We start from the raw sequence: 66,812 nt of genomic DNA on the forward strand, positions 1-66,812 counted from the left end.
GTGGCAAATACGGCAACCTGTCCTGTCCCAATGGGGGTTGAAGAAACATGCAACACTCCCAAATTGGCAATTGGGCCATTAATGCAAGAGGTCTGCAGATGATGTTTCAGAGTAGGTCTATGGCATTGGGGATAGGGATCCCCAGGGCCAAGCAGGCAGCTCCCCTTTGTTTTCCTGGCAAATTGATCTTTTTAGTTGATGGTAAATTTGTACGATCGTACGATCATTCTGAGAAGATCGTGGTCTCACGATCAGGATCTGATCTTTTAAAAATCTCAACATCTATGGCCAACTTTAGAGAGATCCCAGTCGGGATAATGGGCCCCATAAACAATGCAAAGGCAAGGCCCAGATGGTGGGTCTAGGTGTAACCATTTTAAAGGCAGTCGTCACTGGCCCAGCAGAATTTAGGTTTTGGCCACCAATGTTTTATTTTAATCCTCTATGGGCCGCTAGCCACCAATGTTTTTTCTAACTTGTAGGGGAGACCCTGGTCACCAATGGGTTTTTAGTGTTTATGTTTTAGCGCCCATGTTAGTGTGCTTTTTTACTGTGGTGTGGGTGGGGGTGTGTTGAATCTTTTGTGGTGGGCAGGGCCCAAAAAAGTTTCTGTAAAGGGCTCTGTGATTTCTGATGGCAGCCCTGTCTACAGGTCAGCAGCTGCTAAAGCTGCTTCTACCTGTTAAAGAACATAGGTCTTAAATAACACCAGTGCATGGTCGGACTGGGCCAGCGGAACACCGGGAAAAAACCTGGTGTGCCACCGGCTCTTGTAGGCCCCCCCCAGCCCAGATCCGCGATTCCGAGTCTCTTCCTGCCGCGACCTCCCTTTGTTGGTCTGTCACGGCAAAAACATTGCATGTGTCCATGCATGCGCACACACGCGGCACAGCAGGGGGGGTGAAGGGGGGCCCTGGGACAGCAACCCCGGTGGGCCCCAGGCCCCCCAGTCCGACCCTGCACCAGTGCAATTATCCACAGATCATTGCGTTCATAACTTTTAGTAAACGTTTCAGACTAATGACTACTGACAACTGCACTTTTAGCAAGTTAGCATCTATGTAGTAATTAAGTCCAGAACTGCAACAGCTGACAGGGAGAGCTGGGAATTGGAGAACTGCATTTGTTGTGAGTGACAAAGGTGGCAAACAATGATAGAGATCATATTTTACTTCAATACATTTTTATTGTTTATATCAAAATTTGTACAGACTGTTGTTTTCATCAAACATCTCAAAGCATACATATGTCGACATTAAAATATCTTTGGTGGCAAATGTAATTACATGCAGGGATAAGTACTTGATCAAAACAGTTAGTCTATAGTAACTAGTACTTAAACTACCCAAGCGGTCAATGTTGAAATATTACCATGTTAACAACAACATTTCAATAGACAGTTAAATGTACAATAATATTCTTATAGTAATAAAGGAACAGAGAAAGTAAATAAAATAGAGATCATATTTTACATACATAATCAATCATATGCTTGTGAGTACAATTAAAGGGATACTGTCATGGGAAAAAAAAATTCAAAATGAATCAGTTAATAGTACTGTTCCAGCAGAATTCTGCACTGAAATCCATTTCTCAAAAGAGCAAACAGATTTTTTCATATTCAATTTTGAAATCTGACATGGGGCTAGACATATTGTCAATTTCCCAGCTGCCCGCATCATGTGACTTGTGCTCTGATAAACTTCAATCACTCTTTACTGCTGTACTGCAAGTTGGAGTGATATCACCCCCTTCTTTCCCCCCCCCAGCAGCCTAACAACAGGACAATGGAAGGGTAACCCGATAGCAGCTCCCTAACACAAGATAACAGCTGCCTGGTAGATCTAAAAACAGCACTCAATAGTAAAAACCCATGTCCCACTGAGACACATTCAGTTACATTGAGAAGGAAAAACTGCAGCCTGTCAGAAAGCATTTCTCTCCTAAAGTGCAGGCACAAGTCACATGACCAGGGGCAGCTGGGAAATTGACAATATGTCTAGCCCCATGTCAGATTTCAAAATTGAATATAAAAAAATCTGTTTGCCCTTTTTGAGAAATGGATTTCAGTGCAGAATTCTGCTGGATTAGCATTATTAACTGATGCGTTTTGAAAAAAAAAACATGTTTACTGATGACAGGATCCCTTTAAGGAGCTGGACCCTTTGTTATGGCTTTGTTAAACAGACTGCTACCAGTTAGAGAAAAACAGGCAGTTGACTGGCCACGTGCTTGTATCCTGATATTAATGCATTGCTACCCTCCTCACTCATCTATTTGCTAGTCACAACCTACTCAGTGTCAATGGATTGCAAATTTTCTGGTTTGCTGATATGGCACTCTAAAGAAATGATAATAATACTAATTGATACACAGTGTTCTAATAATTATCAATAAGCAGTTCTTTATTAGGTGTACTAAAGTATAGTGGCTTGATGAGTAATCTGTTATACACAGGGGTGGATTAATGCACAGGTTACCCTAGACTATAGCCATCTAGCCTTTTTTTTCAATTATTATTTCTATTTTATTTTCTTTTAATATTTATTTGTATTTGCGCTGTTGGGTCTGGTGCACATCTATAGGGAGAAGAAGGCAGACAAGGCCCTAATGCATTCATTCCTTGATCTGCACACATCTGGACCCATCAGTAGCCCAGGGGGCCCTGCATGTCATTATTCTGCCACTGGTTATACATACTATCTGTATACATTTCACACATGAGGGTATAGGTGCCTTTAAATGTACATTTGATTGCAGATTCAGAATGTGTTTAGTAAGTCCCATAATGGTTGCCTCACAGACCTTGGCTAAACACACAGACCCTCCAGGGATAGAAGGGTATATTTAAACTTATGGTCAGACCTACGGAAGCTGAAAATGAGACTACAGATGTTAAATACGTACCACAGAATTAGGCATGAGACATCTCAGCAGCTGACTAGCCAAAGGAAGTGACTTTTTATTAGAACAACTAACATCATCTCAGGGACCAACTGGAAGGAGCACAGGGAAGGAGGGGTTTGGTTTAGCGGAAAGGAAAACAACCCACGGGGAGTTTTAGGTCTAACAGAGGAAAGACTGTGGCAGAATGAACTTGTACACAAGCCAAGCCATTTGGAGCTGGGATTGGCCAAGGACCAGAGCACATAAACTGAGAGCAGCGAGAATCATGAAACCTCTGTCATCAACATTTATTTTTATAGCTCTAACAAGTTATGCAGCCCTCTACAATAATACTATACTAATAAGACTATTACACCCAGGAGACACTCAGCAAATCAACAAACAGGTGGCACAGAATGAAATAGGAGTGGATTAGAACATTGCACGTAGGAGCTTACAGTCTTGTTTTTAAAACTAAGCATAGTGTGTTTATATTTATGTAATACAGTTCTGTTCTGTACTGAAAAATCTCATCTTTTATAAGTGAATGATTCAGTAGATGTTTGTCCTATGACAATGGACCTAATATTACAGTAAGAGTCCTAAAAACATTGTATTACTTGTACTTTCACTGTATCTTTTTTTAAAAAGAACTACTGGAATGGATTATCTATCTAGCTATCAAAAAATAATGACGTCTCTCACTTGTAATTAAAGGTTTGCAGTTGATGGTAAATATGTGGTGGCTTCTTCACATAACCCTCCAGTTGATCCAGTTTTATTTGTGATACCCAAAGTCTAAATTCCATTAACCAAGCAGCATTTCAGGATAGGCAAGGATGTCACATGACTACCCTTTGCAGAGAGGCTTTGGAAACGATTGCTAAAAGAGAGGGATTGTACAGGGCCATAATGGTCTAATTGAAATGAAAATTGCTGTCACACTATAGCACATAATGGAAATAATTATATGAGAGAGGTATTGTTAAGTACAACAGCTGTATTGTCCAGGAAAAAACAGAATGTAGGATGGGACTGTCATGCACCAACTCTTGCCTAACTCAGCTTCATAAAGTCCTGTGAATGTGACATTTGCCTCCATTTGCAGTATGTTAAGGACACTGAAAACATTGCTGGGTATGGAACAGAATTGCTATTACTATGCCACTAACATATTGCAATCCATGTTGATCAGACGTGCAGGTTAAAGAAGTAGTAGAATTATCTGTTTGGCACGTCACTCTGTGGTATTAGATTGATATTAGTACGTTCAGGAAGCTGGAGTTACGCATTATATTTTAACGTTATTATTACACGTTATTATTTAATAAGAGTCCTCAGAGATCTGAAAGTTTTGGCCCATGGATATTATGCTAATATGCTGTTTACTGTACACTAACCATGCTGGTTGATCTAATGCATAATGCATAAAACTCGAAATACGGAGCAGTGGAGAGAACATCCACCTAATGAAAAGTCACACTTTATTTTCAATTTTAAAAACATAAATGTGCACAGGACATTAAGCCATCCACGTTGCGCCACTTTTTGTGGCATCGCACCACTTCCTCAGAAGCAAAGGACAGCACTTCCACCCTCCATATATAAAACCCTCACACACTCCACCCCTAAAAACCATTAACGCTATCATTACAGCTTCACCAGTAAATCTCTAATGAAAGGCTTCACTAGTGAGGCTGTAATGATACGGGATCACAGTACACATGTAGCACAAAGGGACTCTGTTGGCCGGTAAGTGCTCTAAAAGCACCATTGTTTGGACTTCTTGATCTAATGGACACACCAATCAGATTGCACAGAAAGTCCATGGGTAGATATGGTTCTTATTGTCTATATATTTGCTTTCCCCCTATGCAAATCTCTTCTCTGTCTCTCTATTTATTAAAAAACAATATTGACACTCCTGACACTGACATTTAAGGCCCTTAGGGCAATGGTACATGGGACATTTAACAATTGGTACTTGGAAACCTTGGCTGCTGTGTTTTTGAGGGTCAATCACCTGGCAGGTAAGTGCAACCTTGCTTGAATTGGAGGGTACCCCCTTCCTGAGATATTATTTGCCCCGACAGCTAATAACAAGTGCTCTGCATTGTCCTGAGTTCCAATACATCTGTTTCACCATCTCTAAACACACTGCATTGTTTCCCTTATCCTCTGCTTCTGACCTTCACTCCTCTTTCCTTCTTACAACTCCCACCGAGTCTCAGCTGCAAGATTTCTCTCAGACTTTTCCCACCTGTAGGATTCCCTACAAAATCTGCATGTATGTATTTGTTGGAAAAACACAATAAATAAAGAGAAAAAAAATAATTTGCCCTGAGTACAAAAACAGGTATTACCACAGGTGGGACAGCCTTTGAATAGCCTTCTGGGGAGAGATTGCATTTACATTCCGTTTATTTCTCACCACTCCTCTTGTTAAATCATGTAAAGGAAACTGTCATGAATTCATTATATGTAAATGTTGATTACCAAACTAACATAAATATACCAACTATTTCCAGAAGAATACCTCCCTTTTACACAAGCTGGATAGATAGAGAACGAGGCTAAAGTATTATAGCAAAAACATAGTTAATTCGTGAAATGTAAAATGTCCTCTCGGCTGCCAGAAATGGAAGCCTGAGTTACATATAAAGGCTCATGTAATAACCAAATGCAACCACTAGATAGAAACAGGACTATCTGTTGTCAAAAATGGACAGACATATTTCTTCTCAGCTGGTGAGAGATCAGTGGGGGATAAAGACTTGCTAGATCATGGACAGAATTAAATACATGCACCCCACCCCACAGTAGTCTAAGCACCCCCCATCCATTCACTTAAACATATTATCAAGAGTAGATCTTGCCATGATAAGGGAAAGGGTCATCTTTGATGTGATTCCTCCTCACTTAAAATAATGTTAAAGCACTGACCAGAGGTCAGTTTGATAGAACTGAATTAATCTGATTTGGAAAAGGCACTTGACCATCAAGTTCAGGCCTTCAGAGCACTTCTAATTTTCAGTGACCCAGAGAACACAATAAAACCCATCATAGCTTTTAATAACTGAGATTCCACACCAGATGAATTATGACTTAATCCTTTAAAAATATGTATCACCTCTGATCATTTGAAATGCATATTAATTAACTGTAGACATCTATACTTGTATTGTTCTGTATGGATCATTCACAGATCTTGTCCTTCCCCTGGTTACAGCTGAATCTATCTTTAGAATAGTCTACCACACACCAGAGTAAAGATGCTGTGATTGCCTTTATTGTGACATTCCAGAAAGCGAGGTGTAACCCCCCTGAAATGTTGTGTTTTTCTGGAATGCCACAAAAAAGGCTATCACAGCATCGTAACTTTGGTGTTTGCTGGGCACCTTTCATTCTACAATTACCAAGGTGTAACATGCCCAAATGTCTGGGAGTCGTACCACCATCATTGTGAATGGTTATTGAACTAGGAGTGCTCCTCAACCATTTATCAAGTGTCTCAGAATAGTCTTCCCTTGTGGGCACAGATAATTGTGAGATGGAACTTGCATTTCAAACTGCTTGTTGTTTATTATTTTAAGACAGTATATTTAAAGACACCTTCAATCATGTGAACATCTAGAGAAGTGATCCCCAACCAGTGCCTTGTGAGCAACATGTTGCTCACCAAACCCTTGGATGTTGTTCCCAATAGCCTTAAAGCTGGTGCTTATTTTTGAATTCCTTGCTTGAAGGCAAATTGGTTGCATAAAAAGCAGGTGTACTGTTGAACAGAGCCTACTGTTGGCTGACTGTCCAAAATGGCCAATCACAGCACTTTTTGCAGCACCCAGGAACATTTTTTTTGATCGTGTTGCTCGCCAACTGTTTTTTTATCTGAATGTGGCTCACGGGTAAAAAAGGTTGGAGACCCCTGGTCTTGAGTTACATGAGAGATTTGAGAGGCTGTAATTAAATAAAACTCAAACTACAGATGGAAAGCCACCAAAATTAAAAGAAAGGGTTTTTTTAATTTCAACTTTTATCTAGTAGTGGTAAATCTAAAGCAACTGTACTTGCTGAGTAATCGTTGGAACATGTCAACACTCATCCAAGTGGCTTCTGCTGTTCAGCTGAGTAGAAGGGAATTCCCCATCATTTAAACCCATTACAATCACCATAGTGTCAGGAAAAGTGCTGAGGCAGGTGTAAATGGTTATGAAATCACCATAATCCAATTACATGGTACCATAAAAATCATTGGGCACTAAGCTGCATGACTTGAGGTGTGATTTGTTGAAAAAACAGTCAGTATATAGATGAATAATGCCATTGTATGAGTTGGTGTTATGGGTTCCCCTTATGTATAGGGATATTTGTTCAAAAATGACATAAACTGAAAAAAATATGTGTGCCCCTTTCAGACTAGTGGTCTGCTTCTCTGTTCAAAATGTGTGCTTTTCCTGGGTCTTCTAGGTGCACCAGTTATTATTGAGTCGTACTGGTAAGTTTGAATAACACAGGGATAAGATATTTATTAATAATCGTTCTTTTTTGTTTTTCTTAGAAAGTTGGGCACTTATCAATAACATCTTTTAGTAGAGGAAAAATAATGTTTTCAGTTTAGAGCTTCATAATAAACTCCCTGGTTTGAATCTGTTGAATTCCTGCCACTCCTCCTCCCGCTTTAGTCACAGGAGGCAGTTTGGTGTAAACCTGACCCTGACATTATATCTACTGTGACACTGCCTCCAAGTCCATGTTTCCTGTGTCACGCCCCCTATCCAGCTGCGGGCAATACCTTGTGAAAGGGCTATTTAAGCCTGCTTCCCCTTTCCCCTATTGCTGGATCATTGGGCAACCTGCCTTATTCCAACCTCATGTTGTGTTCCTGATCATGATTGGCTTCGGTTCCTGTAATATTGTTCCTGATCCGGTAATAGGGTTGCTAACTTTTCTGGAAAAAAATACCGGCCTTCCCAAATATTTATCTTTTTTCCCTATTAATAAAATTGGAATCAACCATCATTTTTACAGACCAGGTGGCAACCCTATCCAGTAACCCTGTTCCTGACCTGTTCCCTCTGGTATCTGATCTCCCAGTTTTGACCTCGGCCCTTAAAGTGACTCCTCTGCCTGCCCTGACCTTGGCCTGTTCCTGGTTACGTGTCTCTGCCGCCCACCCTTGACCCTCGGCCTGAACTTGGATTTGTTTTTTGCCTGCCCTCATTTGTGCTTTCTGCAGAACGGTGTACGTTTTACTGACTGAATAGCTGCTCAGCACATTGACTCCTGTTAGTTTAATCAGCACTTATTCCTAACAATAATATAGATTTAAATAGGATATAATGCTGACTGAAACGGGAAGACACAAACAGAGCAAATTAACTTTTATAATGAGCATGGTTCGATTGGTTAATCGCAATCGTAATTGTACAGGGCAATTGGATTTCTTCCCTAGAGCAATGGTCGAGAAAGGTACCCCATTAGAACAGTGCAAACCCACAGTGGCGATATTTCAGTTTTAAGTTTCCCCACCTATTCCCACCTTCTAAGAAAGAATTTTTTTCTTTAGGCTAGGGCCTCACGGGGCAATGGCGGGAAGTAGCCTCCTTTTCTTTCACATCTGAAAACCATTGTGTCAGCTCTGAATTGAAAACACTTGCATGAAATGCAAAGTCTTGTGTTCATGTGTTTGAATGTGTTCACGCTGGAGCCAACACAATGGTGACAGAAACAGAAGAAGGAGGCTACCCCAAGGTAGGGGCATAACCATTGGCAAATCGTTTGCTTTTGATTAGAAATCAGTGACAGCCACAGGCATCAGCAAACAGCAATGTAATAAATGATGACAAGCCTTTCAAATAAAAGTAATACTGTATGTGCCATTGCCCTGAGTGTGTCATGAAGCTAGGCAAGACTTTTGTTAAATGCCAGAAAGTAGCAGACGTAGACAAACACACATACTCATTTGCAAAGCCAGGAAAGGTGAATTGCTTCATTGACCTCTCTACTAAATGAAGGAGTTGTTTTTCTGTAGAAGCTGGTGTAGAAGAGGTTGCCTTTCCCTGCACAAGTTATTTCAGGCACACACAAGCAGACAGTTTTGGTTTCCATTCTCGCTGTGTAGAAACATACAGGTCTGTAGCAAAACCAAACCCAACAAGTCCTGACCAGTATTTTCTTTTTAGTCTTCCCAACTATAACTGGCGGCAGCTCAGAAAGGAGAGTTGTCGGCATTTGATTCATTTCTAGGAACGTTTTATTGCCGGGTCATTGCACTAAAAGACAATTGTGTGAAAAAAGGTGCCACACCTACCTTATATCATGAAACACATTTCATAATTATAACAATAATTATGTGTTCTAAGCAACCCTTTTGTATGACTATAGGTAAGACAACAATAGCAGATTCAGAGATTGAGTTTCTGGCTAAAGGAAGTTGAAATTCTTCTTCTTATTATTATGTACTATATAAATTGTCATCTCCCACTCGAAGTGTTTATAAATACAAGCCATAACAGTTATACAGACAAACATTTCCCCAGATTAGATGCACTGTTAACAATTTGATATTGTTAGAAGACAATAGGTTGAGGGCCCGGCTGGACAGTTTTAACATGCACAAAAACATTTTCAGACACATGTCAATTTTGTACAGTATCTGAGGAGGAACAGGTTGATACTGTCTCACTTGTTCTCACCAACCAAAAAATCTGCTGCTGCTGCTCTTTATGTATTCATCTGCCATTCATCAGGGTGCATCGGGGACTATTCATGGAAATGGGGTGGAGTCCATTTACCCATATTAAAATTATTGTGTGGGATCCACAAAAATGTATACGACAACTTGGGGAGATACAATCCAAGTTCTAGAATAGGGGTTACCCTACCTCTCTTCTGGAAATGGTTACTGAAACTGTTATTAAGGTTGGAAGGTAACTGGCCCTGTGTGTCTTTTGTCACTTGGTTTTCCTTGTTCCTCTGTGTCTCAGAAGATTTTGTCAAATTTTGCTGCAAGCATATCCTAATGTTCCTGAGTTTAATTCTTTACGTATAATGTCATACAAAAAAGCTGTTATTTAAAGGATATGCTAGTTAAGGCTGAGGCCTAACAAACAAAGTTTATGCATGTACTATTTTTAGGTAAACCAAGGACTGGGATGTCCAAGTCCAAGTGCAATTCCTATATCCAGTGTAAAATATCTTCCAATGTACCTCATTATGTACCAACATGCATGGCGGCTTGGCGGGGGAGTAGTAATGCAGAGATACACCATGATCAAGATACACCAAGATAGGCTCTCCGATGCCCCTGTGGGATTTTCTCCCCCTCTCACTCTAGATAAAGGCATGGGATCCTTTATGCAGAAACATGTTATCCAGAAAGCTCTGAATTATAGGAAAGGCCATCTCCCATAGACTCCATTTTATGCAAATCATTTCCTTTTTTTTATTATTATTATTAACATGTATTTATATAGCGCCAACATATTGCGTAGCACTGTAAAGTAACTGTGATTATACAACTACATCAAATGGATTACATATATAGAATATATGGAGTAACAAACATCACAATCAATACAGGTACAAAAAGGTGAGGAAGGCCCTATGCATAGGCATACAGTCTAAAGGGAAGGGAGTAATACACAAGGTGTGGGAGTGGGCAAGATCGAATTAAGTGGGTGAGAAATGTGGTACTGTATGTGGTGTTGCGTTTGGTAGTTAAGCAGAGTGAGTCTTTTTCTCTGTAATAATAAAGCAGTGCCTTGTACTTGATCCAAATTAAGATATGATTAATCCTTATTGGAAGCAAAACCAACCTATTGGGTTTATTTAATGTTTACATGATTTTCTAGTAGACTTAAGGTATGAAGATGCATTTAAAGAAAAAAAAAAATCCCAATATAAAGCCAACAAGTTTATAAACTCACCAGTAGTATGTGGGGTCCGGTGCTCATGCCTCAGACCAACAGCTCGAGGTGGAGGTATCCAACCAAAGGAAAAAATGGCAGGCACTCACAGATCCCACACACAGGCTTGTAAAAAGACTGAGAATTTTATTTTAGGCCACAGTGTAAATTAATACATAGCCTAAAGTTATGAAGATCCCTTATCCAGAAAACCCCAGGTTCCAAACATTCTGGATAGCAGGTCCCTTACTTGTACATATTTTTCAAACCAAACCACAGCTAGGAAATTATTTACTCGCTTTACAGCTTGCCTCAGTCTGCACAGCAACAGACAACTTAAAAACATTCAAAATAATCTAACCACAGGAAGGGAGAAATACAGGTTTGTAAATGGGTAAATATGGAAACGACTGCTGTTGATCTATGGAGGGGGGGGGGAGATCTGACTTTCCTGTTTGTTCTATTAAATGCACATTTGCTGAAGTCAAAAATTCCACAGATTAAATTAAGGATAGCACCACAACTACGCATTAACCGCGTACTGAATCTGCTCGCCTCTGCGATTTGAGACCGTTCCTTTACACAAATAATAAGAATAAGGGATTTTTGTAGTGTATCATCATCCCTTGTGTTATGTGAAGTTTATTATTAAAACCATCTAGTTTCTGCTGGCTACAACTGTCTGCAGCTAACAACTTTCAATATTTTGTTGATCCCTTGGGCAGAAAGTGTTAACCCACGAGTCTTCTTTAGAACATTGTTGCGTTGCAAGTCAGAACAAGCAGGATGAAAGATTCCTTCTCAGTATGCCCTTACTTGAATGCTTCGCTACTTTGCTGTTACATAACTCCACCCAAGCATGTCCCCTTTAAAAGGCTAGCAGTGTAGATGTAATAGGAACTGGCATGAGAAGATGTATTGTGACACTGTGAAGCCCTCTTCCTTAAGGGAACAGACGACTGCTCGTTATCTCCAAAGCTCAGTAAGATCTAAGTACAGGCCTTAGCACACACCGTACTTAGGCAAAGCAAATGCCACTTTTAATGAGGTCATTGTGAATATTAATTTTAACAACATGATTTGTGACAACTTATTGCAAATGTTTACACTTGATATCCGTGTTGTTATAGTGAGGAAACCTGGAACATTAGTTAAAATTAAGTTTTCATTTCCACTCCAGCAAATCAATCAAAAATTAAGAATTGTTTAAAAACTGTTGGAAGAGGCATTGCTGTATTTTAGAGTTTTGTGGATCACAGGTTTCTGAATAATAGGCCCCTGCCCAGGGTACAGGGGAGTCTGCTTCCTCTAGAGCAGCTCTTCTCCCTGAAAACTCATGCACCTGGTACAAACGATCTTGCGAATGGGTGGGGAGAGTTTTGTGGTTAGGTTGCTGTGCGTACCAGGCCCCTCCAAAGATTTTTTTTGCAAGACGGCCCCTGTGTTGTGTAGTTATGCTCATCCCCCGGGGCCTACATCTCCTGCTATTTAAATCCAGCTCTGGACAGGACTAGCTGCACCTCCTTACACTGTGCTCTGCTCCTCATGCTGGATTAAAGCTGCAAAGTGCAATTTACCTGGGGGTGCAAGTGTTTGTTAAGTGAGAACTAGAGGAAACACAATCGCAACCCTTAACACTTAAACACTGGGGTAAAATGAATGACCCCTGCTAAATTTGCACAGGTGCAGTAACCCATAGCAACCTATAAGATGTTTGATTTTCAACTGGTGACTAGTAAATACTACCAGCTGAATGGCTGATATTTGTTTCTGAACCAGGGCAACCTTAGTGCCTTATATGACATAACCTATTTTTGTGATTAGTAATGACTAAGGGGTCAGTTTTTTTTAAAATTAACTTTTAGTATGATGTAGACAATAATAGTCTAAAACAATTTGCCTTTATTTGTTTTTACTTCAGCAGCTCTAAAGTTTGGAATTTTAGCACCTATCTGGTTGCTAAGGTCCAGTCTATAGCAATTGGCCAGTGGTTCAAATGAGAGACTAGAATATAAATAGGAGGGCACTAGAATAGAAAGGCAATGTAACATGACATTTGTTTTCAGGTCAGTGACCCCCATTTTAAAGCTGGGAAGACAAAGATGAAGAAGGAATGAAATAAAATATATAACAAACCATAAATATCACTAAATGCAAAATTACTAACAATAGAACCTTCTATATAATTATAAAAGTTGACATTTAAGTGAACTGACCCTTTAAGTATCACTTTTTATTATCACTGTAATTATTATCCATTATTTATTCCATAGGTTCCATTATAAAGGCATATAAAGCGAAAATTGCCCATACCAGTTTGGGAGAGAGACAATATCCAAAGAGCATTGCTCTGATCTAATAGCAGACTGGCACTTTTGTGTGTTTGTCGTATGACAGTCACAAACTCCAGGCATGAGCTGGACATGGAGTAGAATCCTCTGATGACTTACATTAAAGAGAACAGTTGGGTATGTTTGCCAGTAAATTGCCCTATTTTTAAATATCATTAGGGAAAATAGTTGTAACCTTGCCCTTAATTCCTGTTTGTAGCTGACCACCATTCAAACAACGTCACTGCCCTTGGCAAGCAAAGCCAAGCCTCTCACTGGCATTTATGTAAAGGATCAGTAAACCCTGTTTTTAACAGCAGTTCAAAGAATACATACTTTTCAGCTATTATTTTAATTATTAAATACACAGTATGTGTGGCTTTTGTAATTCTAAAATTGAAAATAAAGTCACGTCCAGGTTCAGGGTCCAGGAGGATGTAATTTTTGTGGTGACAAGCAGGGGGTCTCAAACACTCCCCCACCTGCTCATCACTCTCTCTAGTAACCCCAGTGCCTGCTCGTCCCCCCTACCCACCCCCTGCAAGAGTGTACACACATGTTCAAGCTCTTCTGCACGTACGGGGGGATGTGAGTGGGGCGCGCGTCTGATTGGCACACGTTTCCTTCCTGGTCTGGCACTGATGCAGAGGACTTCCATGTGGACTGATGATTTGTTTTGACTGTGTTCATACAAACAGGAAGTAGAATGTGTCCCTGCCATTGGCCCTCAGTGGTCCAGTGAGTTGAAAAACATGCAGGCAGCAAATCAAAGAGAATCTTGTTGCAAATAGCATTTACTAGAATTCAATATAATATTACACATATGTATTTCATTGTTATACTTTAATCTAAGCCTAAAAACTGGCTCCTTTGCAGCTGCTGGTATTTAATTCCTCCAGGGAAGAGGTTGATGACAAACACCACTCTATATAAAATATTAGTAGCTCAGTTTGTTCCAGACAGTAGTACCAGTTCAGTTTCAAAATACACAGATTTATTTGGTGGAACCCAAACCAGAGATAAGGCCTTTCTGTGTGGAACAATGCAGTCCGTCTGAAAGGTGGATGCAAATGAACAATCTGTTCTTCTCTTTTTCCTAAAACATCCGGGCGGATGAAGGAGTATTTTAGGTAAAAGCCTGGGAATAGAAACCACCAAGCCATTGTGACTCATGGATCAGAACAGTTTGTTCTCTGGCTTACAGTTGAGAAACTGGATTCAAGTTGAAACCAGAGGCAATAAAGATAATCCGAGTGAGTTAACACTGGCTGTAACTGCCGTTTTACAAGTTGAATAACCTGCCACTCTAAAAATCACTTTCCCTTCGTTTGCTACGTGGAATCTAATTAAACAACAGTTGTCAAACGATATTTGTCTGAGAAGGCACTGCATGTAAAAGATCAAAGTCTTATGCTGATATTTAAATGCAAAGTTCCCATATTCAGATTAAGAAGTGAGGACAAAGAACTGCAACCTGTGACATTCCAGCTTTAACTGAACACAAGTCTACTAAACCACTGACGGCCAACAGCTGCCTAGGAATGCTGGGAGGTGTAGTTCTATGACAGCTGGGGAGCAAATGCTCCAGATGCTTAATCTGGCATATGTTAAATTACATGTTTTCCTGTCCATTATGGTAGTAGTTGTGGGTGGAGCAATTCAAGTTGCATCTTACATTGGCCATACACTGATTATGTTTTACCGGGTGTCATTTGCAAAAAATAATTATAATGTCTCTTAAGACATAGCAATTAGATGTTTGGATTCAGTGAATGCTAAGCGCTAATTGGTTGATATGGTTTTCAAAACCTGCTGCAAAGTATGTGAGCCCATATAATGACCACTTACATTCCAATGTATTTATTATGGCACTGTATGTGGTTAATAGAACATAATTAATTCCCACAAAATGGAAGCAGCCTGATACACTGCCGCTTGGAAAGTCCTATCAACATACAGACCCTTTTACCTATTTATATACGCTTCAATATTGGCTTGAACTAGGGGTAGGTAGAAGATATACTAGATGTCTAGGGTGCAATAGAAGGTGGCTGTAGGCAAATAGCTCAGCTTCCTACCCAACCCTAGTTTCAACTGGCTGAAAGCCTGTATACATCACACTCAACTCTCCCCATCCCCATCATCAACCTCCAGTTCGCATCACCCCCACTCGTCACACCCTCCTCTCCCCAAGATCCTCACTTCCCTTGTGGGGGACAATGGAGGGTAGGGGGCTGTGCCTCGGGCACACCTCACATTTGCCTGGCTCTGTCCATATGTCTAATATAGGAAATAATATACACCCTGATGTAAAAAGGATCTAGTAGAATTAAGTCAAAGGCAACTGGACATTTAGAGTTTTTCTTGAAAGCGTTTGACTACTAATCCGAGTGGCTTCTTCAGTTCAATTGAAGTGGTAGGGAGCACTATTGACTACACTGGACAGTATTGACTACATTGCTCTTCATGTGCTTTGGAGTTGAGTCTTTAGGGTGCACCAACTTCTGTCTTAGGGTGTTTCTGGGTTTGAAATACACATTAATGTGATGTTTCTTGAAAACGCTCCTAGGTTTTTCCAATGTTCCAGCCACATATGGGATGACTATGTTACTTTGTCTGCTATGCTCCTCCCCTACATTTCTTGGTTTGGTCTTTTTACTTGGCTTAGATTTTGTTCCGATAAAGGCCCAGTGCGGATATCCACAAATTTTCAGAGATCCTTTCAGATGTTGGTATTCTTTCTCTTTGACTTCTGCACTGATTGCCATAGTTTCAGCACAATGGTGTAAAGCTTTTATAACCCCCAGTTATAGTTTATGTTCCAGAGGGTTATCATAGGAATCATAGAAACGAAGGTTAGTGCTACTGCCACATAAAAATAAATAAATGTGGTACCACTTAATGAAGAAGTATTAAATCAAAAATACCAATTGACGTAAAGAATGAAGGAGAAAGCACTCACAGTTCACCTCAGTCCCAAGGTGCAAAGTCAAATTTACTGTGTCCAAACGGAATGTGAGGGTCTCCAAAAAATACGAAAACAAATATAAAAAAGTAGAAAATTTATTAGGACATGATACCTAACGCGTTTCGTGCCTATTGGGGCACTTACTCATAGGATAAGTGAGTAAGTGCCCCAATAGGCACGAAACGCGTTAGGTATCATGTCCTAATAAATTTTCTACTTTTTTATTTTTGTTTTCGTATTTTTTGGAGACCCTCACATTCCGTTTGGACACAGTAAATTTGGTTATGGGAATCAAACAACAAAATACTGATCAGTCCCTTGGCTAAGACTTCCTTCTCTGGTTCTGTGAGTTCTGGTTCTTTACCCACAGAGTCTTGATGTTCTGGGATGTCTTGTTCTTGTTATTTCTTCCCTCCCTGATGATTTATCTGTCTGATCTCTGTTCGTTGTTGGTACTTAACAATAAACTGGTGAAGTTGTTTACCTGCCTCTCCTTGCCCTATACATGTTTTGCTAGCTGCGCCCGCTCTTTGTATTCAACTACTCTTTGTAAAGTCATAGCCAGTAGTTGCGCTGCCAGTCTCTGCTTCACATACTCTGATTCAGGACCTCAATTGAGAAATTGGTCTGTCTCCCTGTTCTTTTAACAGCTGTTTCTGTAGGATAATATGGCCCTGTGGCCTTTTACCAAAGGATCCAGACATAGGCTGTGATTCCCTGATATTGGCATAATAGATTAAAATGTAGAGGAATTCCCCACCACTTCAGTTGAACTTAAGAAGCCACTTGGATGAGTGGTGGAACATTTTTAAGGAAGGAAAAACTCCAAATGTCAGTTGCCTTTGACTTAATTCTACTAGATACTATATATCAGTGATCCCCAACCTGTAGCTTGTGAGCAACATGTTACTCTCCAACCCCTTGGAAGTTGCTCCCAGTGGCAACAGATGCTTACTTTTGAATTTCAGGCTTGGAGGCAAGTTTTAGTTGCATAAAAACCAGGTCAAACTGTCAAACAGAGCCTCAATGTAGTCTGACAATCCACATAGGGGCTACTAAATGGCCAATCACAGCCCTTATTTGGCACCCCAGTAACATTTTTCATGCTAGTGTTGCTCCCTAACTCCTTTTACTTCTGAACATTGCTTATGGGATCTAAAGGTTGGGGATCCCTGATATATATCATGACCTGGATAAATCAGAATCTTCTCGATCCCACCGCCTGCAATCCTGGCCTTGTGATCCCGGCCCATGATCAGATCACCTTTCGCCCACTCAAGGTGACCTCACCAAATGAGTCGATCTGCCCATGTATGGCCATCTTAAGACTCCATTCCTAGCATCTTGTTTTGTTAAGCTGCAATATATAGTAACTATGCTAGAGGTTACAATTTATTCTCATATTCTCATGTTTTGCTACTGCTTACAAATCAGAGTAGATATTAAAACCAGGCCCAAATCCAACATTATGCCTCTTGTTGTTGTGAGAGTATAGATACATAGAATACTTCAATTCCAACAGTATATACTGTACATTGTAAATATTGTATCTATTTTACAATCTAAAATAATGTGTGTTACAATATTCTTCCATGTTGACAAGGGTGGCATGAACAGAATGGAAAATGTACTTTGGAACTTTCTCTTTGGTGATAGCCAGTGTCTCGGAACTACACCTTCAGAGTTGCCATTTTCTTTTCCTGAATAAAAAACAAATTGAATTACATGCTAACCTGCTGCCTCGTGCCAGAGAGGATAGCATCATATTGCGAACAGGCTAATCCCTTCCTAATCCTAAAAAGAACTTATACGGATGACTGCTCTGATTTAAACCTGAGTAATGTGGAGACTGACCTCTATTTAACAATGAAAAAAAACATAGATATTTTTTACCTATATTGTATTGTTGGCTAGTCCTGACTTACCACTAGGTGTTTTATGGAATATACATCCAATTTGGTAGGTGGGCAAAAGTGCTTATTCTAAAACACAGAAGGTGAAACACACATGATATAGGGAATAATATATAAACATATAAATAGTCACTGAAAAGTTCCATGACCATATAAAGGCTGAGCGCTCTTATACAAGTCATTAAACCCCAAGGTGACTTCTAATATCTTCATTTTTTACAACAGAGGGTACATTATGTATTGTAATACAAGGGTGTCAGTGAGTCATGGGGCATAAATAACAATGCTTAACACTGATTATAACAGATGCCATCACTTAGCACTATTTACAAGATTATAATTTAAAGGTCCCATACCTGTGTATTGTACAGGTATGGGACCTGTTATCCAGAGTACTCGGGACCTGGGGTTTTCTGCATAATGGATCTTTTTGTAATTTGGATCTTTATGCTTTGTCTACTAGAAAATCCTGTAAACATTAAATAAATCCAATAGGCTGGTTTTGCTTCCAATAAGGATTAATTATATCTTAGTTTGAATCAAGGACAAGTTACTGTTTTATTATTACAGACAAAAAGGAAATCATTTTTAAAAATATGGATTACACTGCCTTGCAGTATTCACCCCCCTTGGCTTTTTACCTATTTTGTTACATTCCAACCTGTAATTTAAATGTTTCTTAATCTTATTTTATGTGATGGATCTGCACAAAATAGCCTAAGTTGCTGAAGTAAAATGAGAAAAATATATATACAAAAAATTTAAAAAACCCCAAAAAACTGAAAATCGGCATGTGCATATGTATTCACCCCCTTTGCCATGAAGCCCCTAAAAAATCCTGGCGCAACCAATAATCTTCAAAAGTCACATCATTAGTGAAATGAAGTCCACCTGTGTGCACTCTTTATGGGAAGAGTGGCCAGAAAAAAGCCATTACTTAGAGTTAAAAATAAGAAGGCACATTTTGAGTTTGCCAAAAGGCATGTGGGCGACTCACCAAGTGTATGGAGTGGGGGCTCTGGTCAGATAAGACTAAAATTGAACTTTTTGGCCACCAAGGAAAATGCTATGTCTGGCGCAAACCCAACACATCCCATCACCCCAAGAACACCATAGCCACATTGAAACATGGTGGTGGCAGCATCATTCTGTGGGGATGTTTTTTAGCAGCAGGGAATGGGAAACTGGTCTGAGTCGAGGCAAAGATGGATGGTGCTAAATACAGGGATATTCTTGAGCAAAACCTGTGACAGTCTGCCTGTGATTTGAGACTGGGACGGAGGTTCACCTTCCAGCAGGACAATGAAAAGAAGCTAAAGCAACACTCGAGTGGTTTAAAGGGAAATATTTAAATGTGTTGGAATGGCCTAGTCAAAGTCCAGACCTCAATCCAATTGAGAATCTGTGGTCAGATTTAAAGATTCCAGGATCCCATACGGTAATGATAAATTCATTATATAATCAGGAAGCATAACATTGAATGCACAATTACAGCAATGGCACAAGGGATGACTTTGGCATTAACTACGTTTTTTTAGTTAGCCCAAATATATAGGCCAAAACCACCCTCTGCAGGGATTACCTGACTGCTGCTTGAACAAGTAATTTCAGGTGATTCTTAAAAATTCTTAAAAAAAGGCAAAAATTACCCCACTGCCCTTAGGTAAATGTCATCTGATAAGAAATGTAATTGCTGCATGTTGGCAATTGAAATAAATGACCAATAAACACTAATTCGAATGAAGGAATATTTTCCATTCATAGAGAGCTCAGCACACGCACATGTGCAGGGTCACAGTATACATGAAACTTTGTATTGCTTTCTGATTACCCAATACCAGCAGGTCGTGTGATCTTAACTTTCTAGAAGGTTAAAAAAAAAAAAGGGACAACCTACAGTTGAGCAATTTACTCATTAAATAAACATTTTATTAACAAAGGCACACAAACTATTAACATTGAAAAATCTATTTACAAAATGCACATAATTTAGCGGCGAGTGCATTGTTGGTCATTGTTATTATGTCCATCACAACTGGTAGACTTATTTCTCCGTCTGTTTCTTGTCCCACCAATTTAAATAACAGTTCCTAGGAGACAATAAAAGCAGCTTTCATTTTTGTTAAATGGAAACAGTGTTGCTAACTTCTTCATACTGGATAATAAAATAAGGGTAGCTCTGATCATCGTTAAATATAACAAAAATCTGGGGATCGAAGAAATTGTCCACGCAAGAGTCATAGAGGTCACTGGTCACGCTCCCTGGGTTTAAAGGAGGAGGCCTTCTCATGGTATGATTCCCGACCACGTATCTTCCACTTAATACTTTAGCCAGGAACATATAGTGAACTCCTTTGGGTGAACGTTTGGAAAAGTTGTGGGAATAGCTGGCTTTCCTTGCAAAGTAACTGCCCTGTCCAAACATAGTGGCGTGCTTTCCACACACTCTTGGGTCAAAGTTGTGTTTACAAATTGCATCAACAGCCTCCTGCGATGTCCCATGAAACAGGTGCCTTTCATTCATAATTCTGTCCAGTCCCGTCATCTTCCTTGTCATGAATTCTTTCTTTCTAAACAGTGGGTAAAAAATGGGCTATTAGAACACATCTCTATAGGACATTATATCGACCAATCATACAATATGGCAATAGTAAGTATTGCATGCATCTTCCTTGTGGTGGAAGACAATTATTATCTGAAGGTCATTTATCCAGACAACTTAAAGAACTACATTACAAAATAAGGCATGCCACATAAAACAAAAAAGAAAGGTTTAACTCTCTGCCAACAACATCAATTCTAACATAGCCGGCTGACAAAATAGAAACCTGGTTTTGGGGATTCTCGTTTAAATGGAAAAAATGAGAGTCATGCTGAAACAAGGTAGGCAAATAGCTAATTATTCACTGTGGGACTGCTGTTAAATGGCACTTTAGAGTGACTTTCCAACTACAGGAATAGACCTAGTGATTTATTTCCCCAAGCACTGACCTCAGTCATCGGGTAAACCAGCTCATATATACTTAATCTAGCATTAACAACCTTTATTCCACGTGGGGTTGGTTGTGTCCCTAAGGAAACTTATTTACAGGGAATCCTAAACAGCTTAGTAGAAAAAAAAGAGTCAGGTCAATGCAGCACATGTTGATCCATGGCTGGATTAAAAAACCCATAGCAATGATCTAACAGCAGGCGGCATGATGGCTCAGTAGCTAGCATGATTGCCTTGTAGCCCTGGGGCCCTGCACTGGGCACTATCTTAAAGGAGAACTAAACCCTAAAATGCAGTGTTGTATATGCTGAACTTATTGCACCAGCCTAGTGTCAGCTTCTCAATAGCAGCAAAAGATCCAGGACTTCAAACTTGTCTCAAGGGGTCACCATCTTGGCAAGTGTCTGCAACACTTACATGTTCAATGGGCTCTGAGCAGCTGTTGAAAAGCTAAGTTTAGGGGACGTCACAAATTATCAAGCAGAAAATGAGGTTGGTCTTTCATATAAGCTGATGCTACAGGGCTGATTATTAAATTCTGATGCTAGTTGCATTGGTTTATTTGCTGCCATGTAATAATTATCCATATTAATTACTAATCAGCTTTATACTGTGACATTTCTATTCTATGTGTACTGTATATTTTGAGTTATTCCCTAAGCTCAGTAAGTGACAGCAGCAAAGAGCATGTGCAGTGAATCATCAGAAAAGAAGATGGAGAGCTACTGGGACATTTTTTGGAGACACAGATCTTTACTGCTAAAGGGCGTTGGTTGCCTGGAACTGGTATAGAAGCCCAAAACATAATGTACAACATTTCTAGCTCTAAGGGTGTTCTGCTACACTCCAAAACATACAGGCTGGTGAATTGGCTCCTAATAAACCCAATGAAAATGACCCTTGTGTGTATATGATGTGCCATGGAACTAAGGCTATAAGCAATACAGGGGCACAGCCTAAAGATGATGATGAACAACCACTGAAAAATGGTCTATAACATGTTGGTGCTATAGAAATAAAGGACAATAATGAGCTCATATTATATTGGTACACTACCGACTACTGTATATTAAAGAATAAATTAATAAATTCAGAGTTGGTCAGCCTGAGATATGTGTCTATAACACAGCAAACAACGGAGGGTGCAATGTTGCCTTTATTTCCGACTAAGAGAAAATATTTATCCCATCTGATAAGCTTTTCTATTGCCATGTCTGTGACAAGGACAATTTGTTACAGTGACATATTTCAGAGCCTCTAAACCACTAGCAAAAACACAGTCTGCCCGATGTTCCACAAATAGATTTCTGTCAACGACATTCGGCAGTGATGGAAACAGGCGTTTAATGGAAGCAGTTTCTTTCCCCACCTTCCCTAAACCACTAATATCTGGCTATGTAATTAGGTATAGAACTTAAAAAAGATTTTGTAAAATATGTTTATCACAGAGAAATAAAAAGGCCATCTTGTAGCCCCTAGGCATCTCCTGACAGCCTTCAGTAGGAACTTGTAGTTTAACAGCTTGGGGGACACAAACCGTATTAAATGAACAATAACATCAAAAAATATGTGTTTTAAAGTAACACCGCACTGGTAAAACTGATGTGTTTGCTTAAGAAACACTACTATTGTTTATATAAATAAGCTGCTGTGTAGCAATGGGGGCAGCCATTCAAAGGAGAAAAGGCTCAGGTTACACAGCAGATAAGCTCTGTAGAACATAATGGTGTTATCTGTTATCCACTATTTAACCTGTGTCATATAGCCTTTTTTTAATTTCCACCATTGCTACACAGCAGCTTGTTTATATGAACTATAGTAGTGTTTCTCAAGCAAACACATCAGTTTTACCAGTGCAGGGCAACAGTACACCTTGACCTATTGTTCCATAGGCTATTTACTTGGCCTTGATAAATATTAAAGTCATTTTAAAGTACCTCTTATATTTTTCCCACAGGAAGAGGTTCTGGACGCGCATTATCTTTAAAATGCGGAACCTGGTCTCTGGCACCGTTTTGTGAAACAGAGTATAAACCGTCCTGTAGCTTTTGTCTTCTTTGGACATAGGCACTTGAATGAACTCCTGAGATGCGTCCATGGGTAGCCAAGTTTCAGGGTAGAAGTTGGGAGAAGTAATTGCTACGGGAGACGGGACTTGCAGGGAATCGGCTTGGTTTGCTGGAGATATTCCACTGAGTGTTCTAAAATCAAAGAGAAATTAGGCATTTAGACGTGCAGTTGTTAATTGGTACAAATCCACATTCTGTTTACAGCAGGTGAACCTCGAGTCAATGAAAGGGAGAAGACAATGCCTTACAAGTCACTACAGGTTTCAGCTAGACATGACAAGCCTAATCTGCCTCGTTGTTTGACCTAAATTAGAAATGAACATATCAAATTGCCTTCAATACAATGGATTTCTGCCTAATCTCTAATGATGTGAAACATTCAGAGAGAGAGCAGCCCAAAACACACAACCTATTATTTCTTTAATTGCATGCACTATGCACTCCGTTGGGACTAATATCATGGCATTTTAAAATATATATCCAATAATAAAAAGTAATATGCCTGTGCAAAACATCTCTCAGCATACATCTCATATATACAGTTTAATGCAAAATGCTTGAAATCACCCACGGGTTATATATGTAACCTATACTGCCACAGAACATTTTTGTTTGTTGTGCTATTCTCCACATATACTGATATGTGGAGTAAGGCTGAGAAGTGCATGGATTATTCCCTGTGTTCATCAGTTGCTAAGGGATTTGAACTGCTGGTGTCATATTGTGAGAACATTCAAATACCATATTTAAATATATTTCTTAGTGATTTTAATCGGGATGACTTAACTCTTTGTCAATATGTAAAAGTTAGTTCAGTCTGTTAGTAAAGAATTTGTTTGTACAGCACCAGCATATTCTGTGGAACTGTACAGTACATTGTGGTGGATTTACACATTATAACAACCAGAAACAATACAAATAATACAAATAATACATGAGCCTAAACAAGCCAACATGTGCCTGTAACGTCTTACAATACAGGGGTTTCTCCGCAACATCTGAAGGGTCAACTAGGGCTGCTCAACTCCCCATTGGGACCATCAGCCTTCTATTAAAAATGACAGATTTTAGGCTTGATCTAAAAATCTGCCAATATTCAAGATGGCAATGATGGGAGGTATGAATCAGTAGGTGCAGTCACATGCTAATGACATACACGAGTGGAACAGCTCATCGTGTGACCATGAAGAATCACTTTCTAGCTCTTCCTGTGTAACTGAAGAATGTATGTAAATAACACTTATGCACGCAAGATGTGACAATGATTATGAGACGGTTCTTGTAACCGAGGGGGAGTGACATTTGTTACTTATGATTAACCATACAATTGTTTTGCAACACCGAGCACAGAAATAAGATGAGGACGGGGACATGTAAATACACTAAGTAGAGCAGACCATTTGCAAGAGCCTGTAAAACAAATAAGGCTTGAGACTTCGACATTCTCTAATAAATGGGAAGCTATTCCCTACATTACACTTGCTAATCTCTCTCTCTCGGGGCTGCTTTTTTGATAAAAAAAAAATTACTTTGTCACCATACAGTGGCAGATGAAAATCCCATCATAGAATTTACATGTACGGAGAATAGTACTGAACAAATTGTTAAGCCCTATCTAGGCCTAAATGAATATTTCCACTTGTCAGTACTGGCTGTTACCCTGATGCATGAACTTTGTGTTATTACTGAGGCCAGTTTCACACATATTTCCTTGCTGTCCATATTTCACTTGCCAGCTGGCTCCATTATCTTTTGAAGGGTAAAAGTTCTAATTCTATAACAAGGCTAAAGGTTAGCTGTAACGTCAACCGTTTCAAAGTTGCTTACATATGGACATCTAGTGCAAAAACCCTTAACTCTATATGCTTTCTGCCCTCAGAACAAGCCTAAACCTGCTAGACAATTTGGTATACCTACAAAGTGCCGGCAATAACGCGGGTAGGTGTTTTCATTTTGTTCATATCCTCCATGTATTATTTCTCTGTGTTTATGGCGAGTAAATCTAGTGTAATTTGAGTGATTACATGCCTAACCTCTGAAATAACCATTCTTTTTTGATTACCAACAATGTAGGGAAAATAAGGGGAAACCACAGTGTTTGTTTGCAAGCCCCAACATGTACAGCTGTCTGTCAGCCTATCCATTTCCTGCCTTACACTTGCACAGGACAGAATGTTCCTGAATGTGGTTCTGTGCAATTATACTTCCAACCGTGCAGAGGATCTACAGAAATGATACAGTTTTGCTCTAATCAAGACAGATTGCACTGCAGTTCCCTGTTGATGAGTGCACACATCACCATCAGAACACCATGTATATATATATATATTGTTCAACTACAACATGAGATACTGGGAGTTGTAGTTAACAGACAAGTGGAGAACTATAGCATCTTGTATGTGTGATAGGAATTTACTGTAAACCTCACTGGGGCAGGGATTATAATCTCTGTTAAAAGCGGAGGAATATATCGGCACTATAAAAAGAATAATAAAAAAGGAACCATCACAACATCTACAATGTACTGGGGCTGCTTTACAAACATGGGTGCTGAACTGCGCAAGCTATTAGCAACCGGTCAGTTATAGACTATTCATAAGCAATCTTAATTAGTTACCTTCGCTCTTGTGCAATATAGCAATTTGTAAATCAGCCCCTTCAGCTTTAAGGGCTATTCCACACGGGGAGATAGCGACGCGTTTGCGGTCGCCGCGACCGGCGCAGGCGACAGTTTAGTATGGGCGCCTATGTAAAAACGCCTGTGCTAACCACACGAGGCGATGCGCTTTTCAACAGTCGCCTGAAAATGCCTCGCCAGGCTTTTTCAGGCGACTGTTGAAAAGCGCATCGCCTCGTGTGGTTAGCACAGGCGTTTTTACATAGGCGCCCATACAAAACTGTCGCCTGCGCCGGTCGCGGCGACTGTCGCGGCGCTTTGTCGCCGCGACCGCAAACGCGTCGCTATCTCCCCGTGTGGACTAGCCCTAAAGAGTACTAATACTTTTCCAAAGCCAGCAGCCCCATGCTCAGTAATGCAGCAGACACGGTTATTTAAGTGTGTGTGTGTTTAAGCACTGGACACAGCAGACAGTAGCTTTTTAAACTAAGCTCAGTGATTCATTTTTGCTTGTGACCGTTACTAAACAGATCCTGTAAACCGCACATCCCACCGCTGCTATTTTTCCATATCAATCAAGCGTCTGTTACGAACGCCCCTGCTGAACGTGAGCCAACCGTTACCTCTACCGTGTAATTAGAATCACTGAAACCTCTTTTTTTTATGTTGGGCTGAATAATTCAGATTTGTTAACACTTTCCTTACTCCTCAGCATAATTTACTTGTTTTCGATTTTAGGTCTGTGAATACGTTCATCTCCTAGTAGCAATAGTGCCCTAGTGTTATAATTAAGCACAAACATCATTTGTTTAGGGTATGGGCAAAACTACAAATTATTCTGTTATCTACTTGTGTCTGATGCATAAAAATAAATATGAAATGTTGTCAAGATGGTAGCACATCCCAATCTGATTTTTAATAGAAAAGAATAGTAATAATGGAATATCCATTCAATCTCCTAGCAAGTTAGTAGCATAAATGACACCACAGTGAGTGCATGTATAGGCAGGACATAACATTGTAGCACTCCAGACCATCATGGCTTAATTATGTAACTGTCACCCATTTCTTGCATTATTAGGTTTGGGTCTGATAGATCGACTTTCTGTGGGATCAGCAAGAGCTGTAAAACTGTTTGAGATAAAAGAATTTCCCAGTAGTGGCAATGCTTAAGCAAGGGCAAGTAGGCTGGTTAAACAAATGACAGCATGCATGCAGTTTATCATGATGAGCAAGAATCTCAGCAGTGACTTCCAAAAGGCCCATCTTTAGGGCCCATCATTCTATGATCACCATGCAATGTTATCCTACCGCTAGGCACCTCTTGTAACAGTCCTAAGTTAACTCTTTCAGTCACAGCATCAGCACTGGCCAGGTACACAACATTGTAAAATATAAAAATATAAAATGTCACAGAACAGCGAGTTGCTTCTTTACTCTGGTTTATGTCTCTCCTTTCATTTCTGTCAGCTGCCCCTCCACTGGAGTACTGTATGTGCTCTCCAGTTATTCCTCTCCCCCACAGGTTCCCACAGTGCTTTTACTGCAGATAATCTCTTCTTTAGACCCATTCCTTCAGATTCCTCCATGGATTTGGACATCTCCCCCACACTATGGTTTATTTTCAGCACTAAAGTGTTTGTTTTTTTGTCTCTAGATTCCCTATCCTTGCCTCCCCATAATCCTCCTCATTCTTTAAACTGGTGGAGATCTGTGGAGAGAACATCCCTCCATATATAGGAGAAAGCTGTAACATCTGCTATTTTGCTTTCATATGCATTCATATGGATTTTGTGAAAGTAATATTATACTTGCTAGTGTGGGTGCATAAATTCAGCTACTGTGGAAAGTTTTTATTTAAGCCACCTGCTGTTAAAATACAACACCTAGTATGGTCAACAGCAAGCTGGATTCTTAAAAAATGTACCTGAAGAGGATATTTTGCCCTACCTCCCCTAAAAAAAGAAAAAACTGAACACCCACTATCACAGCTCAATCATGCAGAGACTGTTTTTCAGTTTCTTATGAAAAAATATTGACAAATGAACAGGGTATTAGAATAGTAAGCTGCCACACGTTACAAAGCTTTTTCTGATACACATTACTTACTGGAGATGTGGCAGAAGTATCACAGAGGATCGGAACAAGGGCCTGCGTTTGATTTCCTTGCGGAAGCATGCGTTCTGCTGGAATCCATCCTTTATATTCAGAATGTACTGGTTGTGCCATGTAACAAAGCGTACCTCTTTTAGGCCCCGGCAGTTGGCCTCTTCTATCAGCTTCACGACAGGCTGTTGTGCAGAAAAAGAAGGTATATTTAGGAAAAAAGGTATATTAAGTAGAACGTTGGGACATGTGTAGGAATGTACGGCCTACAATACTCTGCTCTGGTACCGGGACATTCTCTTGCCCTGTCACCCTGTCAGTTACAAATATTTATGTAAGATGGGAGTGGTGCTCATGTTATCAGATTAAACGGCAAATATTTTATTAGGTGAGCTCCCTGACATTGGATGTCTTAAGCAAGCCTTTTGTTGCATAGGAACCTATATTTTAATCAACAGCATTTGCATTTAACAGCTGCTGGAAGGTTTCCCTGTGTATATACTCATTTACATGAGGCAGTATTCAAATATTTCTCCACTATGCTAGATCAGGGGTCCCCAACCTTTTTCACCCTGTGAGCAACACTCGGATGAAAAACGTGTCCGTGAGCAACACAATACGTGAACAGTACCGCAAACATAATTTTTTATTAATAATAAGCATATACTCTAAATTAAAATGATATATAATATCAATCAATGTGAGATCTGGCACTGTATGTTTTCTGCCCTTTTTTGAATGTCTGGGGTGTAGTTCGCAGGAGAAAAAAGGTAGAGGAGATTGTGGCACAAAATTGGGAACAAAGGAAAGGGGAAAAAGAAATGTAGGATGTTGAACTTCTTGGAAATAGATTTCACAGGTGTAGTGATCAGGGCCGGAACTAGGAGTGGGCAGGGTAGGTGCACGCCTAGGGTGCAATCACAGGGGGTGGGGGGGTGCACTTTTAAGAGACATTTTTTCTTTGTTTTTTTTTAAAACCTTGGTTTGCTTGGCCTTTATTCGTTTTTCAGTTTTATAAACTGACTTCTCGACTTCTGCTGGCACAGGTACAAATTAGGGGTAATATGATAGATTTTAGATTGGGGGTAACAATATGATGGATGTTTTTGCTTATGCTGGTACAGATTGAGGGCTTGGGGGCAATCTGAGGAATTGACAGCCGTTGGCACAGGTATAAATGGGGGCAATATGATAGGTGCTGGCACAGATACAGAGCAATATGAATGATAAGGTGGAAAATGGTAATGCAGGACCAGATGGGGGGGGGGCGGCACTGAATGAAGCCCTTGCCAAAATACCTTGGTCTGGCCCTGGCAGTGATAGAAGTGGATGAGTAGGTGGCACAAAGGAGACTGGGCAGCATGGAAATAGTAATCATGTGGAGTTGGGAATAATAATGGTACAACAAGGTAATAGGTGAGGGAGAAGAAGTTACAGAGAATGTGAAGTTATCAGAATTGGTACAGTAATGGCAGGGACTAGGGAGAAGAGCTCACTGTGGGCTGACATATGACATCAAGGCGTCAGAAAAATATTATGTTGGGTTGGGAAGGGAGGGACAGAAACTATTGCGAAACTATTGCGCTGTTATTAGTGCTCAATGCTGGATATGCAAGCATTTCTTCTGCCAGCAATAAGATTATTGTTAGGCTACAGAGCGCTCCCTTCTTTCCAGCCCCATACCATTACTGTTTTACCCATTAGAACCCTACTCACTAGCCTTGTGTAATAGGAAGCATTTTAATAGATTGTGTGCCAGCGAAATCCTTCTCCCTGACTCACCATAAGAAGCATATATCACAGTTTCAATTCTAGCACGATCCTTTCTATATAGTCAACTTGTAACAGTGAGTTAATAGTGAGTTATAACAGCATTATCTTTTCTGTCCATTCTCTTCCTGTGCTTCCTACTCACTGCTCCCTCACAGAAGGTCTAATCTCGAACACGCTGTTATAACTCACTGATCGATTTGACAGGAGGCTCACAGAACTGATAGGGGGAAGACGCTGGCAATTTATGAGAGACTATGAGAGCTAGGGAGAAAGTATCACACTGAAACTGTTACACGTACTACAGAAGGTTGGCTATATAGAAAGGATCGTGCTTGAATATACGCTTCTTATGGTGAATCAGGGAGAAGGGATTTCGCTGGCACACAATCTACTGAAATGCTTCCTATTACACAGGGCTAGTGAGTAGGGATCTACTGGGTAAAACAGTACTGGTATGGGGCTGGAAAGAAGGGAGCACTCGTATTGCTGGCACAGTGCCGGAATCCACTTTGCTAAATGGACACCCGCTGATAAGCTTACGCGAGCAACACCAAGAGGAGCTGCGAGCAACATGTTGCTCTCGAGCTACGGGTGGGGGGTCACTGCTCTAGATAGATCAGTAAGATCTTTTGACTGTAGGTAAAGTGAATAATTATAGATTCAGTTTTAACGTCCAATTAGAAGCAAGAATTAGAAATATAATTTGTGTATTTGAGCTCTAGCTCTGTCCATATTTGCACGCACACAGAAAAGAAGTACCTATGGGTATACAAAAGAATAGGAATTTACCTCAGAATACTCCCTCCACCCGAAATGATCTCGGCAGAAGTACTTCCACACGGTGTGATAATTCGAGGACACGCCAGAGGTAGTTGGTGTTGACAGTCGTCGGATTTGGTCAAATTCAAGAGATTCATATATCTCCATACAGTTCAAGTCTACAAAAAAATCATGTCCCCTTAAGAAAAAAAAGAGAAAGAGAAAAAAAAGGAGTGTTAGTGCAAATTGCAATTCGGCAAGGCAATACAAAAAACAGCATGAAGCTTTGATTAAAGTGATTAAAAGTAAATTCTGCAAAACATTAACTTCAAATTCTGGGGTGAATTGTTTATTCACAATTTCATAGATATTCCACTAAGACCAATAGGATCAAAATGGTGGGTGTACAGCTGACCTCCATGTAAAGACAACAATCCTTTAATATAATGAAGGGATATCCATCAAATCCTCACATGGCGGCTGTCAGGGAATGCTGAAAATTGCAGCTCACTAAGATTATCTGACAATTCTCATTTCTGATTTGTTGGAGAAAGCATCTTTTCCTGGGTGACTCATGCTGGCACAAGCACTAATAAGCACCTCATTAAAATATCTACCTATTGCACGAGGAAGCTGCAGAACATGATTTATGAGGACTTGTCAATATGGAGACATTATTTAATTAAATGATACATTATTCACTCTTTATGGGAGAATCACGATGAATAATATGCAGTGGCAATAAACAAACACCTGAAATTTGCTGCAAATAATTGTCTTCCTTTACAGTTTTAAATAATGTCTTTATTGTTCTAACCTTCTGACTCATGACAAGAGTTGCTTTGTTTTTTTTAACATAGGAAATTCAGGTTTCATGATATTCTAGGGGCATATTTATCGAAGAGTTCAGCACAGTTTTGGCAAAGGGATTTTTCATCACTGCCTTGTATAGGATTTTTAATAAAAGAATTGTGGAATTCATTCTACCATGTGAATTCTCTCTTCACCTTTTAATAAATACGTCTCCTAAATCCTATTCAAATATATATAGAGAAAGCAGACAAAGTTATCTAGATAGCTGTGGTGAAGTTATCTTATATGTATCTATTCCACTAAGGGTAAAGCTGGCCATAGATGTTGAGAATGTGAGACCACGATTTTCTCGGAACTATTGTACGATCGTACGAATTGACCATCAACTAAAAAGACCAATTTGCCAGGAAAACAAAGGGGAGCTGCCTGCTTGGCCCTGCAAACATAGATAGATTGCACTGGGACCGACCTGGCCGATCAATTTCCTGACAGATGTAGGCCGAAAAATCGTAAGATGTACGATTGTTCGAATCCCATTAACCGCACGATAATTTTGAAGGATTGGTCGGACTTCCCTAAAATCGGTCGTTCGGCAAGAAGAATCGTCACGTCTATGGGGAGCTTTAGGCCACACTGCGCATTTTGGGGAGATTTGGTCGCCTGGCGACTAATCGCATCGTCTTTGCGGCGACCAATCTCCCCAAACGCCTTAACTCACTCTGCGCCGGCTAATTTTTCCCCCTTAACTATTAAGCACTTTGCTTAAAGGAATAGTAACATTGAAAAATGTTTTCAAGTAATACAAATATAATGTAGTGTTGCCCTGCACTGGTAAAACGGCTGTGTTTGCTTCAGAAACTCTTCTATTGTTTATATAAATAAGATGCTGTGTAGCCATGGGGGCAGCTATTCAAAGGAGAAAAGGCTCAGGTTACACAGCAGAGATAAGCTCTGTAGAACATAATGGTGTTATCTGTTATCCATTATTTAACCTGTGTCATATAGCCTTTTTTTCAATTTCCGCCATTTCTACACAGCAGCTTATTTATATGAACTATAGTAGTGTTTCTGAAGCAAACAAATCAGTTTTACCAGTGCAGGGCAACAGTGATATTTTCATTACCTTAAACATGTTAATTTTTTGGTATTATAGTTCCTTTAACATACCACAGTGTATTCAGGCATTAAAAAACCCTTTCATTGTTTTTATGAACATTGTCCTTTAAGGATTGAATGCTTTTAAGAAGGGAATGCTCCTGAGCCCTTTTAAAAGAACATTAGAATGCTGTAAAACAAGAACAAGCATGTGTTTTCTTTCTGGGTTGTCTGGTGGTGCTGGAGAGAAATACATTTCTTTTCTAAGAATTTAGTGACTTTGGCTCCAGCATAATTAAGGGCATTAATATTTCCAATGAGCGTGTAGGGTAGATGGAGATGTGCAGCTGCCAGATTCTTCTTCTACCCACAAAGAACACTACAAAATTTGCTATAACTTTAAACTGCACATGACACAAGAGCAAGTAAAAGTCAAAAATCATCTTTAAACCACTAGCAAATTTTGTTGAGTCAGAGTAACACAGTGTAGAGAAGTAAGAATAGCACATGTACTAATTCTCATACTATAGCTCTTACATAAAGCCAAACAAAAAGAACTGGCCATCATTTCCCTAAAGTCAATAAGAACTGCTCCGTGTGCCTGGAAGTGAACTTACACAACAGTTGCTTACCCACTGCTGCACAAGATCGGGAAGAACAAACGCAATGAACAACTTCACTGGATCATCTGTTTTACAGCTGTGAACAAATATTGGGAAATAAAAAACGAAACTGGGCAGAATCCTGCTGGGAACTGAAAGTACAAATGCCTTCTGCAAACGATCTGTGTGGATTTCATAAATACACGACAACTCTGCTTAAAAACCTCAGACGTCACTCTCACTCACATTACCATAATCAGCTCCAGTTCAGAACCAATAACTTTATGAGCTAGAATAGCATATAATACAGTATATAAGGACCACTGGGGTTTTACTGGAAAAGCAAGGGGTGAAATTAATGTAATACCTATAATTACTAAATTTCATCAAGAATTCTTATATTCTCTCAGAATTATTCTCCAAGCTTGTTTATTAAAAATAATATATGTGCAGACCAAAAAGTTCATGTTTCTTCCATAAAAACCATAGATAACATGATAAATGAACCTCTAAATTCTCACATGCCTGACACTGCTTGTATCATATAAACAAATGTATGTTGTACTGAAAAATATATCACGGCCAGTAAATAAAAATCAAACTAAAGAGGGGGTAGATTAAGGTACCAACAAAAAACTTTTCTGCAGCAACGTATTTCTATTATGACTTTTTATTTGCCTTCCCTCACTAACCCCGTATCCCCTTTTTGTCATTGTTCTTCATAAGTTATGCAGAGTTAATAAAGGTCACATGAAAACAATGTATTACGGAAACAGATCGCCATCTTATTCAATCTGTAATGATAAGGGAGCAAGTGAAAAATGCAGGATAAGAAGGTTTTAGCGTTGCACTTTGTACACATTGAAATATTGACGGCTTCAACTCTTCTCTGTATATTTCTATGCAAAATATACAAACAAACCACAGGTAAATCAGAATGTGTGGCAGCAGTATCTACAACCAATGAAGAGGTAAATAAAAAAGATCAATTATGGCATGATATAAGTTGGTTATAACCACAAAACCTGCCATAGTTGAAGAAGAATAATAAATATTTAGGGAAGCTTAACCTTTCCATACAAGTATACAACAATAAACTCTCCCATGTGAAGTATGCTATTTTAAAGTCTCCCATTGAAAATCATCTTCCTAAACAAAGATTCACCCTCTGCTCCTGAACCTTTCCCTGCATAGATTGTTGCAACACTGGAAAGTGTCCTTTCCTACATCCCCAGGGTGCTGATAGAAATAAATAAGTGGGGAGCACAGAGTGACTTCATAAAACATATAACACCATCTGCTTTGATGTTGTAACATGAAGGGGAGAGGTCACAATGTTTGTTGAAGTCTCAGGCAAGACTTTATTCTTGATAAACAAGGCATATTTGTAAGGAGAAACAGAACATGAACATACTGTACGAGACAGAGGAGAGGAAATTCCTGCTCAAAGTCTTACTGAAACCTTCTAGCCAGACTATAAATAATCATTTGCATGACAAAGGCACAGGCCTAGTTACTCCATTCTCACGCTAACCAGCAACAGCTAAACATGGATACAGGTATTTCTCAGTATGTGCCAACAATGACTACCTTTCATTATTGTGTCATCCATGTATCTAGGTGTAATTGCTCTTTTTGGCCACACAAGGAGACACATGACACCGCATAACTAATTTAATTCTATCATCCGTAAGATACACACAAACTTTATCTGAAACGTCCCAGAAGGATCTAGAAGAGAAAACAGTACGAGCAATATTATACACTCGCTATATAGGGTTATAGCTTAGCTCAGTATTGCCCATACTTTACTAATGCGACATCTACTTTTAGCAATGTTGTCCCAATATGATCTACATCCATAAAATCATTGTTAGTATTCTGTTTCATGGAAAATATTACTTTATTATATTGATTTACGACAGAATTTATATTGCTATATTTAACAACTATTTCTTGTGTAACCTTAATGTAATCAATATCTGAATGAAAAGCATGAATAGGAGGGTGATTTAGACACGCTGTTTGTTGACATTGTCTTGAGTTCTACTGATGCCCGGCCACACAAGCAGATTCGGGGAGATTAGTCGCCTCGTGAGAAATCTCCTCTTCTTCGGGCCGACAATCTCGCCGACAATCTTCACAAGGAAACTTCGGAAAATGAAGCACCACGTGTGCCTTCCCCCAGGCGATTTTCATTTTAGCCGGTCGGAGGGCAGTTCAGGGAGATTGTCGACCCGAAGAAGAGGAGATTTAATCTCCCCGAATCTGCTCATGAGGCCAGACCCTTAAGGTCTACTGGTAGATCCCGATCTAATGTTCCATTGATTATAATAGTATATGGCCCCTGCTATAGCAACTGCCAGAGCTGACACCAATGACAGTAAAGCATATGAAAATTGTCTTATATTGATGGAACCTATAACAGCTAAACTATAAATAAATGTTTAATTTGTGACTCAGGGTACCAGAGAGGAGAAAGCAATGTAAAAACGCTAAACCCCAAAACTATGTGAATGAGCAACCTGCAATTCTGATCTGTAAAACTACAACTGCCTGTGGCCCTTCAGTAATGGAAATGGGACTTAGGCTATCCTTGGTGTAGGCAGTCAGAAATCAGAACAATTTTTACACAAGATTTAAACTGTGCTTCTAATATAATTATATTCTTGCCATGGGCCAAAGACAAATGCCCCCCTGTGCCCTTTAACAAGCAGGGACACACAGTAACTTATTTATCTTGATATAGAGAGCATAGGACACACTTGGAAAACATTGAAACATAAAAGCTATCCCTTAACCCATCATTGCACACACACACACCTACAAAAACATGAGCAATAAACATGGTATTTAAGAGAAAGGCAGTGCCTTGAGGCATGGGCACACAGACCAGGGGTTTATCTAATCGTGCCAGGTACAAACAGCACAGAACTGGAATGTTACGTGACTATCAAAATATTGTCAGCTGCCGGAAAACAGTCATAATCTGGAGTCTCATCTCTAACAGGAAGCTCTTGAGAAGTTTGTTTCCCATGATGCGGTCAAAACAACTAGCAATGACAGTAACTTTAGGACCCCTCCCTGAAATAAACAGTCATTGTTCAGCTTTACACTGAATTAGATCTTCCGAATGCTACACTATTAGCATATGAGGATAATTTGTAGCACCTAAATTCAAATTAGGTCAGGCTGTAAAGAAAAACAACACATTAAGAACAAATAAGAAACAGCCATTACAGCTCTCCTGCCATCCTTAGTATATTGTATAGAATGACCCTCACTAGAGAATCTAACTAACAACGGTGCTGGTCAGGTATTTGCCATTCAAGTTCAAATCATACATAAACTGTTAGTACAAATACAAACCTGCTTGACTTTTTATGTGCCAGGCAGTGGATTCTCTTGATTTGTGCCAGCCAGCACATATATGGCTAAACCATTCTCCATAAACTCATGCAAAAGGGCAAAAACAAAATACTGAATTCCACCTTTAGCCTCATCCAAACTAAACTAAAATCCTACCACTTGGAGCACTAGCAAAGTATAAAATTCAGTCTTGGCAATTAAGGGCCAATAACTCATTGTGAATGGCTGACCTCCTATTACACCTCGGTTTGTGCCTATAACTTCAACATACAAGGGACTCACTTCTCTTCCTGTGTCTCCCAACACTTGCCTGAATTCATTATTTTATTGTTTATTATACTGTAAAGATACCTTTACATTTGCAAATCTCTCTGCCATATCAGGTCTCTATAATTCATATTCTTTTAAAGAAAAAATAGAAACACAATTCAAAGACTGAGATTCCACATGATTTGAATAGCTCCCTAGAAAGCCAACCACTAAATCATTCCTTTAATCGCAACAGTAAAAATAGCTCATTTACAATCTCACTGAGGTGCTTTATCATTGGAGTCCTCCTCTTCGCTGAGAAAGCCGACTCCTTAATTATACCTGATATCATAGTGTGTATTTTCATCAATGCAGAGCTCACTAACGCCCACACTGATTCACAAGCGTAACCCATAATTACTGAAGCTGCTGCGTGACACTGAAAAGGACACATGAATTTTAAACAGGCAAAAAGAAAGAAGGGCTTTGAGGGCGTGATATAGCTCAGAGGCCCGCTCCTCAGAGAACTGCACGCTGGAATATAATTTGTAAGGCTCTTTTAAGTGGCCATTCAATTGTACATCATAGAACAAATATCACATTCAGGGGAGACAATGCAACTGTATGTTAGAAATAAAAATATAGCTGCATTTAACCAACAGAGAATTCTGTAAATATTGCCATTTTACATTTTTTTCCCTTGAGCCACCATTTTGTTAAGTTCTATGTGTCAGTTACTGATCACCTGACAGGAAATATTGCAGGGTTTCACTAACACAGGAAGAAGTAGTTAAAATCACAACTCTGTCCATTCATTGGCTGATGCAGCCAAACATATAAGCGTCACCTTCATTGATGTGTGAGCACAGTGGTGAATACGACCCAGAGGGATACACTTTAGTACTTCAAATGTTAGTTTGAACTCGGATTGTCTATGAGCACATATTAAAGTACTAGGAAAGTAAATTCTATATGAAAAGGCTTTATTTAGAGGAATTAGTTTTTCCACATGGCCTGTTTCATATGATATCATTTTTATAGAGTCCTGCAATGTTCAGGCACATAGTTTATCTTTAATGACCTGGAAGTTGTAATGATGGAACAAGACACACAATCCGTATACAATCCCATAGGACACAGCCCAATATAAGTAGTATGGCTATCATTTGAAGGTTAAAAGAGAGCACAAAAACGATATCAACCACGAAAAGGTCTGTTTAAGGGCTTCATTAGGACATGTTGTAAGACTAGAGATACACATTCACCATCCATGTTTTTAAATTATGTTGTAACAGTTTTTTTTGTTGTATTTGTTGTGGTGAAACCTAATAAATAAATATGCACTATGTCCCTCAAGTGAACAAGCAAAGGGGACAGAGGTGCATCAGACCCCGACATGCCATTAAAACCATACTTGCGCAAACTGCTCAATTAGGACATCTGTTGTGTGTCACTTACACACAGGACTTTTACTTGCTTAGTTTATAGCAAATGAATTTGTTGCACTAATTCATGAGAGCAGTTAAGTTTACGTATCAAGTTAGGAACTTGCTTTCAAACATAAACTGAAGCAAGTCTGCACTCCATCTTGATGTTGGCATGCTCCTGCGTGTTTATACTACATCATCAAAAATGTAATGCACTCGGACATGTTTGTGATTAAAGGGGCAGGATCACGACGAAATCCCTTGGTTTTGCTACATGTCTACTGGAGAAAGTAACTTTGCATTTGTCAGTCGTAATTCAAAAGAGCTGCAAGGCCACAGGTTTAATATCCTCATGTTGATCAGACATCCGTTTCACTGCGGAGGACATGCCATAAATAAAATTAGATTGTTTTCACAATGAGCACTTTTGCCAAGCAATATTTAATTTCATTAGGGAATGTCTATTCAACCCTGTAGGGATTTTCCACCATGAATGTCAAACGTTGGAAATGTGTCACAAAGCATCAAGAAAACAGAACCATGTCAGTGAAATTAAATTAAAGCAAAGGTCAAACAGTTGTAGAAAGGGGTGCCACCATTTTCCAAAAGCTGTCAGTTGTGGTGAAACAAGTGGCACACCAAATTGTTCCCTTCTGATGCGTATCAGGAAGGATGTAAGGGTCTGTTGTAACCCATGGGACATGAGGGTTTGCAAACAGGTTGGTTGGGTGGGTTCACTGCACAAGCCCTGCCCCCTCTGGTAATGTACCAATGTCCTGCTTACCTCTGACATCATCAGAGGGGAGGGAAACTAGAGTATGTGCCCAGGAAGATTTATCTAGGTAGTATGACCGATACCTTATTGAAAGATACAGTTTGCTTTGCAAATAACTTCTGGGGTCAGAGGTGGTGTTTTCTCATTCCACAAAAGGCAAATAAGTCAAGGCACAATTTGAATTTGAATATACTAAATGATACCTACCCAACCCACAGCAACTCTCCCCAACTGATGTTTTATTGAAAAAGAGAAGTGTACAAAAACACAAATTACACAAGATTACAGCAGAAAATCGGATTTGTATTGATTTGGGCTCAAGGTACCTACTCAATCTTGCAATTGACATCAATGTTATGCTTCATAAAACATTGTTTAAAGTTTTTCCTGATTTATAAATATATATTTATAATACTATAATATATTTATAAATAACTGCATTTATTTTGCTCAACCCAGGGACTTTTTTCATGATGGTGTTGCTCCACAACTCCTTTTACATCTGAATGTGGCTCATGGGTAAAAAAAAAAAAGTTGGGGACCTCTGGTCCAAACCATAAACTTGGAATACTCCATATTTATGTAAACTAACAATTTTTTTCTAAAGTTTTTTTGACGTTACTTGTCACTGGGAGCAACAAGTGACAAGGGGTTGGTGTGCGATATGTTGCTCATGAGGCACTGGTTGGGGATCGCTTAGAGTTAGATGCTTAAATATTGCCTCGCTCTGTTCTGTATCTATAGCTAATTATGTCCAAACATTCTCACAAAAAACAACTCACAATGATACAAAAAACAGCCAATTTAATACTAAAGATTGGATAACCCTAGCCCTGACAAAAACATGGATTTTAAGCCAGAATGGAACATAAGAAGGCAGTCCATAATTGGTGGCATTACCGAAAGCCACAGCTGTATTCTTTCAGATTTTGTACCAAACCAAAAGAGTTCGAGAACCAGATCTTAATTTTCCTAACATTAAATGGACATTGAAAGAGAAGATACTGTAATATCAATCAGAATACTACGGCATGTATATGACCAGGGAACATGTATTTCACCTCTGACTGGGGAAGAATTTTAGCTTGCTCCCCTCCTTTTCTTATCAGGAGTCTGTACTCCTGATAAGTCTGTAGTCTGTTTACCCGAGTCTATGATGAATGTCCATATCGAATTCAAACAACTGATTAGTACAACCGTCCTTCCTCTTTAGCGACTGAGAAAACATTCTCTACTTATCTCTCAATTACACTATTGCTTCTGAAAATTGCACTATTGCTTCTAAAATGTTTGAAGCCTAAATACGAAAACAGGGACCTGAAATGGATGTCTCCCTATCCATGCTCAAAGCTGGATTTATTTCACCTAGTATGTCAGTTTTAGTTGCAGAATAATGTGTGCGCATTTAGGCTAGGGCCACAGAGGGCTGAAAGCCTGCTGAAATACACAGGTCGAGTTTTCAGCCCTCAATGCGGGCAGTAGCCTCCTTCTACTTTCACATCCGAAACCATTGTGTCACTATGGTGCAAATACACTCGGCAAGTTTACAGCAAGTTAGCTTTTAATGATATACAGCAGGCATAATACTGTATTGGGGGAACTATGTTTATAGTCCAGTATAAAATATAAAACATATCTGTTCCATCAAGCAGTATTACTGTTTATTGCTTATGTTCCTACATATTTGGCATAGGCACTTTGCTTAGGTGTAAATAGCTATGTTTGCATAACTCCAACAGTGCCTAGAATATAAAAGTGCCCAAGCCTGCTGTTTCTATCATAGTCTCACAGCAGAGAATCCAATTATGTAGTAACAATGTAATGTGCTTAAACAGACTGTAAATCGTCCTTATTTAAACCCTGCTGCCCTTACCTGAAGATAATAAGCACTGTAGCCAGTGCTATTGCCAAATTAAGCAAATGTAAAAGGAACTATTTTGAGTGTTATTTAAATTGTTGGCTTGGTTCACTTGGAATTTGCATTTCATTAAGCAAATGTTAAGGGAAACAAACAGACAAAATTCAATGGGGTGAGTGAGGGCTTTTATATCTCTTGTAGCACATTTCTGCTGTTAGGCAAAGCATGAGCAGTCCAGGTCATGAGGAATTGCTTGGTGCACATCATGGCTGCCAATAACCGCTTGCAGATAAGGCATGTGAAAACCATTTCTAAGATAATCCTCTGAGAGCAACAAACTGTGTACAGCAGCAACGAGGCAATGAGGCCATGGAACCAAAAGAATTCATAAAATACCCTATGTTACCATTAAAGATATTCACGAACTCTAAAAAAAACTGTAAAATATATGTTTTTATAGTGATATAAATTATTATTATTTTTTTTTTTAAAATGGCATTACATGACTTATCGAAATCTATTATAGGACACAATCTCACCCCATACTTTAAAATATGCTGCATGGCCTACATAAAAGGTCACCCATCTACTTCAAATATCCTTATATTTTACCATATATTATTGACAGTTATGCATATGCGGAAGCTACTCAAAATAAGGTTAGGTATTCTTGCAGCGACAGAATTTATTCTGTACACTATGACAGCCAGCTGACCTTCTCAGCTGAAGATGATGTTAATCGTAATTCTACAAGCAAATATGCACAAACAAATCCATTATACTGAACTCTTTTTTTCTGAGCTCTGGATTTATCCAAGGTGTCATTGCACTGTGAGTGCCAAGTCTGCTACAAAATGCACTGGACACTATTCATAGTGGGGATTACCCCACTTCTGGAGTGGCATCACTGCATGGCATCAATGACGCCATTACCATTACGCCATTTTACTAAGCAAAAGTGATTGCCTTTGTAAATGAGCCCTTTTGGGCAAAATGTTTATCAATGGCACCCATTGCAACCTACAGGAAGCATGTAAGACTGGCAGCAAATAGTTTTGCCTGTGAATCTTGTTGAGCATGCCACAGGAAAATTGCCAGTGTCTGTGTTTTTATGTTGTCCCCTCATCAGCAACAGAGGGTGATTTTTAGGTATTTCAATGCCGCTTGTTTAGTGTGAAAAAAGTTGTGGGGATGAAGCCAAAAGCGCTCATGTATACTGCTACAGTTGGGTGTTTCTCATTTTTGGCAGTAAAGAGCCCAGTGTGCCATCAGCCAAAAGGGAGCTGATACATTTACGAGGCATAATGTATAAATGTTATGAAACATAATTCCATGCAGTCAGCTATAATGCATGATACAGTTTCTAAACACTGTATTATAATATAGGCTGTTATTTCCATTACATAATCATAAAAATGAACTGCTCCTTTTTCTTAAAGCATGGAAGGTTTGCAATCGTTAACCCAAAACGTGACGCAGAAAAGCTGCAAAGGCTATCTGGAAGGGGTAGGAACCACATCAATGTAACAGCTTCATGGAGCACATTATCAGGCAGCGGCCCCGGTAATATATTGGCTATATTGTTGCCATTGAAATGGCCTAGATTCTTTCCTCTTTCCGGAACCCTGTTTCTGACAAAACAGCTTGTTCCTTGGAAGGAATAGAAGGAAGTAAGTGGGAGAAATGTCTTCCCATCAAAGTGCAAACCTACTTGCTTTCCTCTGTTGCACATATATCCACAAACATTACGTTATTTCATCTGTTCAGACATTTTACTCCCTCCATCCCTCAAACCAGGAAAGTAATGAAAAAAAAAGTGGTTTTGTTTTTGCACTAAATGGCCATTAGACTGTATTTCGCAGAGTGAAGAATAGAGAAGCAGGAACCGGTGACTGGAACACTATGTAACCAGATGAGCACCATTACAGAGATATGGAAAGATGCTGCATTTAACAGCTGCTGCATTAGGTCAGGTGAACATAACTTTTCATATGTCCAGTCTCCCCATTCATTATCCTAGATGAGCTAGTATTTCTTCTACGCAAGTAAAAGGCAAGGGCACCTTGTCCCCAGCAAGCCATTGCGTCAGCACCAGAATCATTTGAATGTAAAAGCTGCTAGTGTTCTCAGCAAGATGGAGACAAGACAGCTTTCAAAAAGCGCTCTAATGTATCAAAAGACATGTTAAAGCAATAGGCTTTGGGACTGCAGCAGATTCAGCCTTATAAATGCTAGAGTCCACCCAACAGCCCTACTGTCAGTGGAAGCTGTAAATTCTAATTCAGTTAGAGCTGAAAATTAATATAAATGTATTTGTATTTATTCACAATAAGGAGGCCTGCACACACATGATTTACAGAAAGATTGCAAAATGTATAAGAATATACCATTGTTTTTGCCACATCCCCAGTCATGTAGTTTTGTTCCATAGCACACTCTGCCCCTTATATATATGGGAGGTGTCATATGGTTTATAGCCAAGGCATTCATCATAGGATAATATAGAACTGACATCTATAGAGAATATATCAGCTGGCACAAAAAACATGGCAAGTAACATACACAAGTAGAAAGGAAGAAAATGGTTCGGGCACCCAGCGAGTTGTTTGCTTTTGTACCTGACATGCCTCCACATTTGCATTTTTCCATGTGACTACTTAAACTAACTGCTCGCACGGACAATCAGATCAAACAGTTCACAGCTGAACTTTATCATTCCTTTTGAAGCTGATTGGAAAACGTTTTTTTTTTTTTGCAGCTGTACGTCATTGCCATAGCTGAAAGGGGTTGCTGGGAGTTGAAGAAAGACTAGATATTCATGCTTTTAACCGAATTCAAGGGCCTACCTTTTGAATGACTGGGGGCAGGTGCCTTTATATCATAGTTACAGTAACCACACACTTGAGCAAAATAATCCAGGTTTTGCCTGTGCAAGATCATGCAAGATAATATTTCATCTGCACGATAGCTCTCATCTCTTGTAATCTGCTATAATGAACTAATAAACCCTTTGCACACGCTAGTAAATGTGTGATAACGCAGGCACAGGAATGTGATCTTTCGCCTCCTTTGGTAAACAGACTAGAAGCGCTGTTCTTGTTTTCCACTGGACAGAACTGCAGCAAGTGGGAACGGTCAGTGTAACAGCTCCATTCAAATATTTAACACATGACTGAATGGTTTAACGGCAAATTCCCACTGTCCCCTCATCCAAATATAAAGAGGCAACACGCGAGGCCTCCAACAGCGATGTCTCTCTGCTTGCATGACAAAGGGACACCAGTGACTAAAATCACTTATTTTGGAGCAAAAACAAAAATGAAAGGGGCAATGAACTGAATAAAGCCGTTCTTCTTTCTTACAACCACCAGCAGATACAGGCTGAAGCATCATTTCTGTGGGAATCATTTATACTTTGGTAATAGCAACTTCATTATACCAGATATAAATTACAGATTGCATATATCATATACTTAGTGAAACAGGAGGTAACGGGGACCCTGTTCATTACAGCCCAAAATCCAATACATATAACAGCAATTTAGCAAATTCTCCTTCTGAGCAGATGAAATACAGAGAATATCTCCAAAATATTACATGCATTTGTTTTTCTCAAGATGCGGGGAGTCATTTTTACTTGCACTTCCTGAACTTCTTTTGTTCCACTGTACATTCAGTCTGGCAGAATTGCTTTTGCAACTATTTCTTTATTGGGGTTGCATGGTCGTGGTACTGTGCGCTACCATATCATATATGTGTGGTGCAATGGATACAGGCACATTAGAAAAGAATAAACTCTGTTAACTCATGTGTTCATGTGTGCTGGAAGCAAAGAAAAGCCACCATATGGGAATGCATGTAAAGATTCCCATGTGCAAAAACGCCCTAAAGACAAAGGAAAATGGTTATGAGCGACTGTGATTTTCACCATTTTCTGGTCGACATAGCACTACTGTTAGTAATTAGACAGCGTCAAGCGGGGACTATGGGGGTTTGAGTTAAAATCTGCCAAGAAATATTTTGCAATTCCTAATCCGTGCAGGGTTAAAAGGGTTAAACATTTTGTATTTCAAAGGGGAAGAAGCAGCAGCAGTCTGTTCTTAGCTTTGGCATACAGGTGACAGCTGCTCCCAAAACTTTAAACTGTTTATTCAATGAAACATAAATAGGGAATGCATTTGTGATTGCAGATTCCCTAAGACCATTCTTCAAAGGGCTCCCAACTTGCTTGGAACTCGGCACAAGAAACCAATTAGTTTTATTTCATATGTAAATGGAAGAGAGAAAATGTGCAGCTAGGAATTCATTATTGATCATATCCAGACAGCCGAACTCACGCATCTCTGGGGCCCTTTCACCCAGGCAGTACTCAACGTGCCTCATCTGCTTTATCACCTTCCCTGAATACTACAATCGCTTTGTTACTCCACACATTGTTCTGCTCTGTACTTGAGACACATGAGAGTTTCTTATTTTGCAGGCATTATGATCGAGGAGGTTTCCTGTTGTTCTTTAATAGTTAGACTACAACTCCCAGCATGTGCCAAAATACAAGGAAATTGGGAGGTTAGTGAATTAAATTTTCAAATGTTGAAGATGGAAATACTTTAAACCATTCTGCATCTGCTCTTCATTTTGTTTAATTGTCTTTGTATTGTGCACCTCTCCAAAGCAAAGCCCCCCCCACGTATGCTGGTTTCATCTTCATTCTGAAAAGTCCAATCAGCATTCTAATGAGCCAATAAATACGTATGAATGAAACCAAAATGCAGCTGTGTGTACTTATGGACATCAGTTGTTTACTATGAATGGTAAGACTTTACCATGGTTACACTTCAGTTGCAATATGGGCATTACACGGCTGTGCCTTATTTTGGCTCCGGATGGAAAGATAATTAGGAGAAAGAGTTAAATGGCCGACCCCGGAGGTGTGTAAGCATTTCACAGTCACACTTTCTGCAGTTGAAAGCAAAATTATGTGTGAAGCTTGGATACAGTATGGGGAATGCTATATGGCTGTGGGTTTTTTTCTAGCCCTCTTGTGAACTCAGTCACTATAATTCATTCTGAAAGAAACCATACACGTTTGGTACAACACAACTGCTCTGTAAAATAATGCTGCTTCTAAAAGCATGTACACAGACATGGAAAAATCACAGATTTCCACTAAAGGCAATGCTAAATTCATATAAAATGTACATGGATAATAATATATTGGATATAATACATCTGGGATGCATTTAAAATGTATCGCTGTATAGTGAGCAAAATGTGTATTTTAGTGTATAGAGTTAGAAGCTCGTGTTGGGGGAAACTGCCTTGCTCTCCGCACTTAGATGTGTTTAAAAGTACTGAAAAACAGTCTGGACTGTACCGCTTCCCATCTTTAGATTGTAAGATTTTTATATATAACCCTTATTTGTTAAATTATTCTAAGACCCCTGTTTGTTATAAATTAATGTAAAGCTCTGTAACTTTCTGGCACTATATAAATAAATGTATGTATATATACCTAGATGAAGCTGAAATGCTTTTACATTGCAAGCTCTATTGAGCAGGGTCCTCTTTACCTCTTGTATCAGTTATCATTTGTATTTTGGTAGGATATCTATAGGTTTGATCTATACACTCATTTATTGTATAGCGCTGCAGAATGACGGCACTTTAGAAATACGTGTTACTAATAATAATAATATTCCCTGACCATTTAAGTACAACATACAAGAAAAGTCTTTATAAAATATTAGCTACAAGATCCTTCATCTATGGTATAATTCCATGCCTAGAAAAACGAAAAAAAAAGGTATAACCAACAAAAATATATTGTAAATGCCCAATTTATATCGCTTGTTTTCTCCTGAGCCCCACCACATAAAGCAGTTGAGAATGGAAACAAATGCTACCAGCAACAAATGTATATCAACATTTATGGCAGGGGACAGACTACATTTGCTCCTACTGTCACAGTACCACAAATCCAAACACCTGCTCTGGGTGGGAGCTATTCTAACCAAACTGGGCAGTTTCTTAACAATGCCCCTAAAGTAAATACACAAAGGATTATTGGACTTTTAAAGCAAGAGGAACATAACAAATCAAACAGCCGCTGGTTACTAGTAAGGCAGCTTTACTGTGTTTGATGAAGTAAAGTGCTGACCAGACACTTCCTCGCTTTGTGCACACTGCACTCCCATGTCAGCTAAGCACGCCAGACCCAGTGGGATCAATAGCTTTGGCCAAATAATGTGGTAACCATGTAAATCATGCGCCACTCTAGCGTGTTTAGGAGCTACTAAGCAAAAGCTCCACAACACACTGTTATCCACTGTTGCCAGGAAACACAACATTGCTGTGAAATGTGAGGAAAGTCAGGTTGTGGTGACCCTACAGAAACTTTAGCAAAGCTCACACATAACACTGACCATTCACATCCCCATATATCTGTTCCAACTGTCAGGTGGCATTCCCCACAGCGCTCTGTAGGTTGCTGTCGTGAGGTAAACACTGGAGGTTAGTGTAGGTGGATCCCCACACCTTAGTAAGTAGTCGGACGAGTTCTGGGTACGAGCTATTAAATAATTCCACCAACCTTTACAAACTATTTTAACTCTTACATATAAATACCTTCAGCGGGATCTAGAGTGGGGTTCCCTTCTTAGTTGCTGAAATTCAAGAAATCTAAGCCAGACGTACCAAACGCAGCTACAGCACCCAGTGACAAGGCTGCCCATTTGAGAGTTTAAGGGGGCACAGTCCTGTGGCAAAACAAGACCTTACTGGACCTCCATTAGAATTCGAATTCTACAGGTATGGGACCTGTTATCCAGAATGTTCGGGACCTGGGGGGTTTCCGTATAACAGATCTTTCCATAATTTGGATCTCCATGCCTCACTAGAAAATCTTGTAAATATTAAATAAACCCAATAGGCTCATTTTGCTTCCAATAAGGATTAATTATATCTTAGTTGGGATCAAGTACAAGGTACTGTTTTATTATTATAGAGAAAAAGGAAATCATTTTTAAAAATGTGGATTGTTTGACAAAAATGGATTCTGTGGGAGACAGCCTTTCCGTAATTCGGAGCTTTCTGGATAACAGGTTTTCAGATAATGGATCCCATACCTGTACTTTAATTTACTTAAATATATATGTAGTGCTTTACATAAATATAATTCTAAGAAGATGGACTGTTTGCAAACATATATTGAAATGGCACAGAACATCGTACTTTCTTGGTTCTGCTTATCCTATTGTTAAACCCCTGTCAACGGTTGCATCAGCTACATCCAGCTTACAATGTATCTACCAACAGATAAATAATTATGTAATCCTGCTGGACTGAGGAGTAACTGTGTTGACAGAAAACATCTCTGTCAGCTGAAAGGAAGTAAAGAGAGCCACAGCTCCTGGTGTTCTTCTGACTGATTGGACGGTTGGCTCGAAGATACTTATAATGCAAAGGTATATGGCCCTCAATATTATATCTGTCCCTCCTGGGCACTTGGTTAAACTGCTGTACACAGTTTACACACAAACAGAATAACTGTGCCTGACCCGCTGAAAATGCGCTTCATTATTCATACAGTTCTTACCACATACATGGCCCACCCACTGCATTATGAAAAACAGCACATATACATTTAGGACCTCCTAGTAGGCACCCACAAGAACAGCACCACAGAGATTTCAATGTTAATTTCAAGATGGAAAACTCCTATTGACTCCATGTATGTTACTTATAGGAAGGTTAAAAGTTTGAGTGACTTAAATTGTTACTCCATTGGGGCATGGAATGAATAAAGTATAATCTCTGTAAAATCAGAGCAATATAAAGGATTATAATGATAATAGACTACTAAAATAGAAACCATAACTTAATTATAATTTGCTTCCCTGGATACAAATTTTTTGTTACATTCATAGCTATAAAATTAGACAGAACAAGATGCTGCTCCTGAATTGTAAGGTTATTATATTTACATTAATGACAGTGACTCACTCACATACTAACTCACAAACGAGCAACAAAATGTCAAAACACATATTTGCTTATATTACAAAATGTGTTTTTCTACAAAGCAATGTAGCTATTCAGACCAAATGAAAGATGTCACATTGGTTAAACTAGTTACTTGTACTACAACTCCCAGCAGCCTCCTTACACTCACCAACCTTCAGCTGCCCATCCCTGGTTCAAACTAAATTTGGTATTTACTGACAATCTTTCCTCTTTAAAGATGGTTGTTAAACACAACAGTATTTGGTGGAAAGAAAAAAGGTTACGGATGACCCAAGGGCTAAAACAGGCAACATTCTTGTCATTTCACTTGAGTTTTTTGTTCCTAAGAGGCAGCTATGAGGAGACATGCCAAATATAAGAATGTGTACATATTTACTGTTAACGTAAAACTCATACAGTAGTGCCTCCTTTATATGTTTTTCAAGGGACTGGAAAAAAATGGAGTAAAATCCAGAAGAATGGAAAATCAGGGAAATGCGTTATACATTATAATTTGGTGGGACAGCAATACAATGGCGTCACATGTGAAAACTATCTTAATCAGGGAATGCAAAGCTGATGTTTCACTGTATACAAATTAGGGTTGTACCAACTGATAATTTTTAAATTCAGCCAGTTATTGAACCCTCATGAAAATATTCAGTTGAATACCAAACGGATCCCAAACCTTATCTGCCTCTGTTCTGCTTCTCTCAAACCTAACAATTAAGCTAGGCCTACACTGTAAGATCCACTCATTTGACTAGGTTGCCAAACAAATGGATCTCTATCCAGTTTGGTTACCAGATTTTACTGGGCAACGCATGGCCACCTTTTAAATGATTACTGGGGTCACTGACTGCAGGAATCTGAAATCAAATTCATTCAGGGTACTGGCAAACGTGTTGCCCACATTAAATCTGGACTTAACCCTTGAAAATGCTTTCCTACGGCAATAATGTACATCGCTAGTGGGAAAACATGAGTTGCTTCATTTTTTCCAGAGAAGCCCATTGTTTCCTTGATAGGAAACTTCAAAAAAATTAAGCAATGTGTATGTTTTCCCCACAGGTGATTTACATTATCTCTGATGGGAAAGCATTTTCAAGGGAAAGTAGAGCAGATTTATCTTTGTATCGCTTGTTCTATTTAGGGCATCACCACTTTATAATCCAGTTTGCTCTTCAAATCAATGCTAGGGTACAAGTGAAAATGAAAAAACACAGATACTAGTTCTAATTCCCAACTAGGAAGCTTAAGTAATTACAAAAACACAAACAATAAAAAAATTCCTGTCTTGTAATACAACTACATTGTGCTAAAAGTTAATGTCACTTAATGATAATGTTAAATTTCCCCTTTAAATTTGCACATATTCAACAAAATTGCTTCACTATTGAATGCTGTGTTTTGTGCATACCCAATACAAAAGACACAATGCTTGCATACTCCTGTGTGTAATATACTTACTGATATCTCATTTTGATCCGGTCGCTATCTGGACTGCAGTAGAGCCTTTCCACATGTTCTTGAGAATCATCGTTCACACTCTGCCAGATACCAGTACCTCTCCTCCTAACCTGCCAATGATATGGCAACACTGTGTGATGTTTCTGGCAGTCGTTTCCATAAAGGCACAAACCTTGTAGGAAATCCACACAAATGTCTACACCATCTTTTTGGTGGACATGATATTGCAACTGATTCAGAAGTTCGAACACAAGAAGTAGAGATGCCTCCTCTGTTTTGTCCTGAAATATTCCAGTGTTGGAATTGTTTTGGTTTAAACTGTATTGGTCCAGAGAGCCATTATCCTGGAATAACCCTGATGAGTAGCTTTCTGTTAGCTTGTCCAAGAAGCCAGGATTGGTGAAATCTGTTGAGATTGTCTGCAGGAGAGCATCTTGGAAAGACCCATTGGCAGTGTTATTATTACTATTATTAACAGTCACATTTGAGTTGTCTGATGGAAATGTTGGTTCTGTTGTCTCTAATACAGTGGGTTGATGTACCACAAGATCTTCCTGCTCTGTATGAACGGTAGGTGGTTGGTCTGTTAAGGGGCTAAGATTTGGACTGGTTGGAGTGCACTGCTGCTCCATCCCCAGTGCCTTTTTGTCAATGGGCTCACATAAACTGCTTGTATTCCCAGCTCGATTCCTAGACACAAATATTCCATCAAGAGTCCCAGATCCCAAAAAACTAGTAATTATTGGCCGTAGAGCATTTATTGTTTCTGAGTCTAATAATTTTGGAGCCTGTTTTTTTTTAAAACATGGCTTTAGAGGTGGAATTTTGCCGGAGTGCCTGGAAAAGTCCCTTTCACTCATATCTGTGTCACTGGGGACCTTTACAGAACATTCCCCATGAATCTCTGTATCCATTATTTGTATAGAGTTCTCCATGGGTTCAAAATGCCTTAAATTTGCCTAAGGAAAAAAAAGAATAAAAGACAAAAGCGTTAGGCGGTTTATATATATTTGATCAAAAACAATTGTTCACTCCATCCCCCTCATGCATACCCTTGAAATTGTATGTCATGGAACTCCCACACATCCCATACCATAGAGTAGCTGTAGGAATGCATAATCTAGCTCAGTAATCTGCAGCCTATGCTTCTTGAGTTGTTTGTTAACTATAGCCCCCAGAATCCCCACTGGTTAGCAATTCAATGGTAAGCTATGACAGATGCAGTTTAACAATAGTTGGAGGGCCACACATGACATATACAAGCTCTAAGTTATGCTCACGTTGCTTACCACATTTTGCAGACAACTGTACATGGCTCTTGAACACATCTCACCTTTTGCTGACATTAAACACTGCAAAGGCACATAGTGTATCCCTAATAGGCCTAGCAAAATACACAAGTATGGCTTAATTACAGACAGCTTTGAGTTCACACGTGTACACACCCTGTCTCAGTCACTATCTCCCTCTCTGGAGCACACCCAGTCTGGTACATTCACATGCCCATTTCCCAACTCTGAGACTCACTGTGCCTAATGTGGTTCACACACCCAATGGCCTCACCACCTCACTCACTGTTTCATGTTTCTCGGCAATGACTCGGGTTAGTCATAGGAAAGCAAAACGATATCATACGTTCCCTTGGTGAATACTTGTAGGAGATGCATAAGTAAGAAAAAAATATATCTGAAATAAGTTTGGTTATTTTACCAAAAACATCCTACCCATCACAGGTCATTCAAGGTCAGTTTACCTGTGTGCCAAAGGGACTATTTGTGTTAAGGCTTTCCCCGAACAAGGATTTACACAGCATCTCAGAATCACAATTAGACGTGTTTTGGCACATTCAATATGCTATAAGCATATCAAGTGATTGACTTGCACCAAGGCCTCAATGAGCTTATGCTCAGTTCAAACCAGGTTCTCCAACACACGTGATCCAGGGCCCGCAGGTTGCAGTCTGTTGTAATACATGAGTAAATCTGTCTTCTCCCCAGAGTCCCATGATTCAAATGATAAGAATAATGGTTACGTTTTAGGGTTCCCCGACGTCAAACTAAAATCTAAACATGCAATTCAAGCCATACATATCTGCTCATTTGGCCAGGTCACCAGATGTCAGTATAGTTGTCCAATTTGTCCATAACTGTCGGCTAATTTAAATGTTCTGCCTTTAAGTTTATTACTGTGCATTGTACATTCTGTCATCTTTTCCTAAAGTCATCTTCTACCATGCCAGATCACAAGCTTTGAAAGGCCATAAGTATAGGACAAATTACAGCAAACCAACAATAAAAACCTGAAACACCTGAAACAGCAGCCAGCATCAGCCTGTGTATGAGCATTATGGAAGGGTCAGTAAACAGGAAGTGCTTTGTATGCATTTCATTACAAAATACTTTGTACTCACAAAACTGGTGTGTTTGGTATTAAATCTTTAATATAGTCTAAAATCTATATAGTCTAAATCTCTTCACATATGGTATGGGAAAATGGGCATATGTTATGTCTTGGCACAAAGGAAATATACAAACAGACCAATCATTGTATGATTATTCACATTTTCTGATGATATATTATTTATATTTTGAACATATAAATCAACAAACACTGAATGGTTTCAATATAGAATTACTGTAAGCCTTACACAGTCATAAGGCTACAATCATCAATGTATCACAATCCTGGCACATTGTTCTATATCACACAGCATAGAAAGAGAGTAAAGGGCATGTAAATACATCCAGAAATGTCACCTAACCTCATGTTATTAAGGTGATTATTATTAAGTTCTGGATTTACTGTTCACTCTTTATGGTAACATGAATTTAGGTTTTGAATATGCCCAGCATGGATCATTATCACCTTAATAACATTGGGATTAATTTGTGCATCTATATTGCCTGCATTTAAGCAGTTGGACTGTGAGAAACAGGTTCTGTGCACTTTAACATTTAAAGCTGCAGCTCGAATATAAGGGATACTTTCAGGAATGCAAACTTGGGGCCATTCACCTTTCATTAGCGCTATTTCAATAAAAACATCTATACATGCATACATACAGCTTCCAGACTTCCCCCTAAATCCTCCAAGCCAAACCTATGTTGAGATCTGTAGTTCTCTTCAGCTGGTGGGCTGGATCTTTGACATTCTCTCAGCCTATTGTGTCTTCAAGTATCTGTGTACGTGCGATTTACCAAGTGGGATTAGGACAGACAAGGAATGTGTTGAGCGGGGAGGGAACAGGCAAGCATTGGCTCAACCGGGATCATAAGACTCCATTTGTTCTAGCTGATAGTACCGGTTGGAAATGAGCTTCAAATTACATGATACTGTGAAGTTAAAATAAAGGAGGCAAATGGTGCAGTTTTACACTGAGTATGGAAATCATTTCATTAGACTCAAGTGATCTCTAGCTAGCACTATAACATCCCCTTATCTCTTTCATTATCTGTATGTAAAGCGCAGCTGCTGCTCTCTGAACTGAAGATTCCCAGCAGGACTGAATGTGATCAATGTGCCAGGCTGCCTTATAGAACAACATAGCTCTGATTCCTCTGCCAGCTCTCCAGCCATCACCCCATACATGTGCCAGAGAGACCTGTGTATCCAACAATGCTTTTGTATTGTAACATATTGTTTCATTCGTACACAAAGGATCACAATGTGCAATATTCAGGGTTTCTGGGACCCAGCCCTGCACAGTAGCCCACAGTGTATCTGGAACCAACAAGCACTTAGCAGCCAGGCTATTATTTCTACACCAAGTTACAACACAACCAGCTTGCTGAACAATAAACTTCCAAGCAAGTGTCTGTCTGGACAGGGTCATATCCTCTGACCATCTGCAACACTCTTCCCCAATTGCACTAGAGCACATTGCCATATTAAAGGGGAACTTGTCCTAAACCCTCTTTTTATTTGCATGATTAAAGTTATTTGTAGCTGCAATTGCAGTTGAAAGCAGTTTATCCTTTTGTTTTCAGGCTCTGACTCTTGAAACAATGTAACAGAAGTCCGTTTTCCTCCAGGATTGTTAAAAGCAGCAGACCACTAGAGCAGAGACTAGAAACAGCCAGGAAGATAGTGCTTTCTGTAGACATTATACTGATAAGTATAGAAATACTTTAATACATGTATATTGGGTAGTTGCTTAGAATGGCATTTTCATTTACAAGGGAAAAAAAGCAGTTTTGGCTAGAGAACCTCTCAGGCATTATTATTATTGAACTTAAACTCCCACCACCCTCTGAGTAAGCAGAAAGAAAACAATTGCACTTTCCAGATCCTAGGGATAGGTTAGGCACTGGTACCTTCCTACTCCTGGAATAAACATCAAACTCCTCAATGTCTAACCCCAAACAACAATAATAACTGGAGCCAAGCGAATCCCTTTGTCCTCGGTGAAGAAGTGCACTATCGGTCCCCCATGAGGAATGAGAGGAAGAGTTGGGTGAGAGTTGTGTGCCAGGGCACAGGGAAGGGGCAGCGGTGCAGCACAACCTGTGGATCCCCGGGGGCCTCGGTTAAGGTCACTTTCTTTGTGAAACTTGCCAGGATATTCCCTTTCGATGCAGCAAGTGCCTTTAGTTCCCAGGTCCGACCCAGTGGGTCGCGCTAACTCCAGATCTTCAGAACATCACAGTCCTACGCGGATCTCATCCATGATGGGTCGGAGGAAAATAAGAAGAGAAATACGGGGTCCTGCCCATACACAGGCTGCTGATCTGAATGAAGGGACACTTACCTGCCAGTGCCGGGGTCAGGCTGGAGTAAGTTCCTTGTCCCCTGGCTGAGCCTCTGTTCTACAGGGAGGTGGGAGGGATTCTTAGCCCCGCTCTCGCCTGCTGCTCCCTACGTGACAAGCTTCCCATTACAGCAGCTCAAGTCCAGTCCTGATCCCTCACGTGGAACATTATTAAATATCTCCTCCCGCAAGCCACGCCCACACGAGACTGCACGACTCACAGAGGAGCATATGGGGAGCAGGAGGAGATACTACTGTGCATAGAGCTGCGGGACAGCGACACACTCCTCTGTACTTCCTCATACTGCCATCTGCTGGACACCGTCTCACCTGCACGACACTTACATTGATCCGCTCTGTATTCGCAACCTTGAGCTGGTTATGTCTCACTCTCCTTCAGTGTCAGACTGGGACACCAGGGGCCCACCCAAAAACCTTGGACCAGGGGCCCACTCTCAGTACTATTATTCTTCCTCTCCTCACTCAACCTCTCCTAGTCTCTTTTCTTTACACACTATAATCTATTACTCCATCTATGTAGCCTCTTTGTTCTCATAGAAATAGGGAATGTCCATGAAATAGGCCAAATGTTTAGAAGCAGGAGGGCCCACTGACACCTGGTATCCCAGGCCGGGCCAGTCTGACACTGCTCTCCTTCTCCTTCTAGAGTTGTCAACTTCTATGGAAAAAAATACCGGCCTTCCTATATATTTATCTTTTTTCCCTATTAATAACATTGGGATCAACCATAATTTTACCAGCCAGGTGGCAACCGTATCTCCTTCCCTTCTAGACTGTAAGCTCTTCTAACCAGGGCCCACCTGATAGCTATATGCCCAGGACCGCCATCAGAAATCGCAGGCAGTAGCGTTCCTAGAGGGGGGCAGGCCCTGTTGCGTGACGCGCAGCCAGGCCCTGCCCCCCTCCGTACGGCCGAATTTTAGTGGGGATTTCAGTGGCGGCGCTTCCGGGGGGCCCTGAGGGGGTGCGGGCCCTGGCCCGCTCGCACCCCCTGCTCCCCCGGTAGTTCCGCCACTGATCGCAGGGCCCCATACAACAAAACTTCCTAGGCCCCCTGGGCTGCGCCCACCGCAAGCCCCACCTACAGGTCTGCCCTCCCCCCCACAGGTCCGCCCCCACCACACAGTAAAAAAACAAAAAAAATATTGGTGGCTAGGGTTCCCACATGTTAATAAAAAATAAATAGATATTGGTGGTCAGGGCCCCCCAAAAAAAAAACATTTGTGGCCAGGGTCCCCCCATTATAAAACATTGGTGGCTGAGACCCCCACATGAGAAAAAAAAATTGGTGGCCAGGCCCCCCCCCACATTAAATGAAAATTGGTGGCCAGGGTCCCTTAAACGTCCATGCCTTCCCAAAGTCAGAAGTCCGGGAATCAAGTAAGCTCATCAAGTAAGTGTGGAGTGGCCGGGCCCCCATTACCCTCGGGCCCCCTACAACTCTCCCCCCTGTCCCCCCCTGATGGCGGCCCTGTATATGCCACTGCTGAAGGCCCCTTGGGTCCCACCCTACCCACTCTGGTGCCCAAGCCCCGCCCACTCCACATCACAGTTAAAAGACCACACAGACAGAGCTAAAAGTTATAAAAAGCTATTGATGGTCAGGGCCCCCTTAAAAAAACATTGGTGCCAGGGCCGCCCATAAAAGTGTTTTTTAAAAAGCATTGGTGCCAGGGCCCCCCTTACAAGTTAAAAAAAAATTGGGGCCCCAAAATTTTTTTTTTAAAAAAAAACATTGGTGGCAGGGCCCCCCTTACAAGCTAAAAAAAAAAATTGGGGCCCCAAAAATATTTTTAAAAAAAAACATTGGTGGCAGGTGCCTATAGAATATTAAAATAATACATTGGTGGCCAGGGGATTAAAAAAAACACAAATTGGTGTTCAGTAGAATTAAACTCGTGGCTACAGGACTTCAATTCCGGCTGTTTTCGTGACTTCGGTCTTTTCGCCGATTCAGGACTTCAATTCCGGCTGTTTTCGTGACTTCGGTCTTTTCGCTGATTCAGGACTTCGGCTTCAGCTATTTTCATAGCTTCAGGTCTTTTCGCCGCTTCGGGAGTTCGGCTGTTTGGCTTTTCGGCACTTCTGCATTTTCCACTGTTCGGCTGTTCGGCTGGCCGCAGATCTTCGGCGCTGGCAAGGGGGGCCCGGCTCTTTCTAAACTGCAGCACTGCCGGGCCCCCCTTTATGCCTGGGTCCTGGACACTTGTCCCCCCCTGATGGCAGCCCTGCCCTACTATATAGAATATATTCAGGATGAACCCTACTTTATATACAGTGCCTGATGAATAGATGTCATTCTTTACTTTTTTTATTTTAAATTTGCATTCTTCTTTATTTTTTTCTTGTTCTGAACTCAGTATAACTCTCGGCTATTATCCCACTATTTCCAATACCCCATACTGCTCAGCCAGAGACCTTAGCGTTATATCAGTCATGATGATTAAAGGGGTTGTTCACCTTTGAGTTAACTTTTAATATGATGTAGAGAGTGATATTCTGAGACAATTTGCAATTGGTTTGCAATTGGTTTTCATTTTTTATTATTTGTGTTTTTTGAGTTATTTAGAGTACTTATTTTAAGTACTTTTTATTCAGCAGCTCTCCAGTTTGCAATGTCAGCAATCTGGTTGCTAGGGCCTAAATTACCCTAGCAACCATGCATAATAAAAAGTATAAATAACAATACATTTACGGGGGAATGTAATAAAAATCGCAATGCGAAAAAGTTATGCCTTTGCGCGAACAAATTTTGCTTTGTGCGAATTTAATATAGCTTTTGCGAGCCCGGAAACTGTTTAGCGACCACTTCCGACAGTGAAAGACCGTTTGCGAATTTTATAGTTTGCGCCAATGCGCAGTCAATGTAATAAAACTTCTTACTGAAAAAGTCGTTATGTTTGCTCCAAAAGATTACGACACCTTCAAGCACTTCTTATGAGTGCGCAATTAAAATTCGCAATGCGCAATTAAAATTCGCAATGCAATAACAGTTTAAGGAACAATATTACATTGCGAGATGTGGATTTTTAGTCTTATTGGTGCAAATTGTTTTGCACTTTGCGACTTTTATTACATTCCCCTGTTATAGCCTTACAGAGCATTTGTTTTAGATGGGGTCAGGGACCAGGCCTAGGCAGATTTTTATGGGGGGGGGGGTGGCATGCCACCCAATTACACCTACATTGGTTATTGGTTAGGAAGCACTGGGAATTTGCAGGAGATACAATTGTTTTTCAAATTTCCTGTGCACCAATCCCCAGTACTCTGAACCAGATGCTGAAAATTTGTGTATGTGCACAAAGGTAGGGGGAGGGGCAGGGGCGATGAACAGCAGTGGGCCTAGGGGTGTCTGTTATGTAAATCCGGCCCTGTCAGTGACCCCCATTGGAAAGCTACAAAGAGTCAGAAGAAGAAGGCAAATAATTCAAAAACAATAAAAATAAATAATGAAGACCAAATGCAAAGTTGCTTATAATAAGCCAGTCTATAACATACTAAAAGTTAACTTGAAGGTGAACCACCACTTTAAAGATACATTATTCTGTTATGATATGCAGGGTTGGACTTGGGGGCCCGGGGCCCAACGGGGCTCTTGTCCAGGGCCCCCCTCCGGACCCCCTACTGCCGTGCATGCGCAAAAAGAGCCGCAAATGTTTTTTTTTTTTGGGCCAGGAAATCAGGAGAGGGGGTCTGTCTGGCCCAGATGTTATGGATATAGATAGAAGATGACTGTCTTTAAAGATTTTAAGTGGGCTGCATAAGTGAATGCAGTTATCTGTTAAAAAGTTTGAATGTATAGCTGGATTCACAAAGGCAGATAATGCCTGCTGACTGCCATCTACTTTTGCCCTCTACCTGCTGACTGTCATCTATCTGTGTGCTGGGCTCCAAGATAGATTACTGTAGGTATATCAGGCCGATTAGGGCCTGTACTAGAACATTTGGCCTCCCAAGTGTATACATGTAGTAAATTGGCTAATGATCTGACAAGTTAAACAGGCAGACGAGCAGCGTGTACTCAATTTAAGAAGCTATTGAAAGTACAGTGTTGTTATAATCCACATGGCTCCTAAATTGGTACCCTGCCTCCATGAAAGAACACTTATTAATTAGGTTGGCGCTGCATTTATCAGCTCTAAAGAGACCAGAGACCACCAGTCCTGAAGCTTAAACAATGCGCACAAGATGTGCTTTCTTTATTGGTACTTGCCCAGTGGGGAGCTCAGCCTTCAATTATAAGTCATATGAACTTTAATTCAAAGATTTCTGCTTTTCCTTTTAGAAACTGTGGGAAGGTTTTGGATTTTTTTTTTTAATTAGGCATGATATACATTGCCAAAAATCCAACTATGTGTGTGCGTAAATGTGACTATTTTGTATAGCTAATCTGGATGACAAGTTGTCTGTATATGAACTATTCACAACTGTTGTTTCCTACAGTCTTATTCCTGTTTCTAGGGGAGGGGGGTTAATATTTAGGTGCAAATAGAGGGAATATCTATAATTTGCTACAATATAGTTGGTATAAATGTTTCATCTAGAACAGTGCTGTTTAACTTTTATAAATTAATTTAAAGGGTGACTGTCATGGAAAAAAATGTTTTTTCAAAACGAATCAGTAAATAGTACTGCTCCAGCAGAATTCAAAATCCATTTCTCAAAAGAGCAAATAGATTTTTTTTTATTCAATTTTGAAATCTGACATGGGGCTAGACATATTGTCAATTTCCCAGCTGCCCCAAGTCATGTGATTTGTGCTCTGATAAACTTCAATGACTCTTTACTGCTGTACTGCAAGTTGGAGTGATATCACCCCCCTCCCTTTTCCCCCCCAGCAGCCAAACAAAAGAACAATGGGAAGGAAACCAGATAACATTTTCCTAACTCAAGATAACAGCTCCCTGGTAGTTCTAAGAACAACACTCAATAGTAAAAACCCATGTCCCACTGAGACACATTCAGTTACATTGAGAAGGAAAAACAGCAGCCTGCCAGAAAGCATTTCTCTCCTAAAGTGCAGGCACAAGTCACATGACCAGGGGCAGCTGGGAAATTGACAAAATGTCTAGCCCCATGTCAGATTTCAAAATTGAATATAAAAAAATCTGTTTGCTCTTTTGAGAAATGTATTTCAGTGCAGAATTCTGCTGGAATAGCACTATTGACTGATGTGTTTTGAAAAAAACATGTTTTCCGATGACAGGATCCCTTTAAGCAGCCTGGGGACCATATTATCCCAGAGGGCCACCTCCAGCCCATAGGCCTCCAGTCGGACAGCCACAATCTAAATGAATGTAGTTATATTTTCCTTCCACTATATAAACCCCAAAACACTATACAGAGTTAATTTATATTATTTATTATTTCAGTCATTATTGTTCTGTAAAAAGTTAAATTGTCTACTATGTGAAAATGATACCTGGGGGTTTAGGGGTTAACCCATCATGACTAATTTTCTTCCTTTTGAACACTCTTGGCCTGTGAGATTATCTTTATGTATGCCTCATGAATAACTAATAAGTACGTGGATAGCAATTACGTATATTGACTATGGAGGCTGACCTTGAAATGGAGCCAAAAGACTAATCTTTGTGTTTTCTATCTGAAGTAAAGTCAGTATTGTAAACTGCAGTGTTTAAATAATGCAAAGATAGATGAGTTTAATGAAATGTAATTGAGCTTTTGGTACCCTTGGAAAGGAGAGTTTATGATACCTTCAGACGCTCCAGTAATGTTATTTGCATTTCTGCAAAATTCGTATTTGTAATTTACATGGGTAGCAGATGCTCCTGTGTTTGTCAGTAGAACAACAATGCCATCATTTACTTATATATCACCAGCAACATATGCTGAACAAACATGAACTGGCGCATGGTAATGACTTTATTCACATTATGTGGCCATATCTAAAGCAGAGGAGGAAGGTGGGAGGGCTTGGAGCAGCCAGGCAAGAGAAACATTCACACTAACATCCCTGTGTGCCATTTCCCTTAATCTGTAAATAAAGCTGCTCTCATGTACCTACTGAATCACTTTGAGTGGGAATCACCTGCAACATAATCGTCAACTCCCTCAAATTTTCCTGGGGGTTACCCAGCTTTGGAATTCCATCCTTCAGACTCCCAACACTAAATGCCATTCTCCAGATTATTTGAAATTGCCCTGGCTACGTTAGATATGTGCAGTGACTTAAGAAGGGCCTCTGCGAATGTGCATGAGAATTTAGTGCTATGAAAGGACCCCTCCATCTGCAAAATAAGCATCCAATGCTGAAATGTGTGGACCTCTGATTAGGTCACACCCACATGATTAGTTTGCAACAAGCATTATAAGGTGGCATTTCTGCTGCAAGTGACTGCTGCAGTAAAGTACTGCATAAGGCACTTTTTGCTGAAAAGCATTTGGAGTAATAAGCACCTGTCATTTGACTGAACCTGCAGCTGATTCCCATACAAAGTTACTGTGTGAGTGAGGGGGGAAATTTTAAAGAAATCATCCTATGTGCTATTACCCTAAAGCTGGCCAGTTAATACACTTTCAGAACAAAGTGCTTAGATGTGCCCTGCTATTCAGCGGTTCAGTGGGTAGCACAGCTACCTTGCAGTACTGGGATTATGAGTTCTATTCCAGCCAGGGTACTAAATCCAAGGATAAGAAGGAAGTATGGTCTTCCTGTGTCTGTGTGGGTTTCCACCCTTGCTCCGGAAACATTCCACCCATGCTCCAAAAACATACAGGCAGGTTAATTGATTCCTGTGTGTGAATGTGATAGGGACCTTCGATTCGTAGTCAAAGGTCGAAGTAGCCAATTCGATGGTCAAGGTAGGGACTGATGTGAATCATGTAAAAGTGCTGTGGAAATGTGTTGTCGCTATATAAATAAAATATAAAAATACACTATATGACAATGATGCTGCAACCTTGGAGCTTACTATCTGTCCAGCAGGACTCAATACCTATTTAAAGGCAATTTGTTCATTTGTCGCTTAATTAATTTACAAAGCTTATGGGTTTTCACATTAAGGGGTAAATTTATCAAAGAGTGAAGTTCTGCCACTAGAGTGAAATTCTGCAGCTCTCCATTCATTTCTATGGGATTTTGAAAGGTGTATTTATCAATGGGTGAAAGTGAAATTTCACCCTTTGATAAATACGCGTTTAAAAACCCCATTGAAATGAATGGGAAGTGGCGGAATTTCACTCTAGTGACGGAACTTCACTATTAACTTCACTCTTTGATAAATATACCCCTATATATCACTAAATAAGCTCCTGTAAGTTTATGTAATAAAAGGCACTAAGTTTGCTCAGGTGCAGTTACCCATAGCAACCAATCAGCAGGTAGCATTTCCTGATCATCTTTTTTTAAAGCAAACATCTAATTTGTTGCTATAGGTTACTGTTCCTGGGTAAACACAGTGCTTATTATTACAAATGGGGGTAAAGCCACAGTTTGTACCTCAGATATCTAATAATCCTAATAATATGCTCTAAACATATACTCACACACATGTAATGGGGACTAGTCCCTTGAGAGACTGAGTCCCAACAGAGTTATGTCCAGCCATCATTTTTAATTGTTTTAAAATATAATGTGACAGATATTTCAACAGGTGAAAATAGAGCTCTCTAAAAGTTCACCAAGGTGATATTTCACAGATCTCTAATTACTTGTATTGAATACTTGGGAGAAGTATAATTTAATAAAGGGTGAAAACAGAACAAGGTCTATGTTCACTCTTTAATAAATACAGTATATCCATAGAAATACTTTAAAAGTGAAGATAGACCTGGGGATTCCATTCACAGACTTTCAATAAATAAATAAATAAATATGGATATTGTGGGATTGGATATGGAGAGGAAGTCTGGAATAATTTAGAATGGAATCATATGAATTTGCTGGAAGTGGCCACTTCTTATTAAAAATATCCAAGTAAAATGAAGACAGAGATCCTCTATTGTCTTAGGCCAGTGATCCCCAACCAGTAGCTCGTGAGCAACATGTTGGCTCTCCAACCCCTTAGCTGTTGGTCCCAGTGGCCTCAAAGCAGGTGCTTATATTTGAATTTCAGGCTTGAGGCAAGTTTTGGTTGTATAAAAAACAGGTGCACTGCCAAACAGAGCCTCAGTGTAGGTTTACAATCCACATAGGGACTACCAAATGGCCAATCACAGCACTTTTTCGGCACCCCTAGAACTTTTTAGTGTTGCTCCCCAACTCCTTTTACATCTGAATGTTGCTCACGGGTTCAAAAGGTTGGCGATCCCTGTCTTAGGCCATGAGCCCACCCTAACACAAATGTTGCATGAGCTTCAAATGTTAAAAAAAGTGTAAATAGAAAACCCGCTATTCATCCACACATATAAAACCTGGCACTCCATCCGTAAAAAAAGCAAACTTATCTCCTTTAAACTCAATACACCTAACATGGATCAAAAACAAAAACTTGACCCCAGGCTTAAACAGCATCACACTCAAAACATGGCAAACCTACGGCTTGCAGAACATTAAAACTATGACTACGGACAAATACACAATGCAAATAATTTCAGACCTAACACAGAAATATCTGTTCTTACAGACCCATCAGATTCCTTACTACAACTAACACACTTCATCACACAACTGGCTAAGCTTACGGAAAAAGATAAAAACAACCCCATAGACTCATTATGGCGCAGACACGACACAATTAAATCGACCGCACAAATCTACAGACAGATTAGAACTACAATAGATGTAGATAATTATGCTACAAATCTCACAAAATGGACAACAGTAATCCCACAATTGGAAAACAAAGATATCCTTCAATACTATACATGGATTATGAAAAACTTACCAGCTAGCATATATCAAGAAATTACCTTACAAATACTACAGCATACATACGGTACCTAACACCTTTAAAGAGATTCAGTATTGGTACAACCATCTCAGATAGAGGTTTGAAATGCGAAGAAGCTAGAGCAGATATGATACATTGCTTATGGTCATGTTCAGACATCCAGAAATTCTGGGAGCAAATCACCAGTTAATGGAAAGATTTATCTGGGGAAACTATGCCTATCACCACTGCATGGGCCATATTCAGTAAATTCCTGTCCATTACAAATATCTCTAAACCAGAAAAAGCCCTAGCAGAAGTTTAGCAGCAGCAGCAGCCAGGACAGCTATTCTTCATAAATGCTTATCCTAATCTCTCCCACCTATCCCTATAGTACAACAAAAATTACAATATATATTTTTCATCCATACTTTGTAGAAACCCTGACAAATAAGGAAAAGAACACAAAAACATTTTTTGATACCTGGCTAATCTACATAGAACAGTGTTGGACTGGCCAACCGGCATACCAGAAAAACTCCAGGTGGGCCCAGATGTCTGTGGGCCCTTGTGCTGCTAAACATTTGGCCTATTTCATGGCCATTCCCTATTTCTTTGATAACAAAGAGGTTAAATAGATGGAATAATAGATTATAGTATGTAAAGAATAGAGACTAGAAGAATAGAGGTTGAGTGAGGAGCAGAAGACGATTAATAATACTGAGAGTGGGCCCCTGGTCTATGGTTCTTTGGTGGGCCACTGGACTAAGGTTTTTGGGTGGGCCCCTGGTGTCCCAGTCCGACACTGACATAGAAACTCTACCACCAACTACTAGACAGCTAACCATACAAACTTTCCAATATACCACTTGGTATGAAACTACTGAGAGGCACCGAACCTGTCCGGGAGGCGGAACAACTACTAATGAGTGCAGAAAATCTACAACAACGAAATACAATGAAACCCCCCAGGAGTCATTCCCTCAACAGACTGTTAAGTCACTTACTGTAACCATAAAAACACTAATAATTTGGCATGCCACCTACATAATGTAAAGAAAGTTGTTTATATTCTCAAAGATAGAGGTATCCCTGAACTGTCTTGATGGTCACTTTGGTAAGATTCAAAAATGCCATATCTGATTTCCAATACTTAATTGGTAATTGACATTTGTTTTGTTTAGTTACTACATTCTATTTGTTAAAAGTTATTTTATTTGAAAAACATAAAGAAATAAAAACATTATGAAAAATGCCAGCGTTATGACTTTTACTTATGACCTTTTTAAAATACAGGATATGATGTCACTGACATAATATTGTCGAGGATGCATTATTATATTAATTTGCCAGTCAGAACCTGGCAAAATATATTTTTATGAAAAAGGTAACAAATTAACATTTTCACACTTTGATAAATGAGCGGATTTACCATTATTCGCCTGAAAGAAAATTCGCCTAGTGAAACACAGTGTTCTCCAGTGACAAGCTAATCCACTAGCAAAGTGTGTTGCTCGACTTTAAGTAAATAGGTGACGTCATTGCGAATTATCTTTTTAGAGAAAATTCGTCAGAAAAACACAATTCGCTCTTTAGTAAATACGCCCCAAGTGTCTGGATAATTGTCCCAATAGACAGTCAAATGCACAACTCAATGAATGCCCTGTGTGTGTCCAGCATAAAATGCAGAACAAAGCTGTCAGTAAATACCAACATATCGTCATATACCAGATGAACAGTTGTAAGATCAATTGTTCAGAACATGGAACAATAAATCACTAACATAAAGACTTGGACCTGGGGTTTTCTGGGTAATGGATCTTTATGTAATTTGGATCTTCACAATTTATGTCTACTAGAAAATGATCATTGGCTTTGCTTCCAATAAGGATGAATTATATTTTTGGATTATAGCTTGGATCAAGTACAAGATACTGTTTTATTATTACAGAGATAAAGGAAATAATTTTAGGGCTTTTTCGATAACAGGATGATGGATGTCATGTGAACAAAGGGATACAACCAAAATTTTGCATCCTGTCCAATCATAGAAACAAAAATTCATGGCATGATAGTATCTATCCAGATTGTTTGCTCAACACACACAAACAGATAATGGTAGGAAACCTTGTATCTGTGTGTGTATGGCCAGCTTAAATAAAGTGCATTAAATCCATTAAAGACACAAAATTCCTGCATCTCCCTGCTGGTCAGTGCACATTAAGGAGATAAGAAATTCGAGGGACCACCCAAGACCTATTATATTGTATCAGATGAGACTTAATTGTTTGTAGTGCAGAGCCTGTATGTACACATGGCAAAGGACCTTTTATCTGTCCCAGTTCGACAAGCTCTATTTAACTCATCATTTAGGGACTTTGCATTCTATTTCATTTTTCCTTTTCTTTTATACCTTAGCATCTATTTCACAGGCCTTAGAGATACGTGATGTACTTCAAGTCTGTACAAGATGAGCAGAGCTGCAGCGCAAGGGCTACAGTCTGTACTATACAAAGTACACCTTCAGCTTGAAAGACATTGCCTACATTCCAATACAGGCTAAAATCTGTTCTTCATTTCCCCAGAGAGATGGTTCTGGGCCACTACTACCCTGCCAATGCCAGAGGTATGGAAAATAGATTTGCTTATTTATTTATTTTCACATTTGTATGTCTGCTGGCCAGATTCCCTCTAACAGGAGCAAAAAGCCCCTAAACACAGCAAGTTCCGTTCTGTTGTAAGTACACTGTCCCTCCTAAAGAGCAGGAGCAGCAGGAATTGTGCAAGTGCTCACTGTTCTGAACATATCCTACTTAGATTATTTCAGGTTGCAGCTGGTAATGCCCAGCCAGCAACAATAATGGTTGTGCATTTGCCGTATCAAACACGCATAGGATTCTGAAGCATAACATTTTCCCAAGAGCAGTTATTCATTTATGTTAAGTTTAAGTCACGCAGAATTTGTTAAATTTGTCATTGATTCAACTCTGTCATCGGCACAGGTACCAAAACGATGTGGAAAACAGACACTGATGCTAACCTGCATGCAGTATATCAATTAAGATTTAACAAGGGTATAAGCAGTTGCTGCACCAGCTGTTCACAACTACAGCCCCAACAATGTTCCCACCATCTTAGCTGGATTATACATCATGTAGTTCTGCAACAGTTTATGGGCAGTTGAAGTACAGAATAAAATATAATTATGGCAATTACTATTGCTAATTTGTT

The 66,812-nt window shown here is 39.7% G+C and overlaps 1 protein-coding gene across 1 annotated transcript; it reads right to left on the reverse strand.

Annotated features, from left to right (window-relative positions):
- Positions 1–19,911: 19,911 nt before the first annotated feature.
- On the reverse strand, positions 19,912–54,897 carry tiparp.L (TCDD inducible poly(ADP-ribose) polymerase L homeolog). Its single transcript, XM_018263765.2, has 6 exons — positions 54,727–54,897; positions 49,980–50,938; positions 30,351–30,519; positions 27,792–27,973; positions 22,934–23,197; positions 19,912–20,574 (listed from the first exon to the last, which is right to left on the reverse strand). The coding sequence occupies exons 2-6, from the start codon at positions 50,912–50,914 to the stop codon at positions 20,127–20,129; spliced, it is 1,998 nt and encodes a 665-aa protein (XP_018119254.1). The 5' UTR covers positions 50,915–50,938; positions 54,727–54,897; the 3' UTR covers positions 19,912–20,126.
- Between the last annotated feature and the right edge of the window lie 11,915 nt (positions 54,898–66,812).

Source organism: Xenopus laevis, chromosome 5L (assembly GCF_017654675.1).
Source record: "Xenopus laevis strain J_2021 chromosome 5L, Xenopus_laevis_v10.1, whole genome shotgun sequence".
Taxonomy (NCBI): Eukaryota; Metazoa; Chordata; class Amphibia; order Anura; family Pipidae; genus Xenopus; species Xenopus laevis.

Coding starts and splice junctions, on each gene's coding strand:
- tiparp.L (XM_018263765.2), bottom strand. CDS start 50,914: ATGGAGAACTCTATACAAATAATGGATACAGAGATTCATGGGGAATGT. Junction 30,520..49,979: donor CGGATCAAAATGAGATATCA/GTAAGTATATTA, acceptor TTTTTTCTTAAG/GGGACATGATTTTTTTGTAG. Junction 23,198..27,791: donor ATACTTCTGCCACATCTCCA/GTAAGTAATGTG, acceptor CTTTGATTTTAG/AACACTCAGTGGAATATCTC.